General features: G+C 34.2%; 1 protein-coding gene and 2 long non-coding RNA genes across 7 annotated transcripts; 1 reads left to right on the forward strand and 2 right to left on the reverse strand.

The window, feature by feature from the left end:
* Positions 1–8,494: 8,494 nt before the first annotated feature.
* Positions 8,495–39,708, forward strand: LOC117329072 (leucine-rich repeat-containing protein 74A-like). 5 transcript variants are annotated; one of them, XM_033886784.1, is made up of 14 exons: positions 28,190–28,382; positions 28,812–29,307; positions 30,370–30,563; positions 30,841–30,948; positions 31,385–31,478; positions 31,744–31,793; positions 32,750–32,831; positions 34,958–35,043; positions 35,382–35,576; positions 36,022–36,117; positions 36,557–36,820; positions 37,124–37,209; positions 37,524–37,543; positions 38,755–38,878. In XM_033886784.1, the coding sequence occupies exons 1-14, from the start codon at positions 28,200–28,202 to the stop codon at positions 38,766–38,768; spliced, it is 1,968 nt and encodes a 655-aa protein (XP_033742675.1). In that variant the 5' UTR covers positions 28,190–28,199; the 3' UTR covers positions 38,769–38,878. The 5 variants fall into 5 exon arrangements, with proteins under 5 accessions (XP_033742677.1, XP_033742678.1, XP_033742676.1 ...); XM_033886786.1 differs by lacking the exons at positions 28,190–28,382; positions 37,524–37,543 and adding an exon at positions 8,495–8,600 and having other exon boundaries at positions 38,755–39,708; XM_033886787.1 differs by lacking the exons at positions 28,190–28,382; positions 37,524–37,543 and adding an exon at positions 11,316–11,595 and having other exon boundaries at positions 38,755–39,708.
* On the reverse strand, positions 16,032–18,679 carry LOC117329074. Its single transcript, XR_004533101.1, has 2 exons — positions 18,565–18,679; positions 16,032–16,541 (listed from the first exon to the last, which is right to left on the reverse strand). It is a non-coding gene; the product is annotated as an uncharacterized LOC117329074 (long non-coding RNA).
* A 1,000-nt stretch (positions 39,709–40,708) lies between the features above and the next one.
* LOC117329075 lies at positions 40,709–46,126 on the reverse strand. Its single transcript, XR_004533102.1, has 4 exons — positions 45,936–46,126; positions 42,217–42,365; positions 41,482–41,553; positions 40,709–41,088 (listed from the first exon to the last, which is right to left on the reverse strand). It is a non-coding gene; the product is annotated as an uncharacterized LOC117329075 (long non-coding RNA).
* Positions 46,127–62,792: the final 16,666 nt, after the last annotated feature.

Below are 62,792 nucleotides of genomic sequence, written 5' to 3' on the forward strand. Positions count from 1 at the left end.
TACACCTGTACAGACTGAGCGCTCGCTGCGTTTCGAGTACACAGAAATGTGACGTCACAAAGTGAACATTATCGATCTGCTAATCCCAATGCGTGGTTAAGTAAATCACCTGTTACTTCATTTCTTACCAATGTTCTCTATTTAAGGAATTAAAAGCGTAGATTTTTTTTACGAATCAAACCACAGTATACAGTGTTAAGTTGTAATAAATTGATATTGTGCACAATCTCTTAAATTGTTCAAAAATTAATGTTTGCAATAGAATAAGTAAAAAGTTAATAGATACTTAGTTTATAGCCTTTATCATATGATATAATATCTCTGTTTGCAACCAGAAAACAGAGGACCATATAGGTATCTGCACGAAAACATTTGTCTTTAATTGAAACCTAGTGTTCACTATATATAACGCCGCACGTACATGGTGTCATTTTTACCGAATTTTAATTAAAAATAAAACCCCTCAAAACGTAGACGTGAGCCGTTTTTTTGGCGAGGGGTCTGGGGGCCCCAGCGGGTCCAGTTTTTTTTTGGCGAGGGGTCTGGGGGGGGCCCCAGCGGGATACAGGACAGCGCCCTGGTAGGGGGTTCCAGGGGGGCAAAACCCCGGGACCCCCCGGCGGAAAATGAATATAGCAAATTTTTCAATCATGAGCGATTTGTTTTGAGGGGGGGGGGGGGGGGGGGGGGGAGTCTGCGAGGGGTCTGAGGGCCGCCAAGGCATTTTAAGGAATTTTTAAGGCATGACCCCCCCACCCCCTCCCGGATCCGCTAGTGTATACAACGTAGTACTCAACAAAAGCTTACGGTTGTGTTTAGGAGTTCTAGATCTATTCCATTCCTTACTCTACAATGTTAATTTTTCTATCACAAAAAAAAGATGCGAAGAATAAGAAGCATTATTATTTTATGGAGAGTATCACTAAATGTCCTAATGTAGTTGTTACAAGACCGTTATTAGGTAAAGTGTAAATTACTGAGTCTCTTAATGTGAATCTAGAGTTTTCAGAGTTTAACAGTGGAAGGAGAACAGAAAGATATATGATGTGGTTAGTCAATTATGAACTTTGAAGAATAAGTTAGTTTATAAAGATTGCCTTCTTGTATATGAATACAATTGTGTATGTGTAATTTAAAAAGTATGTTTCATTTAGAACACAGACATATCAGTTCATTCTTTAAATGGAAACTATACACCATCTACATATTTACATGTACAGTAATATGAAAATATTATTTGAAAAGGAAATGAAATAACTTCACAAACAATGAAAAATGGGTTATATTACCGTCGTTTTGACCAGAAACATTATTGTATACCATAACTTTTTTTGCACGTCTGATTCATAGAATGATATATCAGAAGTTAATTTAAGATTTTAGGTCTGTCATTTAGAATTAAATTATAACAATGTATAAAATAAAAAATAAAAATAATAATAAAAAACATGAAAATTTCGGATTTACAAAAATAGAGGAAAGAAAATACGTAACAAAAATATGTTCATGGAACAACACGATTCCTTTCTTTAACCGTGGGTAAAAACCACCAGTAACTTGTATGTTAGAATTTATATCTACATGCTAATCAAGATACCGTGTACACTTAAACCTACGTCGTATACATGTCAACACTTATACACTGCTTGAACGACTTCGGTGTATTTCGTGAACAATACACAGCTTTTCTTTTGTATCATTTAAACTTTTTTTTTGTCTTTAGGCAATGTCAATTAGAATATTAAAGTTTATTTCACAAGAGTAAATCCAACACCCTGAACAGCGACAAATGTACTTACCCCTTTAGAGTACAGTTGTACTTTAGCGACTCGGGATTACTTGTTTTCTTTGGTGATCAAGAAATCACGTCAGTGCCAGAAAGGCACATTCGATAGATCAATATAAATTTCCGTTTCGTAATCACTGTTGTAGTTACCCTATATAATGTATAACATTTATTTGTACAACTGTTTAAACTGATCGGTACAGTTTGACTATTACCGTAATCTACCAAAGATTTTTATATTTATAATTTCGATCACGCTTTCCAGTGAACTTCGGACGATATATACATTTACGTAATTGCGCATACATTTAATGCTCTTCTAAAGAAAATATGTTAGATACCCAATCTACAAAATATGGCGATGATTACTATATTGAATATTGGAACAATTATATTCATAATTTTAAAAGGTCAGTTATGTGTACTTGTCATGAAGAGAAAAAAAAGGTTATCAATGTAGAAAAATAATAAATAAATAATGAAAAAAAACCTACATAACTCCACATTTTAAGTCTTTATTACTTTATCCCAATCTAATCAAAATTAGTTTTGTAATTTCCGCTCCTCTACGATACACTGCAGTACAGGATTGTATTGCAGTGTATGGTAGAGGAAGCGGAATCATGAATCTAATTTTAATTAGACTGTACATGTACTTCACCCACACGAGAAGGAGCCAAAAATTGTCTCTAGAAACGTTATATTAGCTTACTCATCTTGATAAACTGTAAATATACATGTTATTTTAAGTCAGATAATACAAAAATACAAATGTTTGTGTCTGTGAGGGATTCGATTTGTTTGGGGGGATTTCGTTAATTCATTTTCCCTCATTTCTTTACAGTCGTTATAAAATATTCAATCATGACGCACAAAACAGGTGATCATGACTATATATGCTCTATCATAAAAGGTACAAGAGGAGGGAACTATCATTAAAGATATATGAAGAGTGAATTATCATAAAAGGTACATGCGGAGGAAACTATCATTAAATGTATATGAGGAGGGAACTATCATTAAAGGTATATGAAGAGTGAATTATCATAAAAGGTACATGAGAAGGGAACTATCATTAAAGGTATATGAAGAGTGAACTATGATTAAAGGTATATGAAGAGTGAACTATCATAAAAGGTAGATAAGGAGTGAACTATCATAAAAGGTATATGAAGAGTGAACTATCATAAAAGGTAGATAAGGAGTGAACTATCATAAAAGGTATATGAAGAGTAAACTATCATTAAAGGTATATGCAGAGTGAACTATCACTAAAAGTATATGAAGAGTGAACTATCATAAAAGGTATATGAAGAGTGAACTATCATAAAAGGTACATGAGGAGGGAACTATCACTAAAGGTATATGCAGAGTGAACTATCACTAAAGGTATATGCAGAGTGAACTATCATAAAAGGTACATGAGGAGTGAACTATCATAAAAGGTACATGAGGAGGGAACTATCATAAAAGGTATATGAAGAGTGAACTATCATAAAAGGTATATGAAGAGTGAACTATCATTAAAGGTATATGAAGAGTGAACTATCATTAAAGGTAGATAAGAAGTGAACTATCATTAAAGGTATATGAAGAGTGAACTATCATAAAAGGTATATCAAGAGTGAACTATCATAAAAGGTAGATAAGGAGTGAACTATCATAAAAGGTAGATAAGGAGTGAACTATCATTAAAGGTATATGAGGAGTGAACTATCATAAAAGGTATATGAAGAGTGAACTATCATAAAAGGTAGATAAGGAGTGAACTATCATAACAGGTAGATAAGGAGTGAACTATCATAACAGGTAGATAAGGAGTGAACTATCATAAAAGGTAGATAAGGAGTGAACTATCATAAAAGGTACATGAGAAGGGAACTATCATTAAAAGTACATTTATATCAAGAGTGAACTATCATTAAAGGTATATGCAGAGTGAACTATCATTAAAGGTATATGAGGAGTGAACTATCATAAAAGGTATATGCAGAGTGAACTATCATAAAAGGTAGATAAGGAGTGAACTATCATAACAGGTAGATGAAGAGTGAACTGAAAGAGTACCTATATACATGTATATACATCCGGGCTATACCTCAGTAAGGTTCGCGTCCCTTACCGTATATATAGACAAAGGATTGTACCAAAGTCACACACAAGTGAGAAGCATAGATAGGGATTTAGTAATAGATACAGGATATGTCGGATAATGATATCAAGAAGAAAACACATGGACACAAAGGGAATCACAATTCCTCCGATTCCACAGAGAGAGACAGACACCATCGGGAATGACCTTAGTGGTTTTTCGGAGATCGTGGACACAGAGACCTGAAATAGTCTATGCACACTTTTGCCTACCCTAGTGTGTATAACACATTTCCAGATGTTTTGGAGGGCTAGATTAAAATTCGGTAAAAATGACACCACTCGGTGGTCATTATATAAATGGGTATCTCAGGTCCCTGTGGTTCAGAGCCCTCCTCATCACCAAGGGAGAAATAAGGGAGACTACAGATATAGAGTTGGAGAAGGAAGCAGAACGGGAGTCACGATGGCTGTGGATACGGAGTGGAGACAGCAGCTGGAAGCCAACCGTCGGAGAGTATAGGGACTGGTCATTCCGCTGACCCACCATCCGGAGAGAGTTCCGGGTAACGTCGGAGAGTAGGGACTGGTCATTCCGCTGACCCACCATCCGGAGAGAGTTCCGGGTAACGTTGGAGAGTAGGGACTGGTCATTCCGCTGACCCACCATCCGGAGAGAGTTCCGGGTAACGTCGGAGAGTAGGGACTGGTCATTCCGCTGACCCACCATCCGGAGAGAGTTCCGGGTAAAACTCTCGACAATGGATGGACCTGGCTGATGACGAGGACGGTTGGGCAGCAATTAAACAACACCATCTGTATTCAGGTACCAGAGGTAAGGGTAGATACACTTACCACATGTATATTTTCGAGCAAATTAAAACCGAAACGAAAAAGCATCATGATACACTAAACTTTCCATGCCAGAATGATCTATAAATAGTTGTTTACTTACATGCATTCCATCATTGCTGTGAAACAAATAAAGTTTAATTTAATTTCATAGCAATGTCCTTAAACTAGACACTTCTCCCTATGAAGCTGAAGAAACGCTCGTGCATATTTATATTCATTATATAATTAAAACCCGAGGACATTAATTAGATAAAACAAAACACGAGAAACGATATTATGAGAACAGTGAAGCGTTATTCCAGAGTATGTGGACATTGACTGACATCGATTTGCTTTTATATAGTGTTTAATCTATCATACGGTAAATAGACAACGGACTCGGCAATGCTTACAAGTACATAGATAGGAATTTTAAATCTTGCATGCACAATATACCGGTCTCTATTAAAAATAAACTTACCGTAAACGTAGACTATGGTCGCTACAGATGATTTTTACATCTAAAGTAAGAGTAGACTATGGTCGCTACAGATGATTCTTACATCTAAAGTAAGAGTAGACTATGCCTGTCCTATAGGTGGTCTCATAAGAGGGGGACCACTGTACATAGATAGGAATTTCAGATCTTACATGCACAATATACCGGTCTCTATTAAAAATAAACTTGAATTAAGAATGGGAGAGAGAAAGAGGCAACGTCATTATCAACAAGCATTTATTGACATCCGTACAAGATCAGCCTATATTTTATTGAAGACAAATTCAACCCTGTTGGGGGAAATGGTTGACTTGTATTACCGTAAACGTAGACTATGGTCGCTACATAAGTAAGGGTAGACTATGGTCGCTACAGAGGATTCTTACTTCTAAAGTAAGAGTAGACTATGGTCGCTACAGAGGATTCTTACTTCTAAAGTAAGAGTAGACTATGGTCGCTACAGAGGATTCTTACTTCTAAAGTAAGAGTAGACTATGGTCGCTACAGAGGATTCTTACTTCTAAAGTAAGAGTAGACTATGGTCGCTACAGAGGATTCTTACTTCTAAAGTAAGAGTAGACTATGGTCGCTAGAGAGGATTCTTACTTCTAAAGTAAGAGTAGACTATGGTCGCTACAGAGGATTCTTACTTCTAAAGTAAGAGTAGACTATGGTCGCTAGAGAGGATTCTTACTTCTAAAGTAAGAGTAGACTATGGTCGCTACAGATGATTCTTACTTCTAAAGTAAGAGTAGACTATGGTCGCTAGAGAGGATTCTTACTTCTAAAGTAAGAGTAGACTATGGTCGATACAGAGGATTCTTACTTCTAAAGTAAGAGTAGACTATGGTCGCTACAGAGGATTCTTACTTCTAAAGTAAGAGTAGACTATGGTCGATACAGAGGATTCTTACTTCTAAAGTAAGAGTAGACTATGGTCGCTAGAGAGGATTCTTACTTCTAAAGTAAGAGTAGACTATGGTCGCTACAGAGGATTCTTACTTCTAAAGTAAGAGTAGACTATGGTCGCTAGAGAGGATTTTTACTTCTAAAGTAAGAGTAGACTATGGTCGCTAGAGAGGATTCTTACTTCTAAAGTAAGAGTAGACTATGGTCGCTATAGAGGATTTTTACTTCTAAAGTAAGAGTAGACTATGGTCGCTAGAGAGGATTTTTACTTCTAAAGTAAGAGTAGACTATGGTCGCTAGAGAGGATTTTTACTTCTAAAGTAAGAGTAGACTATGGTCGCTACAGAGGATTTTTACTTCTAAAGTAAGAGTAGACTATGGTCGCTATAGAGGATTTTTACTTCTAAAGTAAGAGTAGACTATGGTCGCTACAGAGGATTCTTACTTCTAAAGTAAGAGTAGACTATGGTCGCTACAGAGGATTCTTACATCTAAAGTAAGAGTAGACTATGGTCGATACAGAGGATTCTTACTTCTAAAGTAAGAGTAGACTATGGTCGCTACAGAGGATTCTTACTTCTAAAGTAAGAGTAGACTATGGTCGCTAGAGAGGATTCTCACTTCTAAAGTAAGAGTAGACTATGGTCGCTACAGAGGATTCTTACTTCTAAAGTAAGAGTAGACTATGGTCGCTACAGAGGATTCTTACTTCTAAAGTAAGAGTAGACTATGGTCGCTACAGAGGATTCTTACTTCTAAAGTAAGAGTAGACTATGGTCGCTACAGAGGATTCTTACTTCTAAAGTAAGAGTAGACTATGGTCGCTACAGAGGATTCTTACTTCTAAAGTAAGAGTAGACTATGGTCGCTACAGAGGATTCTTACTTCTAAAGTAAGAGTAGACTATGGTCGCTAGAGAGGATTCTTACTTCTAAAGTAAGAGTAGACTATGGTCGATACAGAGGATTCTTACTTCTAAAGTAAGAGTAGACTATGGTCGCTACAGAGGATTCTTACTTCTAAAGTAAGAGTAGACTATGGTCGCTAGAGAGGATTCTTACTTCTAAAGTAAGAGTAGACTATGGTCGCTACAGAGGATTCTTACTTCTAAAGTAAGAGTAGACCATGGTCGCTACAGAGGATTCTTACTTCTAAAGTAAGAGTAGACTATGGTCGCTACAGAGGATTTTTACTTCTAAAGTAAGAGTAGACTATGGTCGCTACAGAGGATTCTTACTTCTAAAGTAAGAGTAGACTATGGTCGCTACAGAGGATTCTTACTTCTAAAGTAAGTGTAGACTATGGTCGCTACAGAGGATTTTTACTTCTAAAGTAAGTGTAGACTATGGTCGCTACAGAGGATTTTTACTTCTAAAGTAAGAGTAGACTATGGTCGCTAGAGAGGATTCTTACTTCTAAAGTAAGAGTAGACTATGGTCGCTACAGAGGATTCTTACTTCTAAAGTAAGAGTAGACTATGGTCGCTACAGAGGATTTTTACTTTTAAAGTAACTATACGCAGATTATGGCCAAAATAATATCTGATGACAATTACAGAGTCGCCCATCTCAGAAACATCCCGTTAGTGTAATACTGTCATTGAAATTCTCATTGATATAACATGACACTAATTATGCATGTGTATGTTCTTTTTTTTCAGACGAGACACGCTGAAATGCCATTAATTTATGTTTTAATGTGTGAGATAAGGTAATTGTATAAAAAAAATAAAACTTATGCATTCAGTTTAGATATTCAGATTAATGTGTGAGATAAGGTAATTGTATAAAAAAATTAAAACTTATGCATTCAGTTTAGATATTCAGATAATAAAACGTCACCTTCTTACACAAATTATAGATTTAAAGATGTTTGTTATAAACTTTCCTACATGAACTATAGGTCGTGTGAACCGGGGTGGAGTCACTCAGAGTTCCCTTTGACGTACATTGGGTAATTAACGGCATTCGTAAATAATAGCATGGCCTTGAAAAGGACAAATGCATTCTTAATGTGACAATAGCACAATTGGACAGATATATTTCTCTGGTTACTCAATGATTGGCATGTAATGTAACAGCGCATTCAAAAATACCAAACTGAGTCAATGTCCTGTACAAATCACCAGTGCTTGTATTGATTCCGTGACGGAATCGTCAGTGTCATTAAACTTATCTATGTATGTTATATTCATTAAACGAGTTATTTTGTAGGATACTTACGGTTTAAATGTAGTCCGTTAACACTTCTTTGTTTACTTAATGTTAATACTGTACATACATTTAAACGTATACAGTTTATTTATTCGGTTTGATTTCAAAGCGTAAACCGCTATGAATTAAACCTATATACATTATTATGTATAAATCTATCTTTAAGAAAATAAGCGGCTTTTAGCCGTAAGCTAACTGGAGACAGAGGAGGTCTAAGGAAAACCCATTTTGGATACAAATTACTTCGGAACAGGGTCATAAAAATCAGGTAAGCGGTTATTCTTTTTTATTACTTGATAACAAATATTCTGTTTTGAATTTTTCCCCGTAGGAACATTTCTTTTTTCTTGAATAAGAGATTAATTACTGATGGTATTCATTATTATGATATTAGTATATAATCTTTGTATTCCCCGATCTCTATTCTAGTTTATTAATGTAATTAAACAGAAAGTGATTCTTATAAATTTATTGTTGTACCAAAGGTATAACCAGGTAGATACATAAACTATGTAGCTATTAATACAATATTAATTTTGAAAGAAAATATTTTTTGTCTGCCTAAATGTTTTCATCATGGTTTATTAATGCAGCGGCCTTGTTTGCTATCTGATTCTATTTGCAAATAAGATGGGTTTTTTTATTTTGAGGTTTGGAACCGAAATCGTGATATATAAATACTAATATACACTATCATTATACATTTTCATTCTTTATTTGTTAGTAACAAATCTTGTAGTATGTTTTAAGATAATGTATGCACTTATAGACAAAAGTGTCAATTATTGATCGTAGTAATCTATAAACTACAGTTCTGTCGATAGTGCAATTAACTTTTTTTTACTGAATCTATGCCATAATAATTTCATTTTAAAGATTATTTTAGGAATAAAGCTGCTATCTATACAGAATATTCACTGAAGTACTTGCTATTTTTACGGAATATTAAGTGAAATACTCGCTATTTTTTGCTGAATATTTACGGAAATAGCTGCTATTTAGATATAATATATACGGATTTACAGAAATAGCTGCTATTTTTACAGAATATATACGGAAATAGCTGCTATTTTTCGTCATTTCTAGCTATAAGGATTGCACAAGCGACATGCGAATGTACATTGTATTGCTATATCATAAGCTGCTTTGTCCTCCTATGTTAAATCTATATAATGTTCACCATCTTTATATGGACCACCACCCCCACCCCAACCCCCAGCGCCACCTTATTTTGCACATATCATCATCTGAAACAAACTACGTAGGCAAAAATTTGTTGTTGATGAATTTTGCTGTCGTACATGCACGTTTAACGTAAGGCTATTAAATTAATATCGCCAGTGTTTTTAAAACATACAAACATCCATTGGGTTTACTTAAAGTATGAATATTTGGATATTACATTTACATCGACAGTATTTAACAAACAAACATCTACTGGGTTTAATTGTACACCGACAGTATTTAACTAACAAACATCTACTGGGTTTAATTGTACACCGACATTATTTAACTAACAAACATCTACTGGGTTTAATTGTACACCGACAGTATTTAACATACAAACATCCATTGGGTATACTTATAAGAATGGCTATTTGGATACTATATATATATATTGGATATACTGAATAACGTAAACATGTCTGAGTAGGGGCAAATTAAGCCATATAAATACTATGGTTGAAAGTGAGTTGGGATTGATTACAAGTACTTTAGCCCTTCATCGGATTGTAGAAATGCTATGATTTACACAGAGAAAGCTATCGTTAAACTTATTCCTTTAATCCTTACATACTTGATCATGATTAATGATGACTGTTTTGACTTCTTACAGTAAACCTTACGATATGTTATCTCTAAGTGTGTTATCTTGGCTAAGGGCAAGTTACCTCCCATATCTACTGCTATCTAAGAACCGACATATTTTCCTTAAAGCATTGGGGTCAGTAATCAATATGGATTTATTCGGCAAATAATCACTTTTGTACATTAGAATATCTACATTCCTTAAGGCAGTGTTATACAGCCCTCAACCTACTTCTCCCCCTAAAAATAAATAAATAAAATTAATGAACATTTACACATTACTAATTTAACTTTGCTTTTGTGTCTCGTTTTATATTAAAATTCGGAAACGTTTCCGGAATTGGTTATATAACGTTATTCAGTTTGAAATTGGTTCAATTACATGTACTTTAGTCATATTGTTGCTACGTACTCCCTAATCAAATCAGCTGCATACAAACATGACACTGGTATCCTGACCGTGGTGTGTCACTTGATATACACAAACCATTTATTTTTTGGATACATTTATATCTGAGTCGTTAAGTGCCTGGTATTAAACAAACATCTTTATTTACATGCACAATGTATATCTATTGATTAAACTTGATCATACATCCAAATACCAACACCTAAACACAGATTTCAAAATCAGTGATGTATTTCATATAAAGACACCCGTTTCTTATATTTCTTTGTACATGTAATTCAGTTTAAGTTTTAACGATAATGTGCTCTTCTGTATTGTTGTAATATAAATATTTATCGTCAGATAGTTTTATCACATGTAGTGATATGTGTCATACGAGTCCAATGTCCCTATAAATAACCATTAATATGGTACCTTGTAGTGTCATCAGCTAGGTACAATATTTAATACCTCTCGTGGTGTAATATACCTGATGATAAATCTCTTTGATGTTCCCGCCGTAAACTTTAGTGATACATAGCTGTATTATATACCAATAGTGCTATAAAACTCTGTAACAATGTCCTATAGCCTAATTTAAACTTTTCATTGCCTTGTTTGTTTACTAAACAGAACCGAGCCTTTAAAGCTCTGGATTTTAACTAACTGACGAACTGATATGCGGCAGGGTCGAGCGAATATTTACCAAGCACCATTCATATAATAAAAGCAGTTTAATGACATATTTTCAATTAATGTATCACGGGTCTTTTTTGACTTCTCATAAGTATAAATCATCTGCTGATTGACGCCATACAGAAAAATCAGCCACACGTCAACTTATTGATTACTTATCAGCTGGCTGTCTAAATATATGGCCAAAATATTCACTTCAGTATTGGAGCTTTGCTTGTTGGCATCGAAGTCAAACACGTGTCGAATTTAGATGAGACAATGAGCAAGTGAACCTTCACGACACTTCCATTCAGGACATACGGCATTGTTTCGTTGATAAATTGGTTTAGTCCCAAGTCAAAATGACTGATATTGTGCATACCAGTGTTTGGTAAGTACTGTGTACGATACATCCATACAGGGTCCTATCGGTAAGCTTGGTTTATTCTTATGCTTTTCGTTTAAATATTTGTACATAATATTATTTTCATATTCAAATTTTCGTCTTTATTGTTGTCCATTATTGCGACATGAATAATTTACATAGTCTGTTCATTTATATATTTTTTTCACGTATCCAAATACTTATTGACTTATTACTATTTTATTATAAAATCCATTGCATATCGTTTTCCAATTATGTACACTTTAAATCTGTTGATATTTGTTTCACTTTGGGGTAAGTGTTTTGCTAAAAGCGGAAAGTTTAAATACCATTTTGCAGCCTATTGAAATTTAAACTTTATCTATTTTGCAACAATTGCGAAACTATTTATATAAACTTATATTAATCACTCTTAACCGGTAAACGGAGAAAGACCACGTAGTCGGGCAAGGGACACCATACTTTCTCCTGTCCGATCTGGGAATCGAACCCCGCCCGCTTAGGTGAAAGGCAAGTGTGTAACCACTGTTCGACCCGTCCATTACCGCTGCCACTCGCCCACCCATTGTAGACACATAGATAATATCTTAGATTACCGTTGCCACTCGCCCACCCATTGTAGACACATAGATACTATCGTAGATTACCGCTGTACTGGCCGACTACCAATTACAAACAGACAATATCTTATACGGGTATCACATGTACTACAGCCTGTATTCAGAAACACACGCGATAGCTGCACAGCGTGTTCCATGACGAGCTTATATGTACCATGATGAGCTTATATGTGTCATTATGAGCTTATATGTGTTATGGTGAGCTTATATGTGTTATGGTGAGCTTATATGTCCCATGATGAGCTTATATGTGTTATGATGAGCTTATATGTACCATGACGAGCTTATGTATCATGAGATTATTTCTGTTATAATGAGATTTGTTGTGTCATGCTGAGCTTAGTTGTGTCATGAAGAGCTATTTTTTTCATAAAAAGCTTATTTGTGTCATGTTGAACTTATCTATGTCATTATGAACTTATTCATGTTATGATGAGTTTATTTGTGTTATAATAAACCAAGCTATATTATAATGAGCTTATTTGTGTCATGATAAGCTTATTACAATTCACCATTTAACTTTGATAATATTTATTTCCCCTTATTTTGACCATTCTATATTAACATACGTTTGAATCTGAGGCAGAACATCAATTGATAAAAAGACAAACATATATCATTTGCCGGCTTTATCTGTGAAAGATTATCATGTCAATTATTACATGGACGTCACAACCATTGATGGAACCGTTATTCACAACAGACACTTATTTTCAGTATAGAGCATGTAATAATATGAACTGTAGACAAGTTCACTGGTGGTTCTTATCCTAAACTGCCAACGTTTGAGCCAAAATAACGAAATTAAACTTAACAATGAAATGGCATGTATAGGCTATGTTTTTGCCATGCTGTCGTATTGACTGCAGCGCACGATAAACTAACGCACACTTTAAGATAGATTATAAGACTCTTTCATATGTGTATATGTAGGATAGGGATATTCCACCGCGAGGGGTCACAAAATGTGGTGAAACCCGAGGCTTGCCGAGGGTTTTACCACATTTTGTGATCCCGAGGGTGGAATATCCCTATCCTACATACACACATAATGAAAGAGTCTTTTTCTCTCATATCATTACCGAATTTCTGGCGAAAGTGTCCCTCAGCCATCCATTTTCTTCAATTTTTTAATTTCTTTATTTGACGTTTTTACTAAATATACTTGTGATATTCTGAAAGACCATACCCTATTTTGACAAACTATGTTTGCACACAAATTTCATTCATTTTGTGGTTAAGTGATGAACGAATGAACAATTCGCCGATAAAAATTACCGTAACTTGACCGACTTTTACGTGGCCGTGATCAAATTGTCAACATCCGAGAAAAAGAAGTTCTATCAACAATACTGAAAGCCAACGCTGAAATGAGTTTTCCAACTTCACATATAATTTGATTTGCACCTCGACATATTTAATCATTTCACAGAACATACTGTACTTTTAAATGTCAAGTCAAATTTTTTTTTATAAAATACTACGTCACTGCATGACGTCACGACTGTCATTGGAATTCCATTCATAGTTCAAGGATATTGAGAGTGATGTCGATCTCGATCGCCATGACGCGGCGATGTTTCGTGGCTGGTAATTTTAAATTCACTGTGATTTTGGCAACTTCGTGTGTGAACCAGCGAACAGTGACTCTATACGAGTATTCGATCTTTTCTGTGACATAGGATTATATGTGTTTAACCGGTTGTCTTGATGGAATGACGAAGGTAGGTCAGTCGATAACGATGATCATATTGAAAGGCTAACGTCACAGGACCCCATTTGGTACAAGACCCCATTTGGTACAAAATTTGATAAAATAGCTCCCAAATCCTCGCATGTCCATTCCATGACCCAAGATTTTATGGCGTCATAATGTAAACATAAACGGTCATTTCAGCGTCAATTTTGAGGTATGCAGCGATCCAGCTTGCTTAATACAAGATATTGAAATGGGTAAGTTATAGGAAAACATCCGTTTTGTGCATAGTTTTGCCTTTCGACGACAGTGTTATATCAACTTTTGAAATGTTTTCCGGCACATTTATCACTCCAAATGATTTCTTATAGTCCTAAAAGTCTTCGTTGTTCGTATTACACAGGTACTTGCCTTATAAAGTGAACATACACTCATTTTCAGTGTGCTGTACCTGCAATTCGAACTTCCCCGCTTCGCCATTGCAGTAAAACTATTTGTGCGCATGTCGGAAGTTGATCTCTAATACACTCTCACAGGTGCTTGATCAACGATAAGTCCGGATTTTTTAAGGCCTTTATTAAGAGTTATTTCCCTTTTACTATGAATACTTAACATAAAGGGGCATTCACTGAAAACTGAAGCGAAATAATTCAATAAATAATTTAATTCATAATAATCCTTCTTATACTTTTAACATGCATAAATGGGAAATATCCTCTCTGTACATTGGAGAAAAAGTAATTCACCATTTCCTTTCAATGATATACATTATCATTAGCAATATTATCATGAAGAAAAAATAAATACAAATTAATATAATATTTATGACATGAATATATATATATTTTTTTTACATTCACCCATTCCCACCAAGCTGATTATTAACACCTAAAACACTCTGGGACTCCCCAATTTTTTTTCCATTCAAATTATTCTCATGAACCAATTTTTTTTCTGAAAATAACCCCATTTATAAAATGCCCAGCCCACCCTTTTGTTTCAGTCTTTATGTCCTTACTTATGGCATGACTGTAACACATGCATGAACAGGCCGGCTAAGTGATAAAATTGATCAACATATTATATTGAACAAGATCTTGCCGGAGTATGCAACATATTCTAACATATTATTTATTATTAGTTTTAATGAATGAAAACCCAATGTACAAGTCGAACCTGTGTATAAAGGACACCTAAGAGACAAGTGTCCTTTATAAGAGAGGTGTCCTTCATATAGATGTTCAACAAGTTATGTCCCTTATAAACAAAGAAACAAACCAAATCTGATTACTGTACATTACCATATATATCTCCTGATTTGTTATATTTAAACAATAAAACAAATGAATAAAAGACAAATGCCTAATTAATTTTCAATTATTTATCTGACACAAACATTGAACTTCAGAAGTTGATAGTTTTAATAATTTATAGTAAGCCAATAGTATAAAAAAAATCTTCACAATATCATCCTATAATGAATGTCTATTCAGACAAATACTCAACATAGAAAAAAGGTAAAGATAATTCTTATTAAAACAATTTTCATTAATCATCAATATTTTGGGGGAAAAAAAAGGTTTGAAATATCTTTTCTATTACAACATTAACCCTTTAAAATTAAAGAGAATTTTTCTCTGATAATTTCAATCCTAAGCGTTTATTTTGAAATATATTTTCTGAAATCCATGTTGGGATTTAATTTAATAAATACCCATTTCTGGTTCAGTCAATAACTATAGTGTATACAAAGACACTCGGAACTCTCCTGGTGTTCTGTCAGATTTGCATTCGGTTGTTTTTGTAAGTAAACCAATTATGACTGACATAACTATTGCTTTATCCTCTTTTGTTGGTCTTAATAATGATTTAATTACTACCTGACCATTCTTGTTTTCTAGGCTAGCTGTCACCAGTGGGGTTGAGGAAACAAACACCTCTGCAGATGGCGATCGGTCACTCACTCTCTTGTAATTACTTTTGATTGTTACAGGTAACAGGACAATAAGGGACTGATTATATCATAAAGTGGCTTCCTAAGTTAGCATTGCTGCCGAGGGAATTGAGCAGTAAAGGCTCTGTTTTGTTAGTTAGAACCTTTTTACACACAAATAACAACACGGCTATGGTTTAACTCAAAATTTAATCTTTCATCTACAGAACAAATGCAATGAACTTGCAGAAGAAATATTTACATGCAAAATTTGCAACATCAGGGATCGATGTAATGATGAGGAGGAAGATATCCTTTGGGTTAGATACGCTGGTACCTAATGTGGCTGCTGGTTTTACCAGGACTGCCTCAATCATGAAGAGCATGAATGTTGATGTTGAGCCATTCTCAGCTCTTAGTCAGGACACCAGTCACAGTACTTGTGTTCAGTCAGATATTGAGCTACATTGTATTTCCAACACTTGACAAGGCTCTTGACCAGGATGGTACAACCCCCAGAGGGACACGGCATGCTTATATGTCAAGTATCACCAATTTGTTTCTCCGATAGAGGAAGAAATATATCGGGTGACATGCTACTTCTGTAAAAAGTCCTTTCATGCATATTGTTTGCCACCCAGAGTGTACCGCACATTTGAAATGAGGAAGGCATCAGATTCATCCTGGTGTTGCCAAATGTGCCCTGCAAGTTGAGAAACAATATGGTTAACTTTTAATTTCACTTCTGTTGATTGAATGTTCTTAACTCACACTATATTAGTGTTTTAGCATATAATCTATATATACATGTACATTACAATAGTATTATAACTATTTCTTTAGTCACACTTGTGAGAATTACTAGTACATTTATTCAACAATTCAATATCTTTCATTTCATCCTAACTTCCTCTATGATGTAAGTGATCAATCTAATTATATTCAAATTAATTTGTTGACATTTTTACATGAACTGTGATATCTTGTTAAATCTTACTCGTGTTATGTTGCGAGAATAACACTTGTGCTAATGTCATCATGTTTTAAATACATGTATTCAATTTTAAATACGGTTTCTTGACTTTCCATCAAGAGTGTTTTTATTGATTGATTGATTAAAATAAATTTATTGTCATTTTAAAGGTTTTTCTTGTAATATTTCATTTCAATAATTACCCCGGGGAAAAAATAAACAAAAGAAAGCAAAATGAATAAATGATACTGCCAGTAATAGTCAGCTGATAGTCACCAACATGAAACAAACTTTGTATTTTTGTTATTTTATATTATAACTGTTCAATCACAGGGACAATGATACTCAATGCAGGGTTTTCGCCAGGCATATTTTGGGTCCGGTACACGGACCCATTCCCAATTGAAAATTGGCACATATTTTCCCAATTTCGGTCTATATTTTCCCAATTCCGGTCTGTATTTTCCCAATCGCTGTTAACATAAGACAACCTAAAAATTTGGATTTATACGAGCTTCCAGTCATTATTTTGTCAACGTTAAAATGTTACCGTGAGTCATCGTGTTGTTGTTGGTTTTGCGATTCGCGCATGCGCTTGGATAGTCTTATTGAAGTCATATCATATCTGCGTTTGAATCGCCCATTTAAAGGGAGTTTAATGCAAAGCGTTTACGTACGTTGACTCGTTCTATTTACCGAGGTCAAATCAAGTACTGGACTCGGGACGATGTCACACAATTCCAAATATTACACACAGAAGATTTTGCTCAAAGATTCGAAAGATTTAATGAAAGTTACGAGCTTTTTCAAATGAAATACTGGTAATTCCCGATCTGAAAGTCGGGCAGCTGCTTCAAACGATCTCCAACCTGACTGATTTCACTCTTGACAAGCTTGTTAATGAGTTTAAGCACACTAAAGACAGAAAATTAAACATTCTCTGATTGATTAAAACAAATATCCTGAAAAGAGATGCTGACTTGTATTCATTTGTACAAATGTTATGAAAAGAAACAGCTAAGATTGTATAATTCATATATTTTTCCAATTTTATAATATATTCCCAAATTTGATGAAACACCGATGGTATTTTCCCAATTTGTGGAAAATGCTGATGATCTTTTCCCAATTTTTGTTCAGGGACCCTTTCCCAAAATAGCTGGCAAAAACCCTGCAATGTAACATGTTTATAACTTTAAACTGATCAGATATGACCCCTATACATTTTATGCATACTTATAATATTATATTGTAACGTCCCTGTGGTTCAATATGTATCCTGTAGACATACATCTGAGCTGCCCGACGGCTAGTAGGAATGTCCTCACTGGATATATATAGCAGCAGGACCATTCTACATAACTCCTGACAGCGACAAGTGCCCCTTACTTCAATATTCTAATTTAGTAATCTATTATTTATAAAAAAAAATGTATGCAATTTTCATCATCCTAAAAGAAGTATAATGTATTGCCACTTATAAAAAATTGTGAAACCACTTTACATACATGTGCATTTATGATATTTGTCACAAAACATCGTTCAATGAAACCACGTGGACTCGAGCTCAATGGAAAAAAATACGGGAAATACGGGCCGGGATATTTGTATTTCCAGCTATGGTATTTATACACAAATGACAGATATTTTGGAAAAATACTGATGTAATAAGTAATAATATATGTATTACCATCGCAATCGCTCACATTATTGATGATATTTTTGGAAATAATTGAAAAAATCGATGTCTCACCACTTTGTACCAAATGGGGTCCTCTCTGCATGCTCCAGACCGGAAGTTACGTAACACAAAAAAAGCGGATCTATAAATAGCTATCACGTACTATTTATTTTTTGATCATGCGGTTGGAAGTACTAAAGGTTGTCTTAGTAAAATATCAACATTAATTTGAAATTCTCACGTGAGTATTTTCTATATTAGAATAAATGTGTAAAAATTGTACCAAATGGGGTCCTGTGACGTTAGGATGGCAGTTAGTTTTCATGGTTACTCTACACAAATATAGACTCTGAGTTACAATTAAAATAAATATTTTTATATGAACATCGAGGGGTGTCATTTTTACCGAATGTTCGTTCATTTAAGAGCTAATTCCCAACTTCCAAATACACAGGTTACTGAGTAGGCCTAACAGTTACTGACAGTACAGTAGAAACAAATTCCAGGGCCCCCTGCTGACGCAAACGGAATCATTTCATAGGTTGTGACGTTTGACATTACTTTTTATCTTTTTTTTTATATTTTTTTATGTATGGCTTGTATTGTACTTCCTGTCATTGCCAGGTGATTGTGTGTGTTTACACGTTTTTAATGACAAATGACAAATCTGTCGGGTAGGCAAGTCTGTATTTGTCTGTAACTGTTACAACAGGCCTGAGGCGTAGTCTAACTGTTTGTTACAGTAACGGAGTTATACATGTATGTTCGCTCAGATGAAATGTCTAATCGTTTAACCGTGTAGCCCTATTGATTTACTGCTGATATGATATATATTTATCTAAGAATGTATGTATTTTTATAGTTAAGTCCAACGTTTCAAAACCGACACCGACGATAAGGACTGTCGGATGTGAACACAAGCAGACGACGTTGTGAGAGTTGTCCCCCTTGAACGCAGATTTATCCGCGCGCGTGAAATGCTATGTAAGTTAGATTTATCTTACATAGCTATCTTACATGGGCCAACTCTATCCAGCATGGCGAGATATGAGAGAAATTGCACTCCCTTCTTAAACACTTTCATGTGTTGTAAGTCTTTTCTTAAATACTTCCATGTGTAGTTAAAATGCAAGGAAAGTGTATGGTTTTACAAGACACTTATCAATTTGAATGTTACAGGTGTGTAAATAATAATAATACAAAATGACTGTCATTTAACATCACGTTCGGTTTTATACAAGAGACTTAACTGTTGACAACGAGATAATAGAGTACAGATAAGTCGAAAACCAGCATACACCTGGAGTTGTTAAGGCATCAGTCTATGGCCTAGTTGGTATCAGTCAAACCCGTGCTACTGTATTCTGTGACGTCATTGTGACCTTAACATATTTACTGAAGTGACACTAATATTCCCTGAGGTGTTCATATTACTGGAAATATGGCTACAGAAACGTTGAACAGGTCTTTGTTGAAAACAAATTAGGATATTTAGAAATTAATTGTAAAGAACAACACTGAATAGTTTGTGAATGGGAATTCAGATCATTGCAATATGGTAAAGCAAAATAAGCAGAAATAAGAATTTCCACTTGATCACAGAATATTCGACATGATTTCTTAGCTGAATAGATCAGGAGACAACGATATAATGTTTTCTTATGTGTGGTTATTTTGGAGTTTAGATTTAAAGCTGACCTTTGGTAATCTGTCAACGTCATTTAAATTAAGTGACATATCTTTGTTCTCAGAGAAAAACATGATCGATAACTATGGTCACATAATTTTGTGATACTTAAATAACTGAACAGTTGGTGATTATGTACATCAGAGGAAAGTAAGCTTGGTCATTATGGCAAAACGGTTATGGAGACTTCAGATATACCTTTTTATTGTTTATTCGCCACATCAATCTCAGTAAGAGATACTGATTTATTTCATTGTGTGATTAATGTATTCATATCAACCTCTTTGATTGGAGTCATAGCTTCTCGTTATCACCTCGTTGTCGCTATCTAGCTCTATCTTCTAGGAGATGACGTTAATTGATTTATATGTCATCGATGGATTCGAAGGCACTTATACCTCCAGAAAACCAATAGTTCTTTTCCATGCGTCTCTATGTATTTATAAATCCCGTTGTTGTTGTTGTTATTATTGTTGTTGTTGGGATTATTGATTATCATATTGTGGTAGGTATAGTGTGGTTAACTATTGATTAAAATGTCATGACTTTTCTGCTTTCGTACAGTTTTTGTACAATTTCCAATGTATAGGTACAAGACAGGATACCTTTTCCACTGATGCGTGTGTGTTACAGTTGTGATTTTCTCATTATGACTATTATCAATACATAAACATCTCGACCTCGGTCGTTAACCTACATAATGTACAGAAAATATAGCCTCTAATACAACCCTATAACAGATTCTATCTTGGGTAATAGGTCACCCTACCGAGCCTAATCAAAAATAGATGTGTCTTCACACATTAAAGGTAAAACCTAATCAATGATGCATAACTCACTTAATGCAATATCACACAAACTAATTCTGTGGTTTCTTTATGCGTTACTGATAAATAAAAACACAATCAACGTTCAGGTAAAACACCAACAAAAGCTACCTGATCAGGTTAAATATTACCAATGGATACCTGCTCAGGTAAAACATCAAAGGATACTTCATCAGGTAAAACATCACCAATGGATACCTGCTCAGGTAAAACATCACCAAAAATACTTCATCAGGTAAAATATCACCAAAGGATACATGAACAGGTAAAACATCAACAAACGCTACCTGATCAGGTTAAATATTACCAATGGATAGTTGATCAGGTAAAATATCACCAAAGAATACATGAACAGGCAACAAAAAAAAAAAACCCCAACAAATGCTACCTGATCAGGTCAAACATCACCAAGGGATACCTGATCAGGTAAGACATCATTAGTTACCTGATCAGGTGACACGACATAACCAATTGTAACACGACGAGGTAAAACATCTTCAGTGGTTAATGCCTGTTTATAACTTAAATTTAAAGAAATGTAGATATCTTATTTGACACAGCTATAATAGTCACAGCTTCCTAACAAAATTAATATCAATCTTATACATACTAAAATAAATGAAGTAAGGCCAATATTAAGTGATGTATTAGGGGATGTTATATCAACCGACGTATTTTCCTTACCACACCGCTCAGCATATTTATCTTAAGTTTCTGTTGCTTAGTAGGTATATTATAGAAGGCTTTGTATACATATCTAAGGAACCACACGCCGACGCAAACTACGTGTATTTATACCAACATCAATATTTTTATTTTCATTCTGTGCCGCGTGAGTGACCTCGATGATCTGCCGTTAACCAATACATTCAGTCATGACCTTTGTCCATGCCCGATCAACCTTTTATGTGGATTACGAACTGACTCCTAACAATTTTACTCGAACGTAAAAAAGAAACAAATTAAATGGCACCACCTTCCATTCCCTGTCATACACAACATACCTTCTACTCTTAATGATTGTAAAACGTTGTCGATATAAGAAATTCCAAACAAGTTGCCGACGGGCGTTCTCTCTTACGCTATCATATATTGGTAATACCCATTTAGTGTGTGGGTTGAACACATCCAGGAATATTTCTCTATCGCCAAAACGCGGAGTAATTGCGTTACTGTGAAGTCAATCAAGCAAATCAGATAGTATAGACAAGGAATGAAAGCCGTGATAGGATTAGCATTCATGTTACAAAGTGTGCGTATATCAAATGAAAAGAAGAAATCAACAGAAATGGATTTGAGAAGCATCCACGTGTGAATTCTGTAACCGACTAATAGTGTAAAGGTTTGATTGGTTTAGCGTTGAATTGACCGGACGATTACCATCATGGGAAATTTGCAGTTCCAAACACAGGTCAGTCTGTTCACATGAGTAAACTCGTCCACTGTAATCTATATTAAATAACAACAACAATGATACTAATTCATTTCATAAAAAAATGTATGTGATTGTGTTTCCTTGTTGCCTTGTGCCTTCAGATGATAGTCATATCAGACTACATATTTAAGAAAGCCTGTTTTACACTTAATCATAATGATGTCACTTTTAATTCAATATTAACGTAGCTATTTTGCCTTTCTATTGAAGTCATTACAGTGCCATAGTATATTTTACTAACAATCTCCTGTCATATCTGCCTAACTACTTGTATTGTTAACTTTTGACTAAGTATTTTACTTGTAACACCAATTTTGTGTATTTTCTCCATAATGATTATGGGAGTTTAATCTCACATTAGTACAAAAAAGATAATAGAATTACCCGTGGATTTGAATACTGAATTAGTGTATAAAATATATGTCAGACTGACATTGAAGCTTTTAAGATCTTTTTGTACAATATTGATCATATCTGTAAGTGAGTAATGACTTAACTACCTGACGGATATCAAACTAAGTTAGCATACACATACCTTTTGTATGTCCAATTTCATGTCTCAATTATCATACTCACAATTTAATCTATTTGACATGGTGAAGTGGGTATTTTGACATACTTGTATATGTAACATGGTCTTGATCAATCGTCTACTCGAATGCCACCTTGAACTGTAGGTAGTATACAATGGATGAGCTCATTCGAAAAGAAGACAGATTTTCTATGATTATGCATGCGTATTGAAATGTATATTTTAAAGCTGAAGACAGTATTTCAGTTGACTAGTAATATGAAGAGTTAATTGGACGTACTACAAAGGGAACCATTAACATACCTTTGGTAAATGCTGCTCGTCACCGGATATTTAAACAGATTAACACTCTATCTGTTTGAAATGGAATATTTAATTTGCTCAGTTACTGATCATAGCAACAGTATATAAAGCACGCTAAACGTGTAGTCAGTAGAGATGAATATTTCTTGCAGATTTATTGTAATATACCGAACAAATAATATTTAATTGAGTACTTACACATCTGTATATCTAAACATATGTAATTTGTTACTTTCACGTAAATAGCCGTTTGGTTGGCGCAGTGGATAACGATTCGACTTTCACCAAGACGGTTCTGGTTCGATTTCTAGATCGTATTGGGCCATATGACCCCCCAGTACATCACTTCCCTTAAATTCACATTACCGTATGTGGTTACAAGCGTTATATATTATGAGGTCAATGATCAAAGGTCAAGGTCGAATGGCTTTCATCGTTTTTCTTCTACGATAAACTGTTATAAAACAGTCTAATGTATAAAAACCGGTAAGGTTGCCACATATGATAAATATTCCTGTTATATGAACTGATAGGATATTTAAGTTTTACTTCTATGTTTTAGTCTCTGATGTGTGCATTGTTTCCTATCTCTTGGATATGTAACCCTATGTTGCTATCACGTGTGCTGTATACGTACACAATAGTCATAACATGAGTTAAAGTACAAACTATGCTATGATGGTTATCACCACAGAATCATTATAGATGAACTCGGTGTCGTTTCTCTGTTCATGTATACCTAAATGGACTTTCATCATGGAAAGTTTTTTCTCCATTGCTGTCTTTACAATGGTGTCGTCCTGGATACCCGTCGTCTAAATCACCTTTTTATGAATTCTCAATTGCTGTCTTCACAATGGTGTCGTCCTGGTGACCCGTCGTCTAAATCACCTTTGTTTTTATTATTCTTTATGATTGGCAATGTCTTGGGGTCGTTCATGACAACCGTCCTCATATGACTCATTTGTTCATTTGTATTATTATTTTGTCCTGATGTTTGCGTTATTTATTGCCGTTTGTATATAAACATAGGAAGAGTAAGACATGGTATCTGAACATTATGGTATGGACCATCCGAGTCATAATCCACTTCTTCTTTCTGCGTGTCATCCAACGTCTACTGAACATTGGGTACGTCGTGTCATATTAAAATAGTCCAGAACCCTATTTTGAGATTAGTGCACAAATCAAGGTTTAGAGTTTGGTTTTGATAATTACTCATTTTAGTGAAAGTGACATTCTCACAAATTACACACAGCGACACAATTTACTACACAAATTACACACAGCGACACAATTTACTACACAAATTACACACAGCGACACAATTTACTACACAAATTACACACAGCGACACAATTTACTACACAAATTACACACAGCGACACAATTTACTACACAAATTACACACAGCGACACAATTTACTACACAAATTAAACACAGCGACACAATTCACTACACAAATTACACACAGCGACACAATTTACTACGCAAATTACACACAGCAACTCAATTTTCATCACAAATTACACACAGCGACACAATTTGTATCACAGATTACACACATCGACACAATTTGTATCATAGATTACACACATCGACACAATTTATTGCACAGAACCCCATTTTGAGTTTAATGCACAAATCAATGTTTAGAGTTGGTCTTGATAATTACTCATTTTTAGTGAAATTGACATTCTCACTTTTTTGACGGTACCAACCTAGAAGCTAATTTAAATAACAGCATTATGTGTTTCATTAGAATATGTAACGTATGATAATACGTGCAATGAGAGATGTTTATACATGTATATAATTATATTATATGTGTGATGTTATAATTTCAAAAGGTTTTTCTCTTTCTGTCTTGCGTGTTTACAACACAAATGTAAATTTTTATCCAAATCGCTCCTCTATATAATGTGATTAAAACTTGTGTTCTTTTCTTGATGTTTAGCAAAGGCACAAGAGAAATGTACGCGTGTTGATTTCATTTGACTATGTATATCAAGCGGACACAAGCTAAACAATCAATATAATTTGTCTAAACCTATTTAGCAATCAATTACGTGTTCTTTAAACCCTTACTATGGTACTTGGCACTGTGACTTTAAATGATCCATTCGCCGTCGATTGAACTTAAAAGTACATCTACAAACATATGTAACCTTAAACTTATTTACAATAATTGCTGAAGAAATTATATCAACTTATATTAGTCACGCCTGTTGGCCCAAATAGCGCGTAATGGGCCTTACTCTGGGAGGAAACCCGTGTAAAAACACGAACTTGTGTACTGTATATCACAAATTTGTGTATGCAAGAAAGAATATTTTTCATAATTCTGAAGTTCAGCTTTACATGTATCATTCTTCTGACTCCATCTAAATATCAGCGATTGATTCAGCATATCAAGTTCCTCGTAGATCTATATACACTAAACACAAGGTTTTAATATTAATCATAAATCGACGATATTTATTTGGTAGCGCATATCCTACTGGTCGATATTGTAACATCAAGACGTCTTTCCTTGCAAGGTCGAGACGATATAATAGTGTGAATATAATGCAATATAGTTGCAGGTCTCTCAACTCGACATTGCCAAATCTATCTCTTCAGGACACGATTTACCTCACAAATTACAAACAGCGACACAATTTACCTCACAAATTACACACAGAGACACAAGTTACTACACAAATTACACACAGCGACACAATTTACCTCACAAATTACACAGAGACACAAGTTACTACACAAATTACACACAGCGACACACTTTACTACACAAATTACAAAAATCGAAACAATTTGTATCATAAATTACACACAGCGACACAATTTACCTAATAAATTACACACAGCGACACAATTTATACACAAATTACACATAGCGACACAATTTACCTCACATATTACACACAGCGACTCAATTTACCTCACAAATTACACACAGCGACTCAATTTACATCACAAATTACACACAGCGACACAAATTACACACAAATTACACACAGCGACACAATACACCACACACACTACACACAGAGACATACTATATCACTGTGTTAACAAATTCAATGTCACTATTGACCACATAGATAACACAGGGATAATCGGTATAGGGAATAGTTCAAATCTGTTAAATTTAATTTTCAGATAAAATAAAGGATATTGATCTTGACATGTAAACCTTCTATGTGTTTGTTTCCACTTCAGCACGTAGGAAAATAAACCGAGTAAGAACGAATTAGGTTCCACTTTAACTTCAACAGAAGGTATTTAAATATTTTTGCTACAGATTATGCAATCGGAATAATACAATTGAAACTATCCCAACTTGCATAAATCATTATGAACATACATACAGAAACTTCATTTGTCACCTATACACGAAATAACAGGTGTTGTATTAAGCACACTTTGTATTGCCCCGGGTACTAATACAAATTTAAACCCATTTACTTTACGCATTGTTGATTATCTTAATATATTTCCCTATATCAATTAACCTGATTTAAAGACACATTTCGATATATTGATACCTATATGTAGCAATGGTATCGCTGTTATATGAAATCTAATTGAATTATTTCAACTATCAAAACTGTAACTGATATTTACAGTTTAAAAACGTGTTTTCCCATAAATTAATATATATGTCTGTAGAATTATTATAAAATGTATGTTTTGAATTGTATTTGGATTATATTCAGATAAACGTCACCATGTACATTGTTAAACCAATGATGAATACTGCTCGCATTATAACCTGATAGGATTACACGACAGTATCCTATAGTTAATACTGTTTTACACAACCCTTTCTGTTTGTTGAAATCAATATGTTATTACTCCATAAATTGCGCCGTTATTCAATTACATTGTTCTGAATTGGGTATCAAAGCTGTGTTATACTTCTCAAATGAAACACTCTGATGAAGAACAAAAAAAGTGAAACGTACTTATCCTAACTGCAGATGCAGTGTCTAGATAGTATATATATATATATATATCCTATCAAATATGACGGATGACTTTTTAAACCTCGTAGACAAAATCTTAACGTAGGCTATTTGCAGATCGATATTGTGCTGACTTCTCCCGTAAAGTTCATAAGCAGTGTTTTGTCCGAGTAGACACTACACTCCCTAAGTTGTTAAAATCGACCCTGCCATTGATTGATCAGGTTGTTTCCATATTGGTACTTGGGGAGCATAGGGTAAATTGACCCTGGTATAGCAATTTGATGATCTCCCTGATAAGGAGCTCCATTTACTATATTTGTGAGAGTCGAATGATCCCGATCAGAAGCTTTTACCCCTCGTTATATTGACTTTATCAGTGGTCAGTGGACACACGAGGTCATCTTTGTTCATATCTGTCAATATGTTTGTCGTTTAAATCGCAACATCAAAACTGTAATGCTTTAGGGCAACAGCCATCAACTCTGGCCGATATAATGGTAAGAATCTGCTAGTAATTCCATTTGTCATATCTCATTGCCTTGTATACAACAATTTATTGTCTCTTCGTTGTATCTTTATCCATGTGCATCGTGCAGAATTATATTGTGTAGCAATAAAATGTATAGTAATCTGTTGTATTACAGTACATTACATAATAATACATTTTGTATATCGTAATGTACTGTATAGATATCAACTGCACACTGATAAACATAATGTACATAGAACTGTACCAGCTGGTTATATATGTATATGTTTGGTTTGGTTTGGTTTATTTTGTTTAACGTCCTATTAACAGCTAAGGGCATTTAAGGACGGCCTCCCGTGCGTGCGACATGCATGCGTGTGGTGAGTGCGTATGTGTTTTTGGGAGGCTGCGGTATGTTCGTGTTAAGTCTCCTTGTGATAGGCCGGAACTTTTGCCGATTTATAGTGCTACCTCACTGAAGCATGGTTTTCATTACAGTTGCCATCTTTCCGTCGCTGTTGTTAGCCTTTTCAGACTCGGGTAGATATTCACATACAATATTACTGCTTCAGGCTCTTGCAGTAGTTTTAATATCCACATTTCAAAGTCGATACGACCGAATTCTCCATTATAAACTAGTGTGGCTACTAATCACAGACGTATTTGTTAGTATGACAACGTCAGACACGATTTTTTTAAAATCTAAGAATATTGATGATTTTGGGTACTTTGTACGATTTAGATGAATTATAGATGGATTTAAACTGGACATAATGGAAACTATTGTTCAAGTATACTACACCAAAACAACTTAATACTACTCTTAATGTGAGATCAGACAGTTAGATCGCACACTACTGATCGTGTGTGCATTTCAAAACGCAATAACTGATGAATGGACATCAATGATCATTGAACCTTTGATGGCAGTAACACGATTAGACCTTACGTTGACAAGCATAACAGATAAAACTTGACGTATAATCGCAGTGAAAACATACACATGTATGATTGTTAATTTACAATAAAGTATTAATCACAACCTTTAGTAATTGATATCAAATATATTCTATTCTGTTTTGTCTAACACACAGGAGGGCAATATGGATCCCGATGACAGTGTAGGAGCGCCTGATGGGTCCCAATTAGCTGACAACCAACATGGCATAGGGCAATATATAGAAACAGGAAATTCAAACTTCAAATCACCTGTTGCTTCAAGGGAAAGCTCAAACATAGACCAGAATCAGAAAAATGAACTGAAAAACTCACCAGAGCCGCAAACGACACTGGAACCTCTGGGGAATGGAAAACGGGAGGCTACCAATGTCCAGATAGGAAAGAGAAGTGCTACTTTGTTTCTTAGTTCTCATTCATTAAAGTTAAGCTCAAAACCTAAGGCAGGTGTCACAGCGAAAAAGCCATCTACGGAAGGGAAAATTCCGCCTCCGTCTAGAACGTCATCAAATATATCACAATCATCTAGTCAAAGGAAACAAACGATTAAAAACTCTGTACACCCTGATGAACTTAGTCAACTCAGGGTTAAAAAGGAATTTACTTTTACTGGATACGACATTATGGCTGATGGTAAGTATTAAGTTACAACCTGCTTTTTTACGATTCCTAATTTTGTAATTGGGTAATAAAATAGAAATATCCCCGGCACCAAAGAGTAATTAAAAAAGGTCCCGAGCATGTCAGGATTGAAATTAAATCAAAGCCCTGAGAGCGTTGAAGGACGCTGAAATCAAGATTGCAGTGTTATAATTAAACAGTCGGAGGAGATTTATGAATTATGTTTAGCGGTTATATGTATATGTGCATGTAAGTTATAGCGTGAGAGCTTAAGTTTACTTGGACACTCTATAGGGACCAACCAACCAATTGTTTTTCCATAGACTTTAGTGTTAACGTTTTGGAGTATACCATTAAAATTCTTGAATTTAATACGGCAATTATAGATTATAACAAAAGTTTAGGGTCTCATATAACTCGTAATAAGAAAAAAGTTGGGTCCTTCAGCTCAAATTTTTTCCATGGTAGCCATTTTGAAAATGGGTGAATTTCGCAGTAAAAATTCTCAGAAATCTGAAATGTTTACCTGTTAATTATTATTACCTGAATTTTTTGGGAAAATTCAATCGGACTTACAAAAATTTATATCAACATTTCTTATGGATATCTACCTATCAGGCTACATATCTATTTTGTTACTTCATAACATACTGGCCAATCAGTGGTTGCCAGACATTTTATCCTTGGCTCAACTTTCTATACACAGGGGATGTTTCAAAAGTTTATTTTTTCAATTGGTTGGTTGCTCCCTATAATCATCAAAAGTACCATCCTACCCTGATGTTTTAATGACAAGATGATATATACATGTATATCAGTATACCGCGGTATCACATGTAATAAATACACAGTAACAATTGTCGGGAGGAATATTTTGCAGTGACTTTATTTTGTGATCAACAAGGCAAAATAGTCAAGGAATTATAAAAGTTTGACACGACAGTAAACAGTTACAATTTCAACGCACACCCTGTCCTGTCACGATATCTTTTGGGTTGCCTTTTTTAATTTTACTATTGTATAAACCCATCTTCTTAGTATTGCTAATAGTTGCGGCATATTTCATCATTCCAGTGGAACCAGTTCCCGTGATTCCGGAGGAAGAGCAGGTCTCTCACGAGATCCGTAAAGCATACACGGAATCATGTAAACAAATAGGCGTTATCCCTGTACGCTCTCTCATACCACAACTTTGTAGCCCGGTCGTCCAACTCCGGTGTCGCTCCCTCGGTCCCAAGGGAGCTGATGCATTAGCTATAGCGCTAGTCGTAAGTATTTAGTCGGTTTATTGTACATTAACTCTAATTCGCAAATACTTTTTTGTGTCAATCTATAAGTAAGGAGACTTGTCGCGTGAACTTCAATATCCCGTTTGTAATTTGAATTGCAACAGTAAAAGTCAGATAAAACAAGGGAATTTCATATACTTTTGAATAATCAAGTTATAGTTTGGAATTGTTTTAATTTATTAAATGGAACTGTTTTAATTGTCTTACAATTGTGACAAGAGCATGACACTTTTTCTATTTTCCTGTCAAATATTAGAACAATCCAACAGTAACCAGCCTTGACCTGGAGGACAATGGAATTGGTGCTGAAGGAGCGAAAAGCCTTGCTGAAATGCTTGACGTGAACCATAATATCACCGACGTTGTAAGTCTTTATTGTATACATATGTATGGTTAAGAGTGTTACTTCTGTTACAGCGGGCACGGTGTTGCATTTTATTATGCTATGGTACGAATAAAGTTGCTTCAAAATCCAGTGCATTTCATAAATATGATATGTTTATTGCAGCTTACTCGTGTATCCCTACACACTGATACAATACACTTCTTCCTCCACTGTCTCACATACAATATACTGACGATATATGTTTTACAAAGGTCTGCAAGGCCAATGAGATTCGTGTGAGGAAAATGTAAAAATAAAGAAGGGAAGATAATAATGTCAAAATAGACCTAAAGAAATATTAAGAGCGTGAACTAAACCCCCAAATCTATTCAATCTAATTAATTATGGAAATTAGATCATTTAAAAAGCTATAAAAACGGTCGTAATTATTTTGATATTGTGTGTGTGTTTTCAGAGCTTAGCTGAAAATTTAATATCAAAGGATGGTTTAAGTGCAATAACAGATATGATGAAGAACAATTTTTACATACAGTCTTTAGACTTAACAGGTACGTATTATCCAGTATCTAAAGTAATGACGATTGTCATTTATTAAAACCAGAGTACTGTCAATCCAGTCCCACTTTTTATAAGGATAGATAATGTTCATTCATTTTTATCGGTCCTGATTATGTCAATTGTATTATTTTATTTACTATTTCTAAATAAAAATAAAAATAATGTGAATTAATTTTAAGAATAAGTTTATGTACTCTCTTGTTATATAGAAATCAAAGAACTAACTTTACAGTGATTGTTTTTACCTGCTTCCAGGTAGTGGATTCGTAGATAGTGATTCCTATATCGTAGCGGACTTACTAGAAGTAAGTATGACCGGATATTACCGACACAAGAAATTTGTTACCTAAATGATAAATAAGAAAATAAATATCTTTTTTGGGTTATGTTCTTGTATTTCCATTTACTCTGCACTGTCACTATATAATATAACCAAACAAAATAGAAATGTATCAGATCAGAATTCCCACATTATTCCCGTTGGTGTAATGATATGGCGAATAATGTTCATGGCGTCATTTTTATTTGACGTTACTATATGAAGCGTATTTGTGACGTAACGAACATTCGTGCTACCGGGTTGAAATAACTGTTGGATCAATGTAGCAATTCATGTTGATAAGTTGTATAAAAGATTGATATCCTCACGGTGGAATATAATGATGGACATTTTGAAATACAATTTAGGATTTTGTGTTTGTTTCAAAGAACAATATTCTTTTGTCGGGAACAGCCGCCTGTAGTCGTGGTGTCATAGGAAAGAACATGTCCCATTGGCAGCGCGAAATTTGACTTTGGAATGTAATAGCACTGTTACGGATTTATCAGAAACTAAAATTTAAAACGAAATTATGAATATTAAACCTTTTTTATGGAAAGTTGTTGTCATATAATACTCTGATAATTGCAGAAAGATTAATTAACTCGGGTTTTGTCTACGATCTTGTGAGAATTATAGCACTAGAACTTCCCAAAGAAGGTTGTATATTGCTTAGTTATTTATGTATATTGATGGTTCTATTGAACAGTTATACGTTAGGAGAGAAGTTGTCGCATGAATAAACTGATGTTTTCGATTTGGTAGTTGAATCAATGTTTACTGAAATTGCACTTTGAACAAATCTAAAAAACAAAATCAATGTCTTTCTTATTTTGAAATCAGTCTGATAAAGCACGTACCAAGTAATGGTAATAGAATATATCGTTGCATTCAATAACAATTGTCGCTTAACATTGTTACAAAACTTGAATTTTCTTGCAGAACAATAAGATCCTCCGGGAGCTGGTACTTAGTCATAACCAGTTTGGTGATAAGGGAGGATATCTCATTGCTCAAGCTCTAGGTAAGTAATGGTAATATTCGAGGATTCCTTGGTCAAGCTCTCGGTAAGTAATGGTAATATTCGAGGATTCCTTTGTCAAGCTGTAGGTAAGTAGTGGAAATATTCGAGGATTCCTTGGTCAAGCTCTAGGTAAGTAATGGTAATATTCGAGGATTCCTTGGTCAGGCTCTAGGTAAGTAGTGGTAATATTCGAGGATTCCTTGGTCAAGCTGTAGGTAAGTAGTGGTAATATCCAAGGATACCTTGGTCAGGCTGTAGGTAAGTAGTGGTAATATTCGAGGATTCCTTGGTCAAGCTGTAGGTAAGTAGTGGTAATATCCAAGGATACCTTGGTCAAGCTGTAGGTAAGTAGTGGTAATATTCGAGGATTCCTTGGTCAAGCTGTAGGTAAGTAGTGGAAATATTCAAGGATTCCTTGGTCAAGCTGTAGGTAAGTGGTAGTAATTTTCGAGAATTCCTTGGTCAAGCTCTAGGTAAGTAGTGGTAACTCTCGAGGATATCCTGGTCAAGCTTTAGATAAGTTGTGGTAATATTCGAGGATTCCTTGGTCAATCTGTAGGTAAGTAGTGGAAATATTCAAGGATTCCTTGGTCAAGCTGTAGGTAAGTAGTGGTAATATTCGAGGATTCATTGGTCAAGCTGTAGGTAACTAGTGGTAACTTTCGAGGATACCCTGGTCAAGCTGTAGGTAAGAAGTGGTAATATTTGAGGATACCCTGGTCAAGCTGTAGGTAAGTAGTAGTTATATTCGAGGATTCCTTGGTCAAACTCTAGGTAAGTAGTGGTAACTTTCGAGGATTCCTTCGTCAAGCTTTAGGTTAGTTGTGGTAATATATGAGGATATCCTGGTCAAGCTCTAGGTAAGTAGTGGTAATATTCGAGGATACCCTGGTCAAGCTTTAGGTAAGTTTTGGTAATATTCGAAGATTCCTTGGTCAAGCTGTAGGTTAGTAGTGGTAATATTCGAAGATATCCTGGTCAAGCTGTAGATAAGAAGTGGTAATATTCACGGATTCCTATGTTTAGCTGTAGGTAAATAGTGGAAATATTCGAGGATTCCTTGGTCAAGTTTAGGTAAGTAGTGGTAATTTTCGAGGATTCCTTGGTCAAGCTCTAGGCAAGTAGTGGTAACATTCGAGGATTCCTTGGTCAAGCTGTAGGTAAGTTGTGGTTAACTTTCGAGGATTCCTTGGTCAAGCTGTAGGTAAGTAGTGGTAATATTCGAGGATATCCTGGTCAAGTTTGTAGGTAAGTAGTGGTAACTTTCGTTCTTGGGAAAATTGTAATTATGGGGCACTTCTTGGTCCAATTCTGCCGGGCAAATGTTAATGAAAGAACACCGATTGTTCTTCCTCTGAGGAGAATGGTAATGCTGGAGTTCCCCTTGGTGTGGCATTGTCTTAATGGTATTATTGTGAGGATTGCTTTCTGTAAATGTAGCACTTATGTGGAAATATTTCAAGCTCAAGTTTCAAGTAAATAGAAGTAATGTTGGGGCACATTTTAGACCATCTTTGAGGAAACGGCAATGCTGGGACAGTCCTTAGTCAAGCTCTGGGAAAATGGTAATATTTTTGAACACCTTAGTCAAGCTCTGGGAAAATGGTAATATTTGGGAACACCTTAGTCAAGCTCTGGGAAAATGGTAATATTTGGGCATTTCTTGCTCAAGCTCCTCTGGGAAACTGGTGTTAATTTAGGAACATAGATTGTTCAAAGTCTGGAGAAAATGATAACGTTGAGTAACTCCTTGATCAGTCATTGGGTAAATAGTGTTACTTTAGGAAATTACTTGTCCGACCTTAGGGCAAGTAGCGGTAATGTTGGAGCATTACTTGTTCATGTTCTAAGTATTGGCAATATGTCAAGCTCTGATTATGTTAACGTAATTTCGGGGACTCCTACATCAAGATCGAGGTATGCAGTGGTAATGTTCGGTGATTCCTTGATGAAGTCCTGGGTATGTGACAACATTGAAAGGAAGCGCGCTGCCAGGCATTTTAAAATTTGAGGGTGAATCTACATTGTTTTATAAAGTACGCAAACATAGCATAGCAATGTTTGAAATGTTACGCATATTTTGTAAGACTTGGTTGAGCTCGAATTTATTTTTATTTTTATCTTAGCCCTTAATGATACTTTACGGATCATTGATCTCAGTTGGAACCACATAAGAGGAGAGGGTGCTAAATCTATAGCTGCTTGTCTGCAGGTAGGTAACAATTCGAATAGACACGTGTGATTTATATGTTAATGTTCTATTATAATACAACATACAATTATAGTGTGTACACTTAATATTTGTTACGTTGATGATACGTTTAAAATGATATTGAATATAATTCTCTATTAATAACTGTCTTTTTTATCTTAGGTTATATTCCTTCGTATCAATACAGAAACACTACCCTTTCTAAAATGGTTCTTTACTTTCTTTTGTTGTACATTTACAAAATAACCACATCTAATCCAGTATATTTAGAAATAAAATTACGTTATCAATGAGTTGATAGAAATTCACTTCAACTATGACATTTATTCTCACAAAAGAAAAACATCGGTCTAAGAAAAATGGATATTTCTTGGAACGGATTTACAACAGCAGATTGCATGATATTTGGTGTGACGCTGAAGGACAACACGACTCTGAAGGAGCTAGACATATCCAACAACCAGTTAGGAGAGAACGCCATCGCCTACCTAATGAAAGGGATACAGAAAAATGATGGCCTAGAAATTCTGAGAGTAAGTTTTCACCTAGTCGATTGCGTTGGTGCAATTTATCTGAATAGTATAACATAGATAGTCAATCAATCATTTCAAAGTAAAACCTAGGTAAAGTATCAGGGATCCTTCTCGTCAATGATAATTCTTCAATTGTACTGTAACCACACCAATTGGAAAATTGTCTATTTCTACGACAAATAGCCATGGTGATGATGATGATGATGATGATGCGAGATGATGTATTATAATTTTTGACTTTCTTTGACACATTTTGTCTGTCTTTTATGGTTATCAATATATACAAAATAGTAAATATTGTAGAGTAAATATAATAGATGTAAATGCTTACAAAACATGAAGATAAACATGAAGACAATTGTATCATACTTAGTAGTTCATGATTGCGGTTTGTTTGTTTATTTGTTTGTTTTTTATGATAATATCATATGAATAATTGTTCCAGATTGGAGGAAACCTTATCATCCCTAAAATGGCAATTGTAATTTTGAAAACAATAGAACAATCAGAGACATGCCGGGTTCATACGTTGGATATGGGAGTAAGTTTGGGTATTGCTAGACTATTACTGCACTATCACTACATAAATAATGCTATCGTTGAAAAGCTTTCCGCTAAATTATTATTGTGCTAATCGCATTTTCTGATTATTATTTTGTTCTTTAGGAGTTGTGAGTACGCCAGTTCATTACTGCGCTGATATTTTTTTAACTTCAGAAAGAATGCAATAAGCACGTTGATATCAATTAAAAAGATAAGTTTATAATAAGATTGTTTATTACCACACATAGTTACAGTTTTAATTGCATATAAAATGCTATATTGGTGAAAAACACCCATGATAAGGTCTTGAATTGGAGTTATCTCCCTTTAATCTGTTATAATGATATCTGAAAGGTCAATGAAATTTGCTGAGATTGAAACGGAGGAGCCTTATTATCTTAAGAAAGTAGATCTATAGTTAAAGATATGTTTTGTAGGATACAGAAGTTGACGAGGAATTCTACACCATAGCCGATGAGATGCAGGCGAAGGGATCATTCGAGGTAGCACATGGTCCGGTCATCAAACGAAGGGACCTCAAGGCAAATTCCGCTGGGGCGATTGATGGGAACATGGATGCCGTGTATGAACTGTTCAAGTACATGAGCGACAATAATTACCGCGTCATAGACCTTATGAAATGGCTTGACAAGGATAACAGTATGAGTATCAGTCGGGATGAATTCAAGAAGGGAATGATTGTAAGTATTTTATTAGGATAATAAAAACGATACCACTAACTTGAAGTTACACGAATTACTCTATGTAAATGAAGTATTAACTGAAAAACTCATTATTAGCTGATAACTCTTTTGCCATACTTTACGTCCAAAGAAAATCATCAACAGAAAAGGGCGGATTGGTTTTATCTTTCTAGCACAAAATCTAGATAAATATGCACAAATCTATATTGGAGGTACATTTGTTCAACCCGAATATATTTGTGATTATTTGAACAAGAAGGTTACACCTAAATTACATCTTTTCATCATTTTTCATCACAGACAGCAGAAGTGCCTTTGACCGAACACCAGCTAGACATTCTACTGGACAAACTTGATGCGGATGGCGACGGGGAAGTTGACTTTAAGTATGCACCTTTTAATCATATAAAATATAGTGTCTTATTCTTCTCTTTAAATTGTGTTAAGCAGTATAACAATTGCTGCTATTTTCTTTATATGTCCATTTTAATACCCACGTATTGAAAAAACAAATTCATTTTATTTTCTGATGTTCATAATTGATACGTCCCCAAATGGCAATTCACTCCTAACATTATTGAAACAAATTAAAGCGATAGCATTAGGAACTTGCTCTGTCAATCTTCAGATAAAAACTATCAGTAACTCAAAATACTATTCTGAAATCTTGTAATCAATAAATTTTAACTTTGTGTAAAAGGCAACTAGAACGATTATTGGGTAAGTATATATCTGTATGGCTAGTAACAAGCGCTATGTTGTGTGTTTATGTATAGCTCAGGAAACAGATTGATAATGCTATGTATTTATCTAGTGTAAAGCAAATATCTATTGCTTTTTATGGTTCAGGGGAAGACCCCAATCTACTTTTGATTTATGATATTTAATTTCAACCTTTAGTTAATATCAGAAGTTGGAAAAAATCGACCGTACATCTTTCGAAAACATATTTGATGCATTTGTAAAAAATTTGAAATTTGAAATTTCTAGGAGATAACAAAATTAACAAATAATGATTAGACTGGTGTGTTACAGTGATTCATAAGTATTAATGGGCATGAGTGTTCTGTGTTAACATCACGCTCAAGATATGGTTTGTAGTGTTTATAATGCTATTGATTATACAGTATTGTCGTCAGGGTGATAGATAAATGTTTGTTTGGCTAATCTAAATATTCATATTTATTTAATTTATTTACACGTTGCTGCTATTTTCATCGTTTTTCTAAGTGATGTTCAAAACATAAGCACTAGCTTGTGTTTACTAAACAAGAAAAAGACAGATTGATTTCAACTTGTCCTCACAATACCAATTTAAAACATAATGTTTCTATAAAGTTTTCATTTTAGTTTCAGAAAGGGAATCTCAGTATATTGCTTGATAGTTTATTCAAAATAATAATTTCACTAAACCTGTTCTATCTCCAACTAAGAGTCATTTTTATTGATTGAAAATAAAAGTCGATTGTTGTTAATTTTCAAACAACATCGGAAGAAGCATATTTAAATCTATAACCACCCTTCAAAAATCAGTTTCCCTTGTTATCAGTCATTATTTCCATCAGGAGAGAGATTCTATGGTAATTTGGCCAAATAATTGATGAGTAAATTATGGTCTTCTAAGCAATCCTTTCAGTTATTACATCTATCATACATGTATATGTTGCATCTCCATCAGAGTTAAAATAAATAAATGCATGCATCTTTGGCTAAAGTGTAAATCTCTAAGCAACTGTTACACCATATGGCCTCACTTTTTATGTTCCTTGCTAACAGATACAAAGTTCATGATTGAGGTGTATATTCATACCCTTAAAATCGGAATCTAAGTATACATGACTTCTTTATATTTATGTTTTATATGTATTGTCTGTCTATCTATTGTTATTTGTTAAGAATACAACTGTATTTGTACTCTGACGTGTTTGTAGAGAACTGTTGCTAGGAGAACGAATGTTCAGAAGAAAAATGCGACAGAAAAAGGAAAGACTGAGGTCAACCAAACAGAAAGCTGCCAACTTACGGAAAATTGTGCTGGCGGCTATCAAGGAAAAACCATAGTCAAATCTATACTAAATTTAACTCGATACTCAGTCGTTACCATCGAAGCTTTCTAAATCCTATAATTTATTAATCCCGGGTTCGGATGGAGAGTGCTTATTTTCATTCCGATACGGAAGTTTCTGGATTAAAGAGTTTCCATGTGGGTGCTTTTGGCGATAAAGGATTTATGCAAACGACAATTATAGTTTCTTGCGAAATAGATATATATATGTAAGATATGAAATAATTTGCTGTCGATAGTGTTATAAAATACGCGAATTAATCTACGCATTGTGCCAAATCTATTCTATATCGAATACAATGTAAGTTATACAGTTAAAACCGTGTCTGCTTTTTAAAAACGTAATGTCATTATTAATGTATAGGTCTCTCTCTCTCTCCTATACAACCTAGACATTGTTTCATTTAATTGGCTGATGAAGTATTCATTGCTTTGTTCGTACGGAACATGAAGGTTTACAGACTTTTTATACGAATATCATATTGATGGTAAAAGGGCGTATGTATATGTATATCATTGTTAAAATGTCCGTGTTTGAATATTATCACTTTATCATGATGGTGCTGAATGTACGAGGGACAATTAGAATATCATATATTGAAGATATCCTGTAGATTTGGTTTTACATTTTGTGATTTCCATGTTGATTTATTTCAATACTGATTGCATGTAGCAAGATATAGGATATCATTATAATCTTGGAATTATATTATGAAACTCTTCGATTCTATGTAGGATGGTAAAATTTAAATATATGAATATCACACGGGCTGATTGTTATCCTTTTGAGATTATTAAATATAAACATACTTAAAAATATTTCCCAGTATTTGTTGTATTTTGATTGATTTTGTTTTACCTGTGTTTTTATTCAGGTACATTTAAGCATTCATAAAATGGAAACAAATACTAATTTACCTGTACGTAGTCCTTTTTATCAAAAACAACAATCTGCTGACAATATATGTGTAACCATCTTATTTTCAACTTTTAGTTTTGTATATCATGGTTAAGCTGCGTCAAACGAACGTATTTATAGTCCACCAATCAAGTTTATAAGCGATCTAGTATTCTTTACAACACCCCAATACATCAAAATCAATGGCGATAACTGCCCTGCAGGTAGGGCGTAAGAATTGTACCTGCTGCCCCCATTGCATGATCGTAAGAGGCGACTAAATTTGGAATCTTATCTTTTCTCTTCTTTCTTAACAGTTTTCTTCTCCCTAATGTCTCCCTCGACAATGCCTCACATTTGGCCTTTAGTTGAGCGTTCGCCCCTGTGAGGAAGGCTTTGGGTTCTGTCCCCTGGCCGAGACATACCAGAGTCTTTAAAAAATGGTAGTTGCTACTCCTGCTTAGCGCTCAGCATATTTGGAGTGGAACGACTGGTTCGCCCGTTGTCAGTATAATGTGACCGGGTGGGGTGTCCTGCTGGGTGTCTTCGGCAGTATGCTTCAGTGAGGTAGCACTATAAATCGGCAAAAGTTCCGGCCTATTACAAGGAGACTTAACACGAACATACCGCAGCCTCCCAAAACACACATATGCACTCACCACACGCATGCATATCGCACGCACGGGCACGGGAGGCCGTCCTTAAATGACCTTAGCTGTTTATAGGACGTTAAACAAAATAAACCAAACCAAACCAAATCAATGGAGATAAGGTTGTTGGAAGAAGGACAATCGACAATATTTACCTATTGGTAGAATTTGAAACACATAGTTATTGGAAGAACAAATTTGTTTTGATCGATTGCCCATAACTAGCCATCAAATCTACGGAGGTTTCAATGAATAAACAAGAAAAATAAAACTTAAAAAAAAGATACTTTATTCTTATCGATTATCGTACTTTCCAGCACCGAACTGTCTTGTTATTTGTTATCATTAGACGGTGATGCCTTCAAAGCAGTTTCATTTACATTCAGTATGTATATCTGTATGTTTTGCCGTTATCTTAGATTCCCCTGTATACCTTGATTCATTATTTTGGTTGTCCATATGGTTACTGCTAGGCGAGATGCCGGTCTCGAAAAAGCAGTGGAATGTAAGCCTGATTAGTTCCGCTGATTTGTTTCACATCATAAGACGAAAAGCGAGTTACAAAATGTATATTGATATTTGTCCAATGACAGTCACGATCTTATCAGTTGTCAACACATTGTTCAATGTTTTTAGATATGGTCCATATAATCTGAAATAAAAAAAATAAGTATCTTGTTTAAATAGAGTAAATATCAGTATCTGGGCTCGGCAACAGAAGTTTAGTTATATTGATCTATCGGTAAATTTAAATATATAAGTTTTTTGGATCAACAATTTATGCTGGAAAGAGTTCCTATATTTTCACAAAGCTTGCGACAGTTCTCATCAAAGCACATCAAAGCTTTACCAATTGATGCAATGAAGAGGAAAACGAATTTTGTTATAATTTTGTAGCCAAATAATAACTGCTCCTTGAAACCTTAACAAACTGACGTCGACCATAACCATGTCTAAGGATAAAATCAGCGTCGATTGGACGATTGTATTATAGGTATTCACATAAGGAAAGTTCCAATTAAATGATTAAGCTGTTCTTTCTTACTGTCAGGAGGTGGTCCTGGTTCTTGTTTTGGCCGCGGTGGTTCTCCATTATTTATTTCTTCTGGGCTTGGTGCTGAAGTATAAACGAAGTTACTCTCCTAAACAACATTGAATAAGTCTATCAAGCGATGGAGTTACTTCCCCTAAAGTCAATTTGTAATATATCAATGTGTACATATACATTACGTTTGTCTGTATTTCTTACCACCTGTTGTTTCTAAGGAGAAGACTTAGATAGGCTATGCCTGATGTCTAATCCTATTGACTTTCGATCGATGTCAATAAAAAATTTTGAAATTGAAATTGAAAGTATAAACGATCAATCGAGAGATCTTCCAGTGATGGAGCTAATAATGTCGACACTTTATATAGGTAAAGCACTTCAAATAATCAAATTAGAATATCTTATGCATCTGTTTCTTAATGATATGCGTCTGTTGCTAAAATATTTCTGTCTATAACTTAATGTTGTATGTCTGTTACTAAATTATGTCCGTCTATACATTAATGATTTATGTCTATTACTGAATTATGTCCGTTTGTAACTAAATGATATGCCTATGTTACTAAAGTATGTGCATTCTGAATAAATGTGCTTCTGCTACTAAATCATGCTCGTCTACTACTAAATGATGTTAATATGTTGCTAAATGGTTTTGAGTCTGTTACCTAAAGATGTGATTGCAAATTACGTTTGTATATTTATACGTTACTTTAGCTGTACTAAGATTCTTACGTATTAAGGAAGTTTGTGTCTCGCAGCTCTTGTATTTGCTTAAGGCGTGAAGTTTACGATTTCTTCTATGAATCTTAATCACAACACATGCAGCTACCACCATACAGCCAAGCAGAAAGCCAAATATGCTTCCAATTACAACCATCATTCTGAAAAAGAGAAAATGTATTTAATCATTTATACAATTATATAATTTATTCTAATGCATAGTACGTGAATGATCTCAAACTAGCCATGTACAGTTATAGTTTATGTCAACCTGATATTGGTCAGAGCATGCATCTTGTTTGCTGTTATATCAATATCTTCAAATCAATAGTCATCTTTGATATTGTAAAGCTGCACAAATGGAGTAAAATGATTGGCCTTGCCCAGAGTTTTCATGCAGATAAATATCCTCAAGTGATAAAAATCAAATAATTCATCGAATCAAAACAATTAGCAACAACATGGGGACATTGGGACATAGTTAAACATAAACATTTGACAATACCTAGTTACATACACAGCTAACAAAGGGTGGAAATGGGATGAAAGCACTATGGGTAGGTCATCATAATATAATTCGAATGTTTATCAGATGTTTTGACAAAAAGTTTTAAATTTTCCCCTCCACTTTTGCGAAGCTGAAAGGCATGTGTCACCTCAAACGTGATCCCCAATAATGACTAGCCCTTATTGATCAATTAACTTGGATCATTAAATGAACAGCAAAAGGGATGCGTGCCCGAAATGGGGTCAGTCCCATTGGTAAACTACTGCATACAAATCGCTAAAGTGAAGTAAAGGGATGTTATACATAGAATAATTTTGACCTGAAATGATAAAATTTCCCTTCTTTTTTGCGGAAAATCCGGATTTATAATCTCGAACCCATTTTTTAACAAATGTGAATCCTGTATATATAAACTACTAATGAATTTACCAATTATAGTGTTTAATTATTAGTTATCTTCTGCTTAACAAAAAATCACCCATGGCCAGGTTGTCTATCCTACTTCAGTCTGCTACCACAATCGATATGAGTACAATTTGGGTGAAAGATAAATAGTATGTCGTCCGTATGAAATTTGAACTGTTACCATATGCGACAGTTTACTAGCATTTGGTAACAGTTCAGTGCTTAGGTATATTCACAAGATACAAATTTTTAATTTATATGGGAGTATAGATATAATATATATATATTACATGTAATCCTTGTATTTCATGGTTATGCTGTTATTGGTGCAGTCGTATTACTCATAAATAGGAAATAAGCATCATACATATGTGCTGGGTTCTGAATATTAAGATATTTTGTATTTGTAATGTCTATCTTGATCACTCAGATTTCGGGTAGTCACCGCTGAAACAAGTGACAATTTCAGTTAAAACAGTACTTAAAGTTTTTATATAGAGGTTCCCCAACGAGTGGAGATTGTTTATCATTTTCATCCAACTCGAGTTAGTTAATTTTCTAATTTTGAAAAGACACGAGCTTTAGCGAGTGTCTTTTCAAAATTAGAAAATTAACTAACGAGAGTTGGATACAAATGATAAACAATCGTCACGAGTAGGGGAACTTGTTTATCCCATAACTTCTTTACTTACAAATGTAAGCATGTCAAGTTCAAATTCTCCCAACGTAGCAACTAAATTCCGTGAACCAAATCACTACGGGACAAAATATAGGTCGTTATGAACGAAAGCTTATCATCTGTTTTAGATGCACGACTCATATCTTCTGTACTATATTTGTAAATGATATCATTTTACAAAACGAAATATAAGTTTGAAAGTCCTTGTATCTGTGTAATTTATTAATAGGTAACTTGTTTAAATAACTCCGCTCGAAATATTCGAAGACGACACCGTCATCGCGAAGTTGAACGTCACCGCTGAATATTAGACTAGGTAATCATTGCCAGATTCAATTATCGGTCCTTTCCTGGATTTCGTAGGTATGCTATTACTTGTTATTGTGATGTTAAATGTTCATTCTGAGATTTATTCATTCAAGACATCGTGCATTTCAACAAATATTTCGGAAACCGAGCTGGAGTGTTGAGCAATATAGGCCCAACAGTTATGTAGGCCTAGTTTACGTTTGTCAGTGTGTTTACACGAACTCTCGTCAGTTTACTGACATGAGACAAATGTTCCAAGATGATTTTTAAATTTTTGTGTTTGGGATAAATATATTCGTAATAAAGGTAAGTGGAATGATAAGAAACTATTGTTTATTTGTTGTTGTTTTTTCTGTTCCGTACCGAATGACACCCAACTAAAGAGGAAGCTGCCTAACAGTTACGTTAGATGGTGCGACCGTTTCATTCAAATGACTACGATTTATAGAGACAGCGATTTAATCATTTTGTTTTACATTTGTTCATTGTTTTGATAATTCATTCATCGGGATCCACTGCATATCTAGAATCAAGGGGGGGGGGGGGGGGGGGGGGGGGTAAGTTTTAATTCGCTACTTTTAGGCCTATAATCGATGCAATATCTCGCTTCCGTCGTCTATTTTACCATCAAATTATATTTCGTACGACTAAAACCCCAGATTAATCGACATTTCCATGAGGACAACCAGGGACCCCTCGCACCCAGTTTAATATGCTTATGTTGAGCACCAAAACATCCACAAAACGTGTCCATGGTGATCTTTGGAAGACAGACGGCAAAAAAAAAGAGAATAAGTGAGAGTAGTAAAAAGTAGTCCGTGGTCAAAGGCCAGAGGTTAGCCAATCAGATTCCTTGGAGGTCACAAATGACCAATCGGAGGCTTAGAAAGTGGTTACACACTGCGGTGTGTAAACAAAAACAATAACACACTGCTACGAATTTTATCACGTGCCATATCAGTTGTGAAACAAGCGTGGTTATGGGATAAATATTCCTAACGAACTTCCGTGTTACGGTTCCGAAAGTGTTGTTACACAAATATTTATGAAATCCTTCTCCGATCGATAGGCTTAACACCTAAATGAGGTTCCCATATTTAGCTCATGAATCCCATAATGCAGCGCAATAAAGTGTTTTTGTGTTAACAATAGCCCAAACAGTATGTTTGAAAGAAGGCTACAAACCACCCGATTTTGAGGAACGGACAACTTCCTACGGTATCTCGAGGGGGAAAAGGTCAATCGTTGGAATGACGTCAAAGAGTAAACAGGAACAGTTTTTAATGCCAAACTTGCCCTTACACTCTTGTACGCTTAGTTGATGAGACAAATTCTCAAAATGTGCTACAAAACGGACTTGTACTTTCCAGGCACACTGCCGATGGCTTTCATTCTGGGATAAACCCTTTAGTGTTTTTCACCCCTTCAAGTGTTAGATAATAGTTTACCTCCGCGAGAGAAGACTTCCTGCTCTCACAGGGCGCTCTCATATTTTGTCAAATATGGAGGTGTTTCAAAGCGTAATAGCGGACAGGCACACTTGACATAAAAACATGACATATATAAAATGCATTGAATAGATTGCTTATTTTTAAGAATTTATTCAGATAGTAACTGAAAATATACGGCAGGCATTGTTGAACTGTGAAATTCATCATCAGCTGTGAATCCTGCTTTAGTTTTATATCAATCAAAATATTTTAAAATAAAATTATACAACATGTGCTATTCATTTGAGGAATTGACAATAATAATTATGTCATTGGGTTGTTAACGGAGAGACTTTAAAAAATAATGATTTCACTAAACAATCGAATATGTGATACGCACGAATTTGGACAGCATCGGGTGATTCCAAAGTCATGGCAGCAACCAGAATCACAGTATACAAGACCCAATCCATCACACGTACTTATATTACAATACGTCCCGCTAAACGATAGATCGGCTGAAATGTAGAAAGTAACACATTAGGACAAACATGTTGAGAGTAACACATTAGGACAGAAATGTAGAAAGTAACTTCTTCTTGTTATTATTTTAACTCGCCTCCGTCAATGCTGACGATTATGGGAGTGTTTTTTGGGGGTGCACAGGGGCGCTAACTAAATAAAAATAATTAGGAATTAGGACATACATGTAGAATGTGACACTTTAGGACATAAATATAGAAAGTAACATATTAGGACAGAAATGTAGATAGTTACACATTAGAACAGAAATGCAGAAAGTTACACATTAGGACATTAATGTAGGAAGTCACACGTTAGGACAGAAATGTAGAAAGTAACATGTTAGGACATAAACGTAGAAAGTAACACGTTAGGAAAGAAATGTAGAAAGTAACACATTAGGACAGAAATGTCGAAAAATAACACATTAGGACAGAAATATAGAAAGTAACACATTAAGACAGAAATATAGAAAGTAACACATTAAGACAGAAATATAGAAAGTAACACATTATGACAGAAATTTAGAAAGTAACACATTAGGACAGAAATATAGAAAGTAACACATTAAAAAAGAATTGTAGAAAATAGCACATTAGGACATAAACGTAGAAAGTAACACATTAGGATATTAATGTAGGAAGTAACACATTAGGAAAGAAATGTAGAAAGTAACATATCAGGACAGAAATATAGAAAGTAACACAATATGACATAAATATAGAAAGTAACACAATATGACATAAATATAGAAAGTAACACATTATGACAGAAATGTAGAAAGTAACACATAAGGACAGAAATATAGAAAATAACACATTAGGACAGAAATATAGAAAGTAACACATTAAAAAGGAATTGTAGAAAATAGCACATAAGGACATAAACGTAGAAAGTAACACATTAGGACAGAAATAAGAGACGAAGATTATAATATGAAAAAAAAGAGTCCAAAATATACCACAGCGTCATCACAAAGTCCAATGTTATTATAGAGGCCAAACTATACCACAGCGTCATCACAAAGTTCAATGTTACTTTAGAGGCCAAAATATATCACAGCGTCAACACAAAGAGTCCATAGTTACTATAGAGGCCACGATATACAACAATTTTAAAGAAGAGGTTGACATATGCAATAGCAAAAGTCCAAATTTACCGCAAAGGTGGAAAAGACCATAGCGAGAACATGAACAGTAAAATGTATTAAAGTGGTGAAAATACATAACAGAAAGAGCACAACAGATGTGACCTTGAGATATTATACTGATATAATATATATATAAGATATAAGTATATGCTTATATATTATGTGATGCAGTGTACGATGTAGTTCGTGATAGTAAATCGTGTTCAACAATGTTATGACTTCAAGGTTGTCTGGTGACCTTGAGGTGAGTATGCTACTTCTGTTGCTCTCAGCATGACTTAATTACTAGTAATGCAGCTTACATATATATGTATCTCTCTAGTGTATACTGTTTGACAATTTAAATTGCCATATCTCCACAAGTTTATAAACATTTTGTTATGCATTATTGTGTACACTTTTTATTGGTATGCTTATGTACACATGTATTGTAATGATCAACATTTATACCAGATACCAAGCGAAATGTCCTATTCTTATTAAATCCACTTGTCATATATACATAATCAGTATATCGTATGCTATAGGCATCGGCCTACATATTTACAGTGTATTTAGTTGAAAAAAATACGATCAAGTCTCTACTACAGTATTTACTATATACTTTTATTTATTAAAGTAACACAGTGTTGTTTTGGATGTTCTAAGATTAAAAGTTAGTCTGCTACATACGCAATTTTAGTATAAGGGAGATCACTCCTCTGGTCTTATAGATATCTTGACGCACATGTCCCACGATCCCTGATTATACATGTTGTTACTAACTTAACGAGGAAGTATTTATACTTTTTCCCCTTACTATTTTTCTGTTTATTACTTCTTTTTGTATTTTTGTATTTCTAGCATGCTCATGCATATGAAAGGCAATATTGTATCATGAATAAGTGAGGAGTAATGTATCCACAAATCCGGAACAATAATACCGTTTTTCTTACTTATATTATACAAGTGATCTACATCCCCCAGATGTTTTAATTGAACTGAACCTGCTGTCTATTATTTCAAGATTTTGATTTACGTAGAGTACCTCTCTACTTCCATGTGGTGTTTTCTTGTGTCTGACCACGGACATTAATATTGGTGGTATTCTGAATTCCCTGTTCCTAGCAAGCCTTATTGCGGTAACATTGATGTATATAGTTATGTTTGTCTTATCTGTATTGTGTTTATCGTTACAAAATATATGTCTATCGGATATCCCCCAGCAACAACATCTTGCCCCTACGAACAAGAATGTATGCTACTTTAAAAGTTCGTATTTTAGGACGAGCATTAGTTATAATGCAACTGTAGTTTGGTACCCCATGCTGTTTATAGTTAAATTGTATCAGTTTGATAACGGATAATAGATCTGCCCTTGTGATGTATACTAAGAGTATATGGTCACTAGTATGGTGTGTACCTCTCGGCAGTTGCAAATTCTCTGGCGTAGCTATTGTTTATAATATTAACAGAACCGATGTCTCGTGCTTTATAATTATAGGTATCTACCCAATGTACTCAAATGATCATTTCTCGCTTTTATTTTTATTGATTCTAATTATTAAGAGTATGGATATTGAAAACAATCCAGGTCCTCTATGCAGTCTTGATATTGGTCATGTAAATATCCGTTCAGTTAGAAATAAACTAGATATAGTCGAAGCTGAATTGAGTGACAAAGACATAGTATGTTTAACTGAAAGTCATCTTAATGACACTATACCTGATAGTGAATTGTTAATTGAATATTTTTCTAAACAACATTTCAGAAAGGACCGTTGTCTGCGACCTGGGGGAGGCATTATAATTTATTATAAAGATAACATCAGTATGAGGAGAAGACTGGATCTTGAGGTGCCTGATTTAGAATTATTATGGTCAGAAATAACTGTTGGTAATAATAAAACCTTATTAGGTTGCATATATAGACCTCCTGACAGTAACATTGACTATTGGAACAGACTCGATAACTCCCTACATTATGTAACTGACAATTCTAGACAATCAAATGCAGACATAATTATTACAGGTGACATAAATGTAAATATGAGCAATATCCAACCAAACTCTCGCTTAAGTAGACTTCTTGTAAAATATGGTATGTCTAGTTATGTAAAAGATCCTACTAGAATAACTCCAGATTCTTCTACCTCAATTGATGTTATCTTCTCCAACAATGACAATATTGTGAGAAATGTAAGTGTTACTCCTCCAATATGTAGTGACCATTCTGTGATCAATTTTAGCATTGCCTACTCTATATTTAAACAACATGCATACAGTAAATATGTTCTAGAATATAATAATGCTGATGTCATTAAAATGAACCAAATACTTGATGATATGAACTGGGTAAGTATAAGTGATGAGCAGGATGTTGATGATCTTAACACCATACTTGTTGATACTATTAACAAAGCTGTAGATGACTGTATACCAAGAAAAAAAATAATTATCCGTCCTAATGATAAGCCATGGATGTCGAACGAGATAAGGCTAAAGTTAAGACAGAGGAATAGAATCCATAAAAAAGCACTTCATACCAATAGTCCAAATCACTGGGCCAGCTTCAGAAATATAAGAAATGAAACTATCAGATTGATACGTGATTCTAAATCCTTATACATTGAAAAATTAGAAAACTCTCTGAATGACTCAAAACTCTCATCATCAAAATGGTGGAAAACTGCTAAATCTATTCTTAAAATCAACAACAAATCAATTACCATTCCACCATTAAACTACAATAACACATCTCTGTTTCACCCATTTGATAAAGCTGAATGCCTTGTTGACTATTTTACATCTATTTCTACATCTTCTGATAATATTGATCCTTTGCCGCCTGTTCCTGAGTCTCCAAATATACTTAACAACATTTTATTTCATGAACAGGATGTGAGAGATCAACTTTCAGTTCTTAATGCTAGGAAGCCTGCAGGGCCTGATGAAATGATACCTAAAGTTATAAAACTCCTTACACCATCTATAGTAACTCCGCTCACTATGTTATTTAATAAAACCATGTCAACTGGTTCTGTTCCTCTGTCTTGGAAATTGGCTAATATTAATGCTATATATAAAGGCAAAGGTGATAAAAATGATGTTTCAAACTATCGCCCAATTTCTATCACTTCCTGTTTCAGTAAAATATTAGAAAAAATAATTTTCAAACATTTATATAATCATTTATTAGAGTTTGAATTATTAACAAAATACCAGTCTGGGTTCATTCCAGGTGACTCAACTGTTTATCAGTTATTATCCATGTATGATACAATTATAAACAAACTTGATAAAGGAATGGAAATTAGGTCAATATTTTGTGATGTGAGCAAAGCGTTTGATCGTGTCTGGCATCCTGGTTTGTTATTTAAACTTGAAATGTATGGCATTAAAGGTAAGTTACTTAATTGGTTCAAGAGTTATCTAAGTAATCGTAAACATAGAGTGATGACAGAAGGTTATACAGCTCCACGTATAGACAGGTAAGTGCCGGTGTCCCCCAGGGATCAGTCCTTGGTCCTTTTCTGTTTCTAATTTATATAAATGATATTGTTGAATGTATAACAAATGAGAAACGGCTATTTGCTGATGATACTTCAATTTCTAAGGTAATACAAACCAATTCACTTGATGCAGCTAATAGTCTAGCTAGTGATCTCGAAAACATAAATATATGGTCCAAAAAGTGGGATATTAAATTCAATCCTTCTAAGACAGAATCAGTAACCTTTAGCAGGAAAAGGGATATAGTATGTCCAGATATCATATTTCAAAATGAAACAATATCAAATGTGCCAAATCATAAGCATCTTGGAGTATTCTTATCGCAAGATGGTAAATGGCATCACCATATTAACTATATTTATACAAAAGCTTATAAATGTATAAACTTATTGAAATCTGTAAAATATAAAATGAGCCGTAAAACACTTAACACTATATATACAGCCTATATTCGGCCTATATTGTAATATGGTGATATCATTTTTGATAATTGTACTCAGCAAGAGGCTACTCTACTTGAATCTATTCAATTAGAAGCGGCTCGAACCATTACCGGACTGCGTAGAGGAACCTCACATTATAAATTATATAATGAACTTGGTTGGGACACTCTTGCTGCAAGGAGGAAAAAACATAGACTTATTCTTCTTTACAAAATTCTTACAGGTACTGCCCCAAATTATTTAAATGAATTAGTAGAACCACACTATAACAATATGAATGACTTGTACATGTTACGAAATCAAAGAGTCTTCACTACTCCTATGAGTAGAACAAATATATATGCCAAAAGCTTTATTCCAGCAACACTTAATGACTATAATAAACTTGCAGCAAGGGTTGACTTGACAAATATCACATCGCTGTACCAATTTAAACAAATTTTATCGAACACAGTAAGTGATATACCACTTGACATTGCTCAAAACCCTGCTTATATTAATGCAGGTAATAGAAAATATAATATCTTACTTTGTCAGCTTCGAAACTCGTCTAGCAATATAAACTCTGATCTTTACAGAGATCATCTTATTGATTCACCATCATGTACATGTGGGAATGAATATGAAACTGTTTTTCACTTTTTTCTAAGTTGTAGGAACTACAGTGAACCTCGAGATATCCTTAAAGAAAAATTGTTTGATGTAGATCACAGTCACTTTAGCCTTGACATACTCTTATCAGGCTGTGGTGAGTGTGATCATCAAACTAATTTATCTATCTTTGAAGCTACTACTGAATATATCAGAGATACTAATAGATTCTGAACCCTAAAATTGAAAATACTTGTCTTTCATCCATATATATACATTTATCCGGCAAGCAAGTATATAGTTATAGTTATTTACTACATGCCCCCCCCCCCCCCATCCGATGGACGTATATTATTTATTCTATTTTATATTATAATTATGATAGTATGAATGTTATGAATTAGTACACTTACTAGATGAAATATAGTATGGACAACCTTATTAATTAGTGGATTAAAATTGGTTGCATATTTACTGCTTATATATTTCTATTGCTCATAATCGTGCCCTATATTAATTATTTTTCTTATAATCATTTCTCAATCGTACTTCTATCAAATTCAAGTAATCACTCTCCAACTATGCAACCTTACGGAATCCACTAAATATATTATCTAACTAATTTTGCCTTTCTTAACTGCCATTATCAAATTAAAACTCAGAATGTTGTATCCATGACTGGTCCCCAAAGCTTATGAGTGGATGACCAGCAGCTACCTAGCTGTTATGGACTTTACTGGTCGGTATCCCACAGGCGGAGGGAATCCTGTTTTGGTTACAGGATTTTAAATTTTTTTATAAAAATAAACTGGATGAAATATATTAAATAAAATCGACAAATTATACTCGATTCAGAGTTGTCCCTACATAACTGATATCTCACTATATTATATATTATATGAATGATGTTAACATGTATATACTCATTGTTACTAAATGGAGAGAACTTACATAGGCTATGCCTGTTGTTCAATCCTTTTTCTTTCAGAAATATCTTCTTTGAGAAATAAAATTTGTTGAAAAGAAATGAAACACAAAGGATCAAAATATACCACAGTGTCAACACAAAGGATCAAACTATACCATAGTGTCAACACAAAGGATCAAAATGTACCACAGTGTCAACACAAAGATTCAAAATATACCACAGTGTCAACACAAAGGATCAAAATATACCACAGTGTCAACACAAAGGATCAAACTATACCATAGTGTCAACACAAAGGATCAAAATGTACCACAGTGTCAACACAAAGATTCAAAATATACCACAGTGTCAACACAAAGATTCAAAATATACCACAGTGTCAACACAAAGGATCAAAATATACCACAGTGTTAACACAAAGGATCAAACTATACAATAGTGTCAACACAAAGGATCAAAATGTACCACAGTGTCAACACAAAGGATCAAAATATACCACAGTGTCAACACAAAGATTCAAAAATACCACAGTGTCAACACAAAGATTCAAAATATACCACAGTGTCAACACAAAGGATCAAAATATACCACAGTGTCAACACAAAGGATCAAACTATACCATAGTTTCAACACAAAGGATCAAAATGTACCACAGTGTCAACACAAAGGATCAAAATATACCACAGTGTTAACACAAAGATTCAAAATATACCACAGTGTCAACACAAAGGATCAAAATATACCGCAGTGTCAACACAAAAGATCAAAATATAAATAGTATCAACACTAAGAGTCAAGATTAATATACAATCCTACGGAACTGTTTATACAAATAAGATAATTTATAGCTAACATCCACATGTAAACACAAGACTAGCACTGACGTTAAACGAATGTGATACAGTCTAGTGTAAGGATCCTATTTAATACAGGGTATTGATTAATGAATACCTACCATTTAGCGGCGATATGAGAATTCCACACCATAGTAAATACGCGTAAATCGTCATATTGTTTGATTAATTATAACGAATACACAAATATATCGCGATAAAAAGCCGTGTTCCAACACATTACATGTGAGTGTTGTTCTCTAATAGCTGATTAACTCGGTTAAACTTCCTCTTCTAATGGTGCACCACCTAAGGTATATATAATTAACCAACACAGAGCAACAATGCATGGTTTGAGAAAAACAATTAGCCATTATAACCTGGTGTGTATTTAATCACCGTGAGCTGACTTATAGATAATACAACATAACGGACGACGAACCATTACGTCCTTAAAACATTATACAATACAATTTATATACTCGAGATATCTACTACTGATTACGCCGTCCAATAATACCTCCATAATAAATTGTCGAGTGAAGGTTTGCGAAAATAATGATAGTTACTGTGACAATATCGTTTTTGAATTGTAAGGGGTTTTAAAAACTATCATTATTTTCTTACCATAATTCAATTATGACGAGATTTGCCATTGAATTTCTTCATGAAAATACGTGAATTAAACGTATTGCGTCCAGTCAATTTTATATCTACTGTATCGTACTTTTTAACTTTCATTAATTTTTACCAGTGAACCATTATGCAATTATAGCCTCCAGCTGATGTCGATACCTGGATTTATAGACCGAAGTGAAATGACAATTGTTTATCTTTTTTTAACACATTATCTAATTGTAAAGAACAAAGCATAAATGTAAATAAATGGTTTCCTTCAATAACTTTTTTAATGCATGGAATATTGATAACAAAATATAATAATGTTCAGGAATTAACTTACTTATTTTTATTAATAACATAGTTGTAGGTCTACTGATATTGTAATTGATTGAGTATCCGACTCTACATAACTGCCGTCTCTCTCCTTTCATCTCCATTGACATATGTTTGAACCATTGTGCCAAGTATCTATCTAAAATCAACACAAATCGAACACAAAATATTTACAAATATTAACTAAGTGATCCTCGTTATCCCAGAGTCTTTGAAAGTCGCGCCTAAGATTATATGTAATTTTTTTTATTTTCATCCGGAGCGCTGACAGAAGCAGAATTTTGAATTTTGGTACTGTAACACAGGAATGATATCACAATTATAAGACTTACACACAGGCAAGCTTCAGATCGATTTTAGGTCAATATTTTTAGGTGAAATTGGTCTGAAAAGAACAGAATAGTCAATTCACTTGAAATTGACACGAATGTTTTTTATCAGGTCAAATTGACATGAAATTGACCTGAAATTTTTTTCTTGTGAAATTGACCTCATTTTCAGGTCAATTTCAGGTTAATTTCAGGTCAATATTTGTTGAGGTCAACTTTACCTGAAGACATTTCGCCTATGTACCGAGAGATGATTAAATGTTTTATTTGAAACAGAAAAATAGTGCACATATACAATACCATAAAAATCATCTTACCTCCTAAAACAAAGAGTGAATTTCCAATCCACTAATTATTTAAGCAAACAGAAAAAATATCGAGTCGAAAAATATGTGATAGTTAGTCGTGTATTATAAAAGTTACGATACAATTAACAAGAAGCCGTCGTCATTTTGAATGGTATACTGATCGCACTTTGACTACCGCAATATACAGTGTAAGTAATAGAAATGTAACTCGCTTATTATTTTGTCGCTCAAATAGCACCTGCTTTGGAAAATCGGGCATGCACCGAGCAGATAGAAAGAACAGAGCTTTTTTTTTACTGATCAGGATACTAAAAATAGTATTATATGTAATTCATAGAACTAAGAAACGTATCAATGGTGATAAAGAACTGCTGGAAAACTAGTCCAAGTCTACAGAACGTCACATACGGCTTATGTTGTCCGCAGCATTCCCGCGTTATTTTTGTTGATGAACAGTGGCAACAGTACCAGAAATAGAACATATTGATTATACTGTTACTGTATGAAAAACTGGCCTTAATCGCCGTCAGTCATATGGATTTGTTGATCATATTATGTACAGTAGATACAGCTGTATCTTTATCTTGCTGACAATATATATGTAGGTAGTAGTGATCTGAGTACGTGTCAGTAAGAAAGATAACTTTTCTAACAACAACAGAAGGTAAGAACTTACAGGTATCACCCGATGGCTGAGTTGACACTGGTTCCTCGGGAGTCGTCTGAGCATTTTCGTCGTTTGTTTCTTGGTCTATAAAGAGAACGCACACTTGTATTCCGTTTTCCTTTTTCTCCATTTTGCGAATAAAAATTATAGATTGCATAATGCGAAAGAATGGATATAAAGAGGTTAAACTCGTTGCTGTTGAGTATGGTATATGACATTTCTACGGTGGCTGATATGTGCAAATTCGTCCTTGGGCGAAAAGACGAAAATCAAATATCTTCATACTCGTCTTTTCGCCCCAAAAAGACGAAAATTAACAAATCTCAAATTAAACATCAAACGCGAAAAGACGAAATAAATGCACGCAAATTAGCGACTTTAATTCTCGTCTTTTCGGGTTCATTATTTTCGTCTTTCCGACCTTTTCAACTTTTCGCCCCGAAAAAGACAAAAATTAACAAATCTTAATTTTCGTCTTTACGACTTTCGCCTCGAAAGAAATGCCATATACAACAACCACGAGCTTTTGTGACCTGTTCCTACCAAAATGAAAGAAGCTATTCCGAGGATGACTTGACCTGTTCTGTAAACATGATTGGTTGTACGTAACCTGTTGTGAAATGGCAATCATTCAAAACTGACAATATCAGAAACATGAGTTGATATAGTGTATTGCAAATTACAACTAGTTATTAACGAGTTTTTCATCTCCAAAGCAATAAATTGATAGAAATCAATATCAAAATTAATTATCCCAAAAAAGAATTCCGAAATGCTTTTGTGTATTATCATTCCCTCAAACCGTATTAAGCGACCTTCACGTGTTACAAGAAAAATAAAGCGAACCACGTGATCATAACAGTACTACCGGTGTAGCATGGTTAGGTGACTCCTATCCCCGAATTTCGGAGATAAAATGAAGCGCCCCGCCTCACGCTAAATCCTCACCCTAGGTAGCTGGATAATAACCATATAAGTTAGAGAAATCCCTTGTTAAAAGCTAACGCACGTGTGGTTAATGTGTTATGCATCATTTATCAATTTGTTTTTTTATTTTTCATCATAGGACATTTAAAAAAATTATTTAGGTCAAATGCTTGATGTCACGATACGTTAATTTGATATTTTGTAAATCACCGGCAGGCAAAAAGGGATAGTAAGCACATAAACCAGTTACGATACATAAAAGAAAGTTGAAACAAGTTCAACCGTTACGAGTTATAAAGTAAAATGTTTAAAAGTTAAAAAAAAAGTCGTATTAAAGGAAAAAATGAAAAGGTTTAACTGTTGGGGTATGTATGTAATTTATAACAATGATAATTTAGTAGTAATTTGTTTACAATTTTGTTAATAAATCATGCAACAAGGTTATTTTTGTGCATTGTACTAAGATGAATATTGCAATTTTTTTTACAAGAAACATATGATTTAATACTTATACGTTTGTAGCAGGGTAGGGTCACCATGAAATAAAGAAAACTACACTGATTGACAGAAAGTACTTGTAAGTAAAACATTGTCCGATATGCTGATTTAACTTACCTAGGGGCTGTATGCGGGAAGAACTCCGTTTAACAGAAGTGTCTTTGGAACTGCTCTCTGATTTCTGTTTAATATCCATTCAACACTTGAAAGGTGACAGCAGCAAACCAAGGAATTATACCCGAGTATTACAAATTCAACCATTTTTTTCTGGAGTAAAATCAACATTAATTACATGTTTTGGTGTGTGTAAACAAATTGTTAAACAATATACTATATAAATAAATTACATGTTTTATTGTGCGTTAAGCTGTCGTTAAACAATGTGATATATAAATAAATTATCTGTTTTGATTGTGTGTAAAAGTTGCGTTACAGAATAAAATATAAAAAAAAATTAATCATCTGTTTTATTGTGTCTAAGTTATTGTTAAACAATAAAACATATAAATGATTTACCTGTTTTTACTGTTTGTTAAGTTTTTGTTACACAATATAATACCAGTATATAACTAAATTATCTTTTTTCAATTGTGTATAAAGTTTTTGTTAAACAATATATTATATAAATAAATTACCTGTTTTTACTGTATGTTACGTTTTCGTCAAACAATATAATATATGATTAAATTACCTGTTTTTACTGTGTGTGAAGTTTTTGTTACACAATATGATATATAAATAAAATGTGATGTCACTGTTTTATTACATAGATTGTGATTATCATTTCCTGTTAGTTACGTTACACATTCTGAAACTTTATATAAATGATGTCGTACCAAGGCAGATGCTAAATATGTTTACAACAAAGAATAATGGTCGTGTTCGGCTTATCCTGACCAAAGCCGTGACCATTGATAGTCTGAGCTAAAAATACAAAGTACAATATCACGTGACCTATTGTGATTCCGATAGTACGAAATAGATCGCCATGGTCCATTGGTACGCTGTGCGTTGGGAACGATTGACGAAAACAAATAAAGTGAAATTATATATTTTAAGACGGAATTTTACACTACTACATGTATACTGATCAATGCACATATACGTTTCTTGTCGACGCTGCAGTTTATTTACATTTTTCTCTGTACGATATGGGTAAAATCCGTTATTTTACTCTTCTTTATATCCTAGAGAAAATTTTCTATCCCACCATTTTTATCTTTATAATAGACACTTTATATGAAATCTAATTTACTGTTGAGTCCTTCAAACATGATCAAGAAAAAATAAACATTTTTAAGAAACATAGCAAAATATAAAAAGATACATCTTGATGATTTGAGCTTTCAGGTTGCTAAGCGTTGACTCTACCATATGAACTCAGCAGACGTGCTTGTACTCTGTCTAGTTAATGCTAAAATTGAAATATTTTATCAACTACGTTTTCTCTTTAATTTCTCGGTACCAGTGACTAGCTAGTATTGTCCGCCAAAGGGAATAAAACTTTACGCAAATAGCAGTTCATCTCATACGAACAAAGCTCAATTCATTAGTCAATGCGAACAACAAAATAGACGCTCAAACCTGTTTTTGAGCTATTATATACGCAAAATCTTATATTCAAATATAGTGTCTATTTACAACGTATAATAGCAACTTAAATCAGTAACCAATGTTTAGACCATCCCGCTACTCACCTCTAGAGTGTCCGATCACGTATATCGCCTTTAATCATCCTACGCCAGGAACCAACTTCCTCGTATATCTTAACCAGGAAGAAATAGGTATTGTTCTCTACGACGGCAAAAAAATTAAAAACACATTCTGATCTATTCAGTACTCCATTTTGATTGCTTAAACAAAATGCATTCATATTGATTCCAATTGCATTGCATTAGTTAATCAATCACCTTCCCATTCTCTAGGGTATGTTCGTGTACCGCCCTCATTGGACAAAGAAAGTATTATATCTGGTAAACGCGTACGTATTGGAACGTCACATACTTATGAAAGCTTTCATCAAATGCAAAAATAATGCCCAGGCAATAAACCTTTTGATAGGACCCGTGGTCAACAGTATACGTGTTTGATATTCACGCTGATGAAATTGTGTGGAACCAAGTAAGGCACACTACTTACTTTAAATTATCTGTTGAAAAGTTGCTCGGGTGTACATAACATGTAATGTACGATGATCACTAACTTCCTCTTATATATAATTAACGTATCATGATTATATGATGACATTATATCCTGCTATGACTTATTACCCAGTAGTAATAAGACGATTTGTCTGTATGAATGTGTGGTGATTACCCATCTCTTGTCAAATAAACAACACGTTCAACCGCCAAAGATATGTTACCAGTCTTCCTATCGAAGAAACTATATCAAAATCTGAAGATAACTTGGTCGCCATTTTTCATTTTCCGGTAAGTGATTTTTGTATCAGCCAAGACTACCATATATGCGTTGCCCATGATATGACGGTTGCCACATGTTGGGCAGACACACTTGTCTTTGGTTTTTGAAACCGTTTTGTATTATTTCTAATCTGTTTAAATGGTTTTGAGCGTCTATTATATAGTGTATCTTATGGTTGAAGTGGTGATGTCAAATTTGGATTTCACATTTTTTCTGTATAGTTTACCTAATTTAACACCAAATCCGGAGATTCTTTAGAAACGTACTGTTAGTACTGGTCCCGTTATTTAACTCTGTGTAGCTTTCAAACTAATGCCGGCATAACTTTTTTCGCGTACAAAAAACGATTGAGCGACACAGGCAAATGTGTTTTGAAGAGTGAACGTTCGCTATAATTCAATAAATATGCATATGGTTACTTGACACGTGTGGCAGTAAACGCCTGACAATGACTTTAACGTTAATATATGATCATGTTTCCTTGCCTTCATCCAGACGTCACATCAAGTCATTATTCGTCAAAGAAAATCTATCCAGCGTAAGATTTTATTTTTTGATAAACGTGCTTTACAGATTAAGATAAAAAGAATACCCTTACATAATATGTTACCTAATTGTTTATTTACTGTTAAAAAGACTATGAACACAGCAACAACTTGGACATTATTATACCATGTAACAACACGTATTATTCATTATATTCCGCTGTCAATATGCAATTCAGAATATGCCGAACAAGCCTCGAGTCTAAAGGATTTTTTCACAATACTGCAATTCATTTTAGAACCTGCTATAACATGTTAATCGATATGCATACCTAGGCCTTTCACATTTATACATCCACATTACTTCCTGGTAGAGGGTGTTAATGACGTCACTTCTATAATGACTTTCATTGTCGACCATGTTATATTCAAAATTCATACCATGCGCAAAAATCCTGCGATGAATTATATGTATCTTTTTCCTTTTTCTGATACAGAATATACTGATATTTCTTGGAAGGAAAATGTATTACCTTCATCAAATCTTCTACTCTTGCTTAACTGCATTCGGTTCGCAAGCATCAATGACGATGATTTACTCGGAATTCTAGACTTTCGATATTTACGTACCTGCTGACATTGAGAGTCAAATCAACGACATTGGCAACGACTTTGCCCATAAATGTAGCTTGTTTAGTATATTTTTGTTCTATTTGTAATGTTTTAAGAATCGACAAATTATTATCTTTTCCTGTGTAAAGTAAACATTAGAGACATACTCTTCTCGTCATATTATCCAACGATAGCCTCTTAGGCCCACCAATTTTAAGCTTTAAACTGCCTGCATTCATTTTCAATGCGGTGATCGATGTACAAATTATAATGTTGTGTATATATGGTCACCAAACGTGATATAGTTGACTGACTTATATAATTTTATTGATAAGTGGTTTTTCTGTGTAATGAGGTTCACTACAAATGATCACCTAGCCGTCGTTTGTTTCAATCTGTACTTGGGCTACTACAACTAGCTTGACTAATATCAGTTAATTGAATAAATAAAGTTTACTTTTTTTTTTTTTTTTTCAAGACTGGTATAAGAAAGGAGTTGTAAATATAAATGATTTGATAAAGGATCATAATGCTGGTACATTTTATACGTTTCAAGATTTTACACAACTGTATCGAATACGGACTAATTTTCTCCAATATCATAGTGTCATTTCAGCTGTAAAAAAGTTCAATCCCAATCCTGTTCTCCCATTGCTGGAAATAACACGTCCATTTATTCCAGTAAACTTTGAATTTTTTTTTAAACATTCCAAAGGGTCAAAACACTTTTATAACATTATGATCAGAAATAATATTGTGCCCTCAGGACAAAGAAAATGGAATTCAATTTTTGATAGAAGCAATATTTACTGGAGTCAGGTTTTCAAACTTCCGTTTATTGTAACTAATAACATAAAATTCCAATGGTTTCAATATAGAATCAATCACCATATTCTTACAACAAACTCTCTTTTATTTAAAACTCGAATGGTGCCATCGCCTTTGTGTACACTGTGTAACTCAGAGATTGAAACCATTATTCATATTTTATGGGAATGTCAGGAGGTACAAAATCTTCTTCTTAGCTTTGAAACTCTTTTAGATACACTCCTTATTCCTTTTGGTTTTAATAAAGAATCATTTTTATTCGGTCTTCTCACACAAAATGTAAATGGTAAAATTGATAATGAAATTCTCATTGTAATTAAACAGTACATATATAAAATGCGCTGTCTGCATAAGTCCTTAAATTTAAATGCTTTAATAAATACTATACAGGACTATTTTAATATACAAAGATGTATAGCTTATAGCAAAGGAGGTATTTATAAGAAGAGATTTAGAAACGAATGGCTAAAATGGGAAAAATTAATTAGGTTATAGCTTTCATTTCATAATATATTTAACTGACATGTCTCCTAGGCTCTAAAACACTAAACTGGTCAATAATTTTGCTTTGTTGCTCTGATAATATATTGTGATTTTTCCATCCTCTTTCTCTCCCTTTTTTGTCTATTTATCTTTCTATTTATGTATGTCAATACTGTCTGTATGTCTGTGTCTCTGTTTAGTCTGTCTGTGTCTTTCGGTCTAAGTAGGTTGGTGTTAGTCTATGTATCTGTTTGTCTGTATATGTCTGTCAGTCTGTCTGTATATGTCTGTGTCTCTGTTTAGTCTGTCTGTGTCTTTTTGTCTAAGTAGGTTTGTGTTGTTAGTCTATGTATCTGTCTGTCTGTGTGTATGTCTGTCAGTCTTTCTGTCTGTTTGTCTGTACATGGATGAATAGTAGGATAATAGAAAAAGAATGTGTGTTTAATATGCATTTTCTTATATATGTATGTATACAATAATATATACAACATGTGTAGTATGTGTGCACTTGTATGGGTGTATTTGAGTTGTAGTAGGTGCGGTATGTGGCTATGTTTTCATGTAAGTGCTGTGTGTACATGCCAATGGATGGATATCAAAATAGTACATGTATGTGTAGTAAAGCATGTGTGCTCATTGTCATATGCAATAGTTAGAACATGTATATGTGTATAGTATTGTGTACATGTATGTATATGTACTAGAACATTCATGTGTGTGGGAAGGTGTTTGCGTGGGGTGTGTCATTCTCATTCATCAGAGTTACTTCCCTTCGTTTCCTAT

Source organism: Pecten maximus, chromosome 6 (genome assembly GCF_902652985.1).
Source record: "Pecten maximus chromosome 6, xPecMax1.1, whole genome shotgun sequence".
Classification (NCBI taxonomy): Eukaryota; Metazoa; Mollusca; class Bivalvia; order Pectinida; family Pectinidae; genus Pecten; species Pecten maximus.

Bases quoted from the DNA above. Each gene is read 5' to 3' on its own strand.
- LOC117329072 (XM_033886783.1), top strand. From the start codon at position 28,200: ATGGTTTTCATTACAGTTGCCATCTTTCCGTCGCTGTTGTTAGCCTTT. The intron at 28,383-28,811 runs GTTAGTATGACA...TCTAACACACAG, and splicing joins TACTAATCACAGACGTATTT to GAGGGCAATATGGATCCCGA. The intron at 32,832-34,957 runs GTAAGTAATGGT...TTTTTATCTTAG, and splicing joins TCTCATTGCTCAAGCTCTAG to CCCTTAATGATACTTTACGG.